Consider the following 72,089-nt stretch of genomic DNA (forward strand, 5'->3'; position numbering starts at 1 on the left):
AGCAAAAAGTTAAGATGGAAAAATACCAGTTTTTAAGATGGTTTTAAAATTTCTTAAAAGGTCTACTTTAAAATAGATCTCATGCTTGGTGTTTTCTGGGTAGTTTTACTGATAAGGTATGAGAATTATCATTATTGTTAACATTATTAATATTTTCATCACCTTCTGGAGCTGAAGATAAAACCTCATTAGTCATAAAATGTTGGGGCAGTAATTTACTTCTCAGGAAGGCGTTCTTTCTTCACTCATTTCTATTCTTCCTACTTCATTTCTATTTTTGTAGCTCATTTGCTAGTCTGCAAGGTCCTGGGGAGTAAAATCTTTGTTAGAATCAGTTCTAAAATAATGCCACATTAGAGAGACATGTTATCACGTAGACCAGGATTTAAATTTACTGGCTGTACATCTGGAAAAGCTAATAAACATTTCTGGGTCTCGGGATTTTTACCTGCAAAATGGAGACAATAAATAACAAATTGTAGCTATTACCAATTATTAGTAGTAATATTGCCTAGGGTCACGGCTAACTAGATGTTTCTTACTGACAAATAGAAGAGATACGTACTGGATTATGCACTCAGTTACACTCTTTGGAAAAACAGCAAAGTGATCTGGTGTGTACAGTCGTGCATTATTGTTTACGTACTTGATCCTCCCACAAGTAATATTTTAAAAAAGATACTTCGAGGGGGACCCCTGGGTGGCTCAGTTGGTTAAGTGGCTGCCTTTGGCTCAGGTCATGATCCCGGAGTCCTGGGATCGAGTCCCACATCAGGCTCCTTGCTCAGCGGAGAGCCTGCTTCTCTCTCTCCCTCTGCCTGCCACTCTGCCTACTTGTGTTCTCTCTCTCTCTCTTTCTCTCTGTGTCAAAAAAATAAAATCTTAAAAAAAAAGAAAAAAGAAAAGATACTTAGAGGGACACATTCTTCACCCAAAGAAGGCACTTTTTTTTTTTTTAAATCACTATGTGGAGGAATGATGAACATACCAGAAGTTGTAGCTATTTCATGTACACAACTTGATGTGTCTGGACATAGGTGCACATCTGGAAACCACTGTCACTATTAGTGCCATAAACTTATTCCTCACCTCCGAATGTTTCCTCCTACTCTATTCTTTTCTTTTTCCTTGAACGGGTAAGAGCACTTAACGTAAGATCTACCTTCTTAGCAAATTTGGAAGTATGCTGCACAGCGTTGTTAAGAATAAGCTCTATGGGGACGCCTGGGTGGCTCAGTCAGTTAAGTGTCTGCTTTCAGCTCAGGTCATGATCCCAGGGTCCTGGGATTGAGTCCCGCATTGGGCTCCCTGCTCAGTGGGGAGTCTGCTTCTCCCTCTGCCTGTTGCTCTTTCTCTTTCTCTCTCTGACAAATAAATAGATAAAATTTTTAAAGAAGAAGAAGCAGAAGCTGAGGCAACTCTATGTTGTATGAGAGAGCTATAGAACTTACTTTGCACCATTGAAACTTTGTACCCTTTGACCAACACCTCTCCATTTCCCCCTCCACCCAGTCCCTGGCAACCACCATGCTGTTCTCTGCTTCTACATGTTTGACGATTTGAGATTCTACCTATAAGCGAGATCATGCAGAACTTGTTTTCTGTGTCTGGCTTCTTTCCCTTAGCAAGAAGGAATGTCTAAGCATAATTTAATAGTGTAACAAAGTGAGCTAGGGAGTGATTGGGGAGCACCAAGAATCATCCTGGGATAACCTTCAATCTTCCTTACTTTGCCTACGGTCATAAATACAATAATGGAATTGTGCAATTTCAGGCACAGATGAAGTCTCGAGGATCTTCCTTTCCACCAACACTTATAGAGAGAGAAATCAAGACCCAGTGAACCAAAGGTACAGTGTCAGAGGTAGGATTAGGGCCAGAGTTGGCTTTCTGCATCCCAGTCTCACCTTCCCTGATACTAAATTCCATGATAAGGAGGCGGGAGAGAAAAAGGAGGAGGAGAAGGAAGATGGTGGCAATGGTGGTGGTGATGGTGCTAAAGAAGAAGAAATACTGGGGCACCTGGGTGGCTCAGTGGGTTAAGCCTCTGCCTTCAGCTCAGGTCATGATCTCAGGGTCCTGGTATAGAGCCCCACATCGGGCTCTCTGCTCAGCGGGGACCCTGCTTCCTGCACCCCCGCGCCTGCTGCTCTGCCTACTTGTGATCTCTCTCTGTCCAATAAATACATAAAATCTTTAAAACAAAAAAAGAAGAAATACTACACACATAAAGTCTTTTTACCTGGTTCTAGAGTGACACTGATCTACAGTAGCATGTTCTTTTTAAAGAGAGAGAGAGAGCACACGTGCATGAGTGGGGGGAGGGGCAGAGGGAGAGAGAATCTGAAGCAGGCTCCCTGCCCAGCACAGAGTCCAAAATGGGACTCCGTCTCACGACCCTGAGATCATGACCCAAGCTGAAATCAAGAGTCGGACACTTAACTGACTGAGCCACCCAGATGTCCCTACAATTGCATGTTCTTATGGGCTGAATTATGTTCCCCTCCCAATTGATATGCAGAAGTTTTAACTTTGGGTTTGGGGGCCAGGAGTCATGAGTACCAGACTTAGAATTAATGATAATTCATTGGATGTTTATATGTAACTTTTGGCTTTATTCCTTCACACAATGGAGGGAATGACAATTCCTTATTTTCTCACAAAATTCTTGATAAATGTTGGTTTAAGAAATCAGTCAACTGGCCAAAAATATTTGGTTATTTTAGGCCTTCTAGGTACAGGATTTCTCTATGTTTATTTGAACTTTTTCAAAGCAGGCACAAAAAATTATTAAGAATAAGTAATTTGCCCGCAGACATGATGAACTGATTTTCTCTCCCAAAGGCATTCTACATGCGAGAATCTTGAGGGGCCTGGAACATAGGGCCAGGGAAGTCCTACTTGCTAAAATAGAAATAATGCATCTGCTTTTTGAGAGTTAAAAATCTTCATTTTTCTTACAACACAGACGATCTTTCCTTGACACACAGAAAAACCACCCAACAGCCTTTATTTAGTTTGGGGGTAAATGCATTCTAATGACAATATCTCAATATTCATAGTTATCAAGAAAAACCAGAGTCTTACCGGTTTTAACAAAAGTTTTGTCAAAATTTAATATCCGAGGGTCTTTATTTGCAAATTCTCTGCTATCTCTTATGGCTATGTCATCCAATTATTTAATCTGTCTACGATCGCGACCAGCACACGACAGAGATGGATTGATAGATGTTAATAGATTGATAGGTGTGGAACTGTAGGTATAAACCTTGTGACAAATTGCTCTGTTTTCAGTTCATTTTTGTGTGCAGGGATATTATGAAAGTAAATCAATTTCCTCCTCCAAAACACTGTCAAAGCCTAAAGGTGAAAATATTTTGCTGGCTTCGTCTTACTTGTGAGCCTTCCTTCAGCTACATGTAGTTCTCAAACTTTTCGAGGAAACCCTTACATGACTGTAACAGTGTTTGCTACACCACAAGCTACTCCAAAATTAAGTTGCTTGAAACAATCATTATTTAGGGGCAGCTGGGTGGCTCAGTGGATTAAGCATCTGCCTTCTGCTTGGGTCATGATCACAGGGTCCTGGGATCGAGCCCCACATTGGGCTTCCTGCTCAGAGGGGAGCCTGCTTCTCCCTCTGCCTCTCCGCCTGACTTATGCTCGCTCACTCTCTCTCTCAAATAAATAAAAATCTTTATGGATTGGCAATTTGGGCCAGGATGGGGTGGGAAAGTTCTTCTACCAGACTTGGCTGGGCTTTCTCACATGTCTAGGGCAAGGGTTGCAGACTTCTACTGAAAAGGGCCAAATAGTAAATATTTTAGGTTTTGTGGGTCCTTGAGTCTCTGTAACAGCCACTCAACCCTGCCAATATAGGACTAAAGAAGCCATAGAGAGTGCAGGAATGAATGAGCATGGCCACTTTCCAATAAAACCTGATTTGTAAAAATAGGTAGCCGTCTAGCAAACTGTGGTTGCAAACCCCTGGTCTAGGGTCAGATGCTGGTTGGCTGTGGGCTGGCTGGTCTAGAATGGGGTTAGCTGAAGTAGCAAGCACTCTTCAAGCTTCTTTATGCATGCTGTTTGCTACCTTCCTATTAGCCAAAGCAAGTCACAAGGCCAACCTGAATTCAAGGTGTGCAAAAATAGACTATAGCTCTTGATGGGAGGGGAAGAATTTGTGATCTTTTAGCTCCCAGCCGACCGTAAGTCACATATCTAAATGATCTTCCACAATGTCTACTAAAGAACCAAGACACAGTGAGAGCTACAGGAGCCAGACATCAGCGTTGGGCCCCTGGGTGCTCCCTCTACTGGAATTCACAAAATCTCTTAGAATGCTTCTTTCTAGGATAAAATGGTTAGATGGCCTTGGAGAGATTGCCACTTTATGCATCTTATGTGCAGGAAGGGGCCAATAGGACAATCTGAGAATAAGAAAGTGCCCAATGAGCCCCAAACCATCGATTACTACCAATAACATTAGAGCCACTCCTTTGGAATTAACAATAGGGAGACACCTGTCCCCAGGAGCAACCCCATAATCAAAGTGCAGCCCGGCCAACAGAAAGCTCAACTTACGGCTCGGATTGACCACCTGCCACCTTGCCAAGCACATTATGACTCTAAGGGTACCATAAGGTCTGCCTTCAGCTCAGGTCATGATCCCAGAGTCCCAGCCTCAAGTCCCACGTCGGGTTCCCTGCTCAGCGGGGAGTCTGCTTCTCCGTCTGAACTTCCCCATCTCAGGCTCACTCTCTCTCTCTTAAATAAACAAATAAAATCTTAAAAAGAAAAGGTAGATCCTAGGAAGGTGTCACTCAGGCCAGTTAGTGGCAGCATGAAAACATCTCAGATCAAATGCAGGCAGTTTCATAGTTTGCTTGGACGACAGAGACTCTCATTAACTGAGTGTCTATCATGCGTAGGCCCACCTTACATTCCCTCATTTAGCCTTCCTAAAAAACCCTTTGGCAGATGTATTGTTATGTCCATGTTACAGATGGGAAAACTGAGGTTCTGAGCAGTTCAGTAAATTGCCTGAGGTCACTCTGCTAGTACATGACAGAATGAGAGCAGAAATGCAAAACATGGTCTGACAATTCCAACTGCTTCCTTCAAGACTGGAAAAATCACATGGGCGTTTCTTCCATTATGTTGTCTCATCCCTTCAGAGCAAGAAGCATTCACTTTCCAAATGCTTGATACCCAAGCTTTCTTTCGCATTTGGCCTGATGAGCTTTCCCAATTACCCAGGGACTGTCAGAAACAACAGCCATTTGGGGTTTGAACCATGACCCATGGCACACTGTCTACTCTGTGCTCAGAATCTTGTCATCTCTTATTAGAGCTGGGAGAGATCCTAGGAAATCAACTGTCTTGCCTGGCATTCACTTCAAGGCTGGGGAATCATGCCAACCTCTCTCAAATTGTTATTCTGATCCTTTTTCAAGGTCTCCTAAGTAGAGGGTTCCTATCTTTTCGCTGGAAGCCTCGTCTGATGTTTTTTGCTCTTAAAAGAAGAGACTTTCCTTCTAATGAAGATCTAAAATGCCTGCAGTTTTAACTTAAATCTATTACTGTCCTTCTGTATCCTAAAAAAATAAGGAAAAATGACCCAGTTCATCCCCAGAAAAATCCTATTATATATTTCAAGATAGTAATTATCCCTTTGGCTCCTCTTGTCCTCCTCCACCTTCCTTAATGAGTTTTTTTTTTTTTTTGCATTTTTTGGGAATGACAATCCTGATCATAATCATATCTGTCTTCATCTTTATTTATTTATTTATTTATTCCTCATCCTTGGACATTCCTTCTTTATAAGGAACAGACTGAAAACCATTATTCCATTTCTTAAGAGATGAGTCTTTGAACTTGATCATGTGAAGCAATACAAAGCAAGACATTTGGAGTCAAATAGTCTAGATTTGAGTTTAGATATTATTAGCTACAAATTATTAGCTTATTTACCTCGGAGCCACGACTTTCTCTCCACTCTTGTATTTTATTTGCACTTTCTTTTTGGGAAGGAGGATATAGTTTGAAACTTAGGAAGTTTTATGTTTTTCTTAGAGCCTAGTTATTGTGACAGGCAGAATAATGTTCCCCACAAAGGTGCTCATGTCCTAATTCCTAGAACCTATGAATATACTTTGTTGTGTAGCAAAGGAGAATTAAGGTTGAATACGGAATTAGGATTGTTAATCAGCTGACCTTAAGACAAGGAGATCATGCTGGATTATCGGCATGACCCCAATGTAATCACAAGGGTCGTTAAAAGTGGAAGAGGGAGACAGAAGAGTCAGAGTGAGAAGGATATTTGATAAAGGAAGCAAGAGCAGAGTGATGTGATACTTTAAACATGCAGGAAGGGAGCCAAGAGCCAACACATGATGTGTTCTCTAGCAGCTGGAAAGGCAAGAAAAATGAATTCTTCTCTAGTACCTTCTAAAGTAATGCAGACTTACTAAGACCTAAATTTTAGCTTATTGAGGCCCATTTCATACTTCGGACCTTCAGAACTGTAAGATAACAAATTTGTATCATTTAAACATGGCATGTGTGATAATTTGTTATAGCAGCAATAGGAAACTCATACGGTTACTTATATACTAATGCCTCTATAAACGCCCTTAGTTCCTTCTTCTTTTATACTATTGACCATGAGCAATGTTGAAGTCAGTTTGCAAACACTTTCTGTCTCTCTTCTCTCCTCTAGGGTATAATTTTTAAGTAACATTCTTTTGATCCCAATTTACATAAGGCGATGAGCAAATTTATTCTGCTTGGTACGTACTCTGTTCTTTTTCATTCAATTTTTTTGAATATTGTATTTACATTGTCAGGCATAACCATTACAAACTACTTTCTCCCTCTTTTTTAAAGATGTATTTATTTATTTATTTGAGACAGAGCATGTACGAGCAGGGGTGGGGCAGAGGGAGAGAGAGAGAGAGAGAGAATCTCAAGCAGACTCCTCATGAAGTGTGGAACCTGATGTGGGGCTCGATGTCATGACCCATGAGATCATGAGCTGAGCCAGAATCAAGAGTCTGATGTCTAACTGACAGAGCCACCCAGGCAACCCTGCTTTCTCCCTTGTTACCAGAATTTTAGTCTTAGATCATTTTTTTAATTGGTTTTCTGAAGCTTATTGTCTGGTAGATTTTTCAGAAAGGGCCCATGGGCATAATATTTCCTGAATCCTTGTAGATTCACAATAGTTTGCCTACAGACTCTATATTAAAAGGCCACCAAAAGACTCCCCCGTGACACCACCAAACTTCTCTGTCCTCATGCAATCTTTGGTAGGGTGGGGAGGGAGGTACCTCTCCCCATCCCCTGGATCCTTTCCAATCTCCACTTCTTTTGTTCCTCAATCCTTAGTCCTGCCCCAGCATCCTAGGCTGAAACCACTCAGATGTCTCCTTTGGTTTCCTCTTTTCAACCTCTTCCTTAAATATGGATGTTCCCAGGCTCTCCTTTTAAGTTTGCTCATTCTCGTGGCTTCCACTCATCACTTCTGGGATGAAGACTGCTATACACGTGTCTGCGTCTGACCTTCATCCTGCCCAGCCCAGCCCAGCACTTCTAAGTGCTCAGGACCCCATGCCCTGCAGAATGTGCAGGTCAACTCACAAACAGGTCACCCCGGCACGACCCTCCACATCTAAATGTCTCCCCTCATCTGCGGGTCGCATGTCCCTTCTCTCCCTACTCTTCTTCCTGCTGTGCCTCATCTAACCTGAACCATAGCTTTGATCATCAGATATGATCATCTCACTCCATTAGTGACAGTGAAGCCTTTGTTCAAAAGCTCCCTTCCGCCCTATTTCAAACTTCTCTAACACCCCTGCCATCATTCCCAATGCCCCAGACCTTGCTTTACTTTTTCTTTTTTCCGTAATACCACCTGTGGATGCACTGTCCAATTAACTTATTTATTAGGTGTCTTGTTTGTTGTCTGTCTCCTTGTCCGAATTAAAGCTCCTCAAGGGCAGGAATTTTTGTCTGGTTTGAGTAATTGACCATATAATTGTGGGTTCATTTCTGGGTTTTCTATCTGGTCCCATTGATCTATGGGGTTGTTTCTGTGCCCATACCATACTGTTTTGATGACTACAGCTTTGTAATATGACTTAAAATCTATAATTGTGATGGCTCCAGCTTTGCTTTTCTTTGTCCTAAATCTTAAAAAGTTCATCCTTATTAACGACACCAGTAATGTATGTTAACGGATCCTGAATCAGTGGAAGACATAACGTTACAAAGGACATCATTGGGACATTTGCTGAAATGTGAATATGGAGCATATAATTTTACTCTGTTATGCAAGACAGTGTCCTTATTCTTTGGAATCCCATGATGAAATATTTAGGAATATATGCATATGATAATGCCATTTACTCTCAAAAAGTTCAGGAAAATATCAACATGTATGAGTGAAAGAGAGAGAAATGAAATGTGGCAAAATAGTAACAACTGAAGAATCTAGATGAACAGCCTCTGAGCAATCTTTCTACATTTCTTGGAATGCTTTTGTGAGTTAGAATGGTTTTTTTAATTTTCAAAACTAAAAAAAGTTGTTGCTGCAATCTAATTGAAATCTATGTTCCAACAATTTCCATCTCTTTGGTTATAATTCTGCTCCTTATATGATCTTTCTGGATAAATTGATTCCCCCCCTCCAAGGGTAATAGGATAATGGATACCATTAGAATAATGGTATCATGACTCTCCCAAATTTTTTTTCACAAGATGCTATGGATGGGAACTTTACCTCCCTCCTGACTTTCATATCTCCCTGATCCCCAGTCTTCTTGTACTCAAGGTGGGTGCGCGCACACACACACACACACACCAGCACCATGTGTGTAAATACTAAGTGTGACATCCTATTTTGGAAACCCCTATCAGCTCCCACAGGTGTAGAACCATTCATGTGAATGGGAAAGGAGTTATCTTCTTCTCTGCATAGAAAACTTCAACCAGGGTGCCTGGGTGGCTCAGTTAGAGTCTTCCTTCAGCTGGGATCATGATCCTAGAGTCCCAGGATCAAGTCCTGAATTGGGCTCCCTGCTCAGTAGGGAGTCTGCTTCTCCCTCTGACCCTTTCCCTTCTCGTGCTTCCTCACACTCTCTCTCAATCTTTAAAAAAAAAAAAAGAAAAAAAGAAAGAGAACCTCAACCATGTCTAGGACTTCTCAGTGGGACTGTGACACAGCCTGTCACTGCTGCTCTGACAAAGAAAAACTGCACAGCAAAGCACTGTCCCTTTTGGTGGCACTATGAGACAAATAGAGCCTTCGGAACTCACAGTTTGTGGAAAAGAGAACTAAGACATAAAAGCCTGCTGTAAAAGGTTGCTCTGGGGTGATGTGTTTTTCCTCACCCTTCTTTTCAGAGCCAGGAAAAAAAAAAATAAATGATGGTAGATTTCACCAGCTCTTTTTTAAGTGAATGTATGAGGGTTTCCTGAAGAACTGTGTTGCACAAAATGAATAGCTCCGTCATCCAATCTAGGGACACAATCAGACCCTAGGAACTGAGATCGCCCCAAACCCTGGTGGGTGCACAAAGACAGAGGACGAATCTAATTCAGAGGATGTGCACTCACATTTAAAGTGCTGACTGTTGGGGCGCCTGGGTGGCTCAGTCATTAAGCATCTGCCTTTGGCTCAGGTCATGATCCCAGGATCCTGGGACTGAGCCCCGCATTGAGCACCGTATCGGGCTCCCTGCTCAGCAGGGAAGCCTGTTTCTCCCTCTCCAACTCCCCCTGCTTGTGTTCTCTTTCTCGATATCTCTATCTCTCTGTCAAATAAATAAATAAAGCCTTGTAAAAAATTAGTAATGTGCTGACTGTTGGTGCTTCCTGGATGGCGTGAGACCTGCCTAGAAGAGTCTGGTACGGTCAGCATTGCCAAGACCTTGCTATGGCACTGAAAATCCCAGAAATGTGTATCATGATACCTCCCAAACTATGTGGGGGGGCTGTTTTCAGGGCCTGGCATAAGAAGGTTGAAATACAGCTAGCACCTTGAGCGGCCTTCCACTGCCTTGATTTCTGGGCCTCCAGCTCTTGGCAGGGCTGTGTTACAGTAGAACATTAGCACCATCTAAAGGCTACATACCAAATGTCTTCCTGCTGTGAATGGTCCTCACGATGCTGTTTGCTACCAGGACCTCATTCTTTGCGGGACTCCTGCTGTGGAAAATTCTGTCTAACCTAGAATAAAGCACGAGGCCCCTGTCGCAGGCTCTGTGGGGGGTGACAATGACATTCCTGGAGAGTGCATGCGATCTGTCATGCTGACTTATCGGAAAAAGGGGACCACGTTTATCAGCATCTGTGTTCGCTGGCTTGCTTATGTGGGTATTCCCTGCTATTCTTTAGCTCAGGGAAATTCACCCTGCCCCTGGGGCCTCGGCTGAACTTGGTGTTGAACAGGAGCACTGGGTGGGTGGGGAGGGTAGGCTTAGGGGGAGTGGATGGAGTCGCCATCCAGCAGCCATTAGCCTTGGTGGGAGCCACGGGAGCTCCAGTCCCACGTTGCTGTTTGCTAGGCTTGTGACCTAAACTTCTCTGAGACTGTCATGCATAAAACAAGGCCCTTCAACTACATCGTCTCTAGGGGTCTCTCCTGTTCTACCATCAGTGTGGCCCTGGGTTCTGGGAAGGTGATAGAAGATTGGCCTGGTCCCATACCTCTGCTTCATGTCTTTGCAGGGAGCCAAATAAAACGATCCTGGCAAGTTTCTGTTACAGAGTTCTTAAGCCCAGCCGAGTTTCACCCAAATCCTTCGTATTCAAGGCCAAGGAAATTCTGACCTCAAGTTTCCTTGGCACGTTTACAGGGCCCCAGGGGTTAGCCGGAGTCCCTAGATTCCCTAGAAGCTCCCAAGGACCTTTTAGGAATAGGGGCAGGTCTTAAAAAGACTTGAGGGGCAGGAGGTTTTTAGAATAGGTTGATCTTTGATCCTGACTCTCTAATGAGTCATTCAGTGTGAATGTATCAGGCTAGAGGGTCAAAGGTAGGTGGGTGTGGGGACAGAGGGGGGATGGAACAGAAAGAAAAAGAATCTCCAGCTTCATAGGCAGAAATCTGTGCTCAGTTCGCCTCACCCCTTGCTGATCGTGAGACTCAGGGCAAATCATTCAACCTCTCTGAGCTTTGATTTTCCCTGCCTGCAAAATGCAGCTAATGACAAAGTTAGCAAGAGGATTCAATTAGATACAGCACTCATCCCGTCTGGCACAATACTCGAAGTAGAATCAATATTCCACGAGTGACGTCACTGGCTTATTATTTGGAAATCACTCTCTGGTTTGAGACAACACCGTGCACAAAGACAGGCTCAGGCTTCTTGCCTATCGGTACAGGCCCCAGCGGTAGATGCTGCGTCTTTGACCTCACAGATTCATGCCAGGTTCCTCTGACTCATAACTCAGCCTCTTGCTTTTGTATTTTAAAATGTCCCTCTCGGCTCAGGGCTTCCTGAGTATCTGCCATGGGCTCTGCCTTTCCCCTGCTCGATCCTGCTTCTGCTTCTGGCATAGGTGGCTTTGCTGTCAGGGTATTTGAAGTTTGCCTTTTGATGGCCCTGCAACTAAACAACTTAATTATGAATGAGCACTCCACCTAAAAGCCTGCATTGCTCTCTTGTTTCCTCAAATACCCTTGGCATGTATCCAGGGCCTCAAAGCACAAAAGCAAAAGGGTGGCTGACCCGTCCACCCACCACCGAATGACCCCCGATCTCTTCCCATCCATCTGCGGCTCATGGCCTTTGTTAGAAAGGAAGAGAGGCAAAGCAAGCTAGGAGGTAAAGAAAGGGAGACGTGTAATGCATTTTGCATGAAATACACCAGACTTAACAAAATTTTTCATTCTCAAAATGAATGATGCATTATCAGCAATTCACTATGTTCTGAGATATTACTCAAAGCAATACTTTAATGAGCTCGCTCCGATTTTTAATCACTTATATAAAACGTCACCATGCACAACTCTTGCAGAGAAGGCAAAATGGAGAAACTCGATGAGCAAGAATATATAAGGTGTTTTTAGTCGTGCAAATACAACAGAGACAGATTTTTTTAAAAAGCTCCTTTAGACGGATGGTTGCTACACTCGTGGTGAGCACAGTATAACATACAGACCTGTCAAATCACTGTGCTGTATGCCGGAAACTAACGTAACATTGTGTGTCGACTATACTTCAATTAAAAAAAAAAAATCTCCTTTACCTTGAGACTAGGTAAGTGTTAGAGCAGGGGTGTGTGTACATGTTAGGGTGTGTGTGTGTGTGTGTGTGTGTGTGTGTGTACGCAAAGACACATGCGCATATAGCTAGAATATTCATGATATGGGAACAGATTTTCATAATCTGATCTAAAAATCTGAGGACTTGAAAGCATAAGTGATTCCCACTGGATCACGCAGCTGGTTTAGTGGGAGAGCCAGGAACGCATTCCGGTCTCTTGACTCCTAGGGTACTGCTGGGCAAAGTCACATTGACAATAAAGTCTCAGAAATGTCCGAGCAACTATTCCGTGCTAGCCTCCGAGCTGGATCACTTATAATTTGCAGATTCATCCTCTCTGCTTTTGTTCTTAGACTTGCCCCCACCGTATCTGCCATTTTTCGGTCGGTTCATCCATGAAAGCTCAAAAATGATATATAGTTTGAATGGTTAGGCGCTGTGAGTGTAAAAGAAACACTTGACTTCAAAGACTTGGTATAACAAAAAGAATGTAAAATATCTCAATAATAAGTTTTCCTATTGACTACATGATGAAATAATAATATTCAGGATATACTGAATTAAGTAAAATATGTTGTCAACATTGGTTTTACCTGTATATGTATGTATGCGTGTAAGTGTGTGTGTGTATATATATCTTTAGGTAGCTACTATGAAATTTAAAATGATTTATGTGGCTCACATTATATTTCTGTTAGGCAGCACGGACTTAGGTGACATAGAATCGAAATGTTCTAATTTTATTTTATTTTAAATATCTTATTTATTTATTTGAGAGAGAGAGAGAACATGAGCGGAGGGGGGTAGGGGCAGAAGAAGAAGCAGACTTCCCACTGAGAAGGGAGCCCGATGTGAGGCTTGATCCCAGGACTGGATCCCAGGACCCTGGGATCATGACCTGAGCCAAAGGCAGCTGCTTAACTGACTGAGCCACCCAGGCGCCCCTGTAATTTTCCAATTTTAATTTGATATCCTATCCTTTGTTCAAATGCAAGACTTGCTACACAGGTGTCTGGCTTGGGTTGAAAGACTGTTGTTTGGGACCAACAGGAGTTCATGTAAGAGATAAATGATTTAGATGTACTAAGCAATGCTAATCAGTAGTTGTGCTATTCTGGAAAAATAGAAATGAATATAAGGAATAGATGATTTAGATGTTTGAATTTGTATGATTTACCCTAATCCTCCTTTCCGTGGGGTGGAACAGGTAGAGCCTGACTCTCTGGTGTTCCCAAATTTAAATTTAATAAATAATGTGTCTTCAGAAGGTTCTTTCTGCAAGCCAGCACTCAGAATGTACTTCAGACGGGGCTTGTCAACTCAAACCTGTACGAGGAATTGTTAAGGGGGGTAGGAAGTGGAGGGGAGAAGGGAGAGAGGACAGTGTTTCTTCCTTTTTTTTTTCTTCTTAAGATTGTATTTATTTGACAGAGAGCATGAGAGAGCACAAGTAGGGGGAACAGTAGAGGGAGAAGGTGAGGGAGAGGGAGAAGCAGGCTCTCCCTGAGCAGGGAGCCTGATGCACGGCTCGATCCCAGCATCGTGGGATCATGCACTCAACATCTGAGCCACTCAGGTGCCCCGAGGACAGAGTTTCTAAGAACAATTGAATAACTGGAGAATAAGAAGACTATAAACTTATTTCAGAATACATAAATTTCCCAGAAAAGGTATTGAGAAACTTGCACATTTCATTGCTTTGGTTGTTTCCAAGCACATAAGTGGGCAAATAAAATGATCTAATAGGTATCTTCTGATAGTAGGATGAATGCAATCTTAAGGCAGAAAAGCCACGCTAAAAATTAAGCAATAAAATAACAACCGGCTCTGATTTATTTCTATCAATGTAGTACCATAACCTTAAAAATAATAATAAAACATTTTTATTGTAAAACCATATAACAAGAAAGTTTAAGAATGCATAATTTTTGCTGGGGTAAAATAGAGGTAAGAATAATGTTTAGCTTACACCAAACCTTCACTGAGAAGTTCCAGCTTGCTCGCACTACGAATGCATAGTGAGAAAGGTTGTCGATCTTTTTGAGTGTTACTAGGTGTCAGGTATAGTTCTAGGTTTCTCCACACCCCCCATTAACTCATTTACTCCTTGTAATGGTATCATGAAGTTTAGACATACATACAGAGGTGGAATCCAAGGCACAAAAGGGCCACCTGACTTGTCTGAAATTCACATGGCTCATAATGAGCAGATCAGGAATGTGAACTCAGGCAGTCTGGCCCGAGTTCATGCTCTTGCCACATGCAACAGTATGTGTGCTGAGCACTGTGAATTAGTCAGTGAAAGTGGGCACACAGTCAAACAAAACTTTGGCCTGTTAGTTTCAACGACAACAGCAAAGAAGTCTTTTCGCATCATTCATGAGAAGCTGTCGTGTGAGAAGAATCAGGAACATACAGCATTGGCCAGTGGCATGAGCACGGGCTGAGAAGTCAGAAGACACAGAATCAAAAACCTCTGTGAAATGAGAGCTGAACCACATGCCTTCCTGCTCCTTTTCAGACCGGTATTGATGTTAGCAGGGTGCTGTCTCATGGCCTCTTCCCACCACAGATACCTAAAAAGTCATGAATCGCAAACAGAGCTGTGGCATCAAATAAGGGAAAGCGAACGAGATTGTCCCGATGCGAAAAAGGAAATAATTGGATGTTAGGATTATGGAAAAACACACTGCTGGTGTAGACAAAAATAGAAGAGAACGCATTGTGAAGAATTTAGTTATTTAAAACCATAAGCAGGGCGTAGAATGTCAGCTCTTACAAGGAGAGAACTTACCTCTTTCAATTTATTTCCATAGCACATATGCATGTCCAGATACTTGATATACATTTTGTGATGCCGATGGCAATATTACTTTTGGTGATGATTTGGAAGATAATGAAGAACTCTGGGATGCCAAAAAAAAAAAAAAAACAACCCACAGAAAACAGTCCAACTGATTGAAAACCATAGCACTTATTCCAACTATCTGTAAAATAAGAGTAATATTAACCTCAAGGTCGGTTGGGAAGATTAAATGAGATAAAGCAGAGAAAATGCTAATCACGTCTCTGCTTCATTATCAGCTGTTTTTCAAGGTTGACGATGATGGTGATGATGATGATGGTAGCGATGACAGGAGTCAAACTGCCCCTAGGGAGCCCTGTCCAACTCTCAACAATTTTAAAATAGAACATTTGAGTTACCATATACGTCTGACACTGGGACAGTGAAGGTATTCAAAAGATTACAGCCAAATGTGATCGGATTTTAAAGTCGCAAGCACAGCTCTGGCCTCACGTAATTTAATTTGGAACGTGTTTATTTTCTCCAGATGTTTATATTAGAATAGTATATTCTCTGAAGCTGTACTGGGTCAAGGTCCTGGGCCCTCTGTACATCCTGGAATCATAATTTCCTAACAAGAACTGACATGTTCTGACACAAAGTGGCTTGGAGCTCCTTTCCTTCTGTCCACACGCTTTAGAAAAAAGAAAAAAGAAAAAGAGGGTGTTTGCAAATGGCAAAGACAGCACAGACTTTAAGGTCAAAAGTCAACTTCTGCTTTCTTATCTGGGAGATTTCTGTAATAATTAACTTACTCCATAAGGATATTCTGAGAACCAAATGGCAGACTCTCTGTGCAAATTGCCGTATAATACTAATGGTATAGCTCCAGCCACATTTCTCCTTTTAAAATGGCTGCGGGTGCCCTGGTGGCTCAGTTGGTTGAGCATCTACCTTCGGTTTAAGTCATGATCCCAGGATCCTGGGATCGAGCCCCATGTTGGGTTCCCTGCTTAATGGGAAGTCTGTTTCTCCCTCTGGCCCTCCCCCTGCTTGTGCTCTCTGTCTCTCTCTCTCAAATAAATAAATAAAATATTTAAAATAAATAAACAAAATAAAACAGCGGCCTTAAGCCAAGCACACAAGATCGTCCGCTTGGTGGATTATCACTTGTTATAGTTACTTCTCTCTGGCCTGGGTGCATATTAAAAGCAAGGCTATGGCTTTTTTTTTTTTTTAACCTCAGTTCCTGCAGCATTCAGCATTCTAGCTGATGCGTAGCAGGTGCTGGCATATGTGTTTAAATGATGCTTTCAGAGGAAGCACGAACATTGATTTCAATCCTACAGACAATGGGCCAGGAGTGTCATGAGACTAGATAGCTTTAATGCACTTGTCTCCTTTTATAGGCCACTGAAAGATGTAAAAATTACTGCTGTGGGCTTGGTACCCAAGAGTTTGAAGTGCAGGTACTGATTAGGGATCAGTAGCCGTGGAAGCAAGGGGTGGGGAAGCAAGCCTGGGCACAAAGACATGCAGAGCTGGCATCCCTCCATCAACCCAGTGGCCCGTCCTGGAGCCAGGATGGCCTGCTAGTGCTATCTTCCATCAGGCCAGGATAACCAGGCTCTTAGACACCCCCATCAGTTCCTGGATCTAAGCCACCCCTGGAAGAACATGCCCTTGGACAAGGTGACTCTGTAGCTGAGGCGGTTCCTGAAGGGATGGACAGCTGGGCCAACACATCCCTCCTTGGTGCATGTCCATATTCACTGCAGTCACCAAATTTAAAGGTACTGTCTACCACGTGAGAAGACAGTATTAATATTTGAAGACACAGAATGACTTTACTCAACGAGAAATTGGAAATTCCATTCATAATTAAATTAAAGAAAAGGCCAATGCTCTTACAGATTTATGGTAGAATATATGAAAACGTTTCGTTAACATACTGAAGACTTAAAAGAAGACATTGATTCCTTGGCATGTGATGTCATTCTCTTAAGAAATACCGTCCTTTGGCAAGTAGCTGCTGGGTTTTCTGTTTGTGCACCAAAACGAGCATTTCTAAGCAAACTCTCCTCCCATTGTGTAATGATATGGCCATGTGCAGAGCCTCTTTTCCCAGATCCAAGCCTCTCCAATGTTCTAGTTCCTGGAAGGAGTGCCCATGTCTATCCACCACGATGTGGCCACGCCCTGGGGCCACGAAGGGGGTCAGCATCAGCAGGATATGGTTTGCCTTTCTGATGGAAGCCTTCCCAACAGCCTGACCTCCATGCGTTTGGTGTTCCATATTGGGCAGCTGTCTTGCTCAAGTGTGTGTTTCAGCAGGACCTGAAGAAGTGGCCAAAAGCGCATCTGGACCTTAATTCCTCTGATGTCACAAGGAAGAAATGAATGTCCTCAAAGAGTTCCCCAGTCATAATATGTACACAGCCCGCTCTACCTAATACAAAATAATATGTTAGATGGATTAGCAAGCACTTGAGGTTAGAAGAAAATCAACCATTATTTCATCAGGACTAAGGAGGGCTGATTGGTCCTTCATTCTATGCTTCTGGGAAAGTTTAGAAGCTTACGTGAATAAGACTTAAGACACTGGTCTGTGAATCTCAAGTCCATAATCCCCTCTATGTTCTGGTGCAGTGTTAACTATTATTAGTGCTTATAAATGATGAGGGTAAAATCAGCTTACAAGAGATTGCCCTCCACCACTATAGATTATCATACAGATTTTAAAGATGTCAGCTACTAAGAGAACATATTTTGATCTTCCTTTACTCATGCATAGCAAATGGGGAAGATGGGTGAACATTCCTTAGGTATTCTGGGAGTAGTGTTTTTAACTGATCAATGTTTTCATTTGGTTCTCTCTCAATCCTTAGGGGTGGACATTAAAATAAGGCTAAATATGTTTAATTTCTAAAAGACATAATACAAATTCCATAGTAACTCAATATCCAATAATGTCTAAATTCCCTCGGTTCCCAGGGCTATTTTGAGGTCTTTAGGGAAAATGTAGTTCTTTTTCCTCTTTCTCAGCCTTGATATGCCCCATTAAACTTTATTCTGTCTCTCTTACTCTTTTCCAGTCCATTCACCATACTCAGCATCCAAGAGCCTGAAAAGACTGAGAATCTGTTCACAGGTGGGGGAAGGGAAATGCCCATGGCTGTGCAGCAGGAAGCCCGGGTTCTGGTTCTAAATCCAAGACTAGGTGTGCGCATTTGGGGAAATTCCTGGACTTCTGCAGGTCTCCAATGGCTCATCTGTTTAGGGAGAGAAGAGAATAGATGCCTCCTATTGCCACTGTTCTATGATTTTCTAGTCTTCCAAGCATATTCTGTTCATGTCTATGGGGAAAGCCTTGACAATAGGCTATGCAATGGGATTCAATGGGAGTATTTTCTATGGCTTCCAGGGAATTTGGAAAATATGAGTCACATTAAGTACCCCCTCCAGTCCCAAATGGGTAGTAAGGAAATAAAGACCGGAGTTTGGGGTATATGACTCTCAAAGCAAATTGAGTTTTCAAAGCCAGGAAGAGCTATTTTAAGGCTAGAAGTATTATTTTCACTCTTTGATTAGTGGCATGAAAGAATAGCTATAAATGTGACCAGCAGTTACTACTTTCATTATCAGTTAAGGATAACCATTTAACTTTAGGTATTAAACTTAATTCTTTTTTATGACAAAATTTCTCTTGATGTAATGATCCAAATTGCCATTTCACATTTGCCTTCAAAATGGGGAGACCTCTAATTAGTGAACCAGCTGGATCCATCACCATGAAGGTTAAGATCAAGGTCAAGATTTAATAGCATTCGTTTTATTCTGTCCCAAAGTCACAAATACAAATTTAACCCTGCTGGCTTTCTAAAGAAACGTGTGAAAGCTATATCCTAGAGAGTGTACAAAACCATCATCTCTACAGGAAAAGTAATTCGCAGGTTGACTATATGAGCAGTGGGGTGCACTGTCATCTCCGGTGAACCAAGACAGCATGGTGTCAAGGTTGCCATAGAAACTGAGTCGCCAACCTAGGGTAGCATTGTGGTGCCTAATGCGGGCATAGCATTATGCCAGCCCCATGATTATCCTCATAATGCCCAGGGATATTATTGGACCTGGAACACTAGACTGTCAATGAATGGCACAGAAACCATCGTTGGTGAATTCTTTTTCCTCCTGGTCTTTCATTATTGGATACTTACTCTTTTCTGAGAAAAGTGAAGAGGTTAAAAAAGAGATGACCTCTATTTCATCCCATAGTGCCTAAGGAAGCCAGAATACAACAGATTTTACACTCATTCAATAAGCTACTTTCTGAAACTAAAAAACAAATTTCCTGAGCCCCCATCACCCTTGTCTATTGATTTCAAAAAATGTCCTCGCCATGCATTCTAGAAAAACCCCATCTCCCTCTTTTTCTGGACCCCTCCCCCATCATGCTCCATAGGGGATGCATTATAGTTGAATATTTAGTAGGAAAATGCAATGCTCACACAGCCACAATTTTGAAGATACTGTCTTTTTATTTCACAACAGGGGAATAACTCAAATTTTGAGTCTCAAGGACCAAAATAGAGTCGAGCCAAATGTTCAAAAGATGAGCCAGGCCACCATTTTGGCAGCAAGCTTCACATGGACAAGTGGATGGTAGACAATGATGCCTGCAACATGGCTAAAGCTATAGCACACCCACAAATAGATTCATACTTGGTTGTCTAATTTGCATGCATGAGTATAGTGCATTCTCCATGCCACTAGCACATATATGCCTCTTTCAAAGTCAGTGCAGGATCCGTATCTGTGCAGGTCTTTAAAAATCCCTTACAAAATTTTACCATAATTTAACTGCAAGAGCCTTCAGGTGGCAAATTCTGCATGCCACTTTTACTTCTTGAAAGTCATTGCTGAATAATAATGACCACTATCAGGAGTTCCAACATCACATAAGAGAATCCATTTGTTAGTTATTTTAATGTCAGTTAGCTGGCTGTGAGTGAGCCTGGCTACACGTCTCCAACCTGCTTGGTGCCTGGAATTTGCCATCGGTCACCTTTAGCAGCGATGGCAACCTTAGACCAAAGGACAGAATCAGAACTAAACCGAACCAACCCAGATGGTATCGCAGAAAGAGCTGGACTCTGCTGCTTTCCAGAATGAATGCTTCCCTAAGATACACCGAACTGTGACAGCCTGACCCATTCGGGCATGGGCATGGGGGCAGGGGGGCAGGGGGCGCCACTTTCCCTGCTAAGGCTGGAATTGTTGGAAACCCAAACAACTTTCAGCGCCAAGGGGGCAAATGCCTGAATCTGAAAAGGAACCAAAAGAAATTGTACCAGAGAAAGGAGACAGGGATGGAAGACCAGTTCCCAGAGCATCTCTCTCTGTCAACAAGCACTGAGTGTCTTTATTACTAGAATATGCAGAAACCCGTGGGAATCGCTGTATCTTTTTTTTTTTTTTCTTTCTTTCTTTCCCTTAACTCTTTTCTTGCCAGTCCTTCCCTGGCCTGTTGAACTGACTCGGTGAGGGAGGAGGTGGTCTCATCCAGAAGCCACTCAGTGGAAGGCCTCACGAGCTGCACTCCTCACAGTGACAGGAGAGGATGTACCGGTAGGTGGCCGTGAGCCGCATGCCCCCCGAACAGCGCAGGCGCAGTGCCTTCAACTTGGAGGTCTGAGGCCGGCAGCAGTGACAGGAGGAGCGGAAAGGCTGCTTGAGGACAGTGCTGAAGGACACCAAGGGCTCAGAGCGTGACGCCTGGCTGCAGTGCCCCTCGCACCTGGCCAGAAGCACCATCTGGGGAGAGAAGAGACAGGGTTACCCTGTGGGGAGACCAAAACCTCAACCAGGTCCCACGGCACCCTAACACTCTTTGCCGACTTCCAGTGGTTTAGACCAGTGGTTCTCAACCCTGGTTGCACCTTAGAATCACCTGGCAAACTTAGTTTTAAAGCATTGACACCCAGGGGGTGCCTGGGTGGCTCAGTGGATTGAGCCACAGACTCTTGGTTTTGGCTCAGGTCATGTTCACAGGGTTGCAGGATAGATCCTTGCCTCAGGGTCTATGCTCAGTGGGGAGGCTGCTTGAGATTCTTTCTTCTTCTTTTTTTTTTTTTTCTTTTTTTTTTAAAGATTTTTATTTATTTATTTGAGAGAGAGACAGTGAGAGAGAGCATGAGTGAGGAGAAGGTCAGAGAGAGAAACAGACTCCCCGCGGAGCCGGGAGCCCGATGCGGGACTCGATCCCGGAATCCAGGATCATGACCCGAGCCGAAGGCAGTCGTCCAACCAACTGAGCCACCCAGGCGTCCCGAGATTCTTTCTTCTTCTCCCTCTGCCCCACCCCCTGCTCATTGTCTCTCTCTCTCTCTCTCTCTCTCTCTCTCCCTTTCTCTCAAAGAAATAAATTTAAAAAATAATAAAGCTTGGGCTGAAGTAAGAGAGGCTGTGTGTTCTTTATAGTGGCTTTTAATGTGGCTATAGTAAATGGACTTCTTTTAGAATCGGATGCAAATTACCAAGGTTATCCCCAGAACAATGGACATAGGCAAACACTTAGTGTTTGCCTCCAGCTTAAGGGGGTGGAGCAGAGGCTCATTTCTGTCTCCCATACATACATCTGGGTTTCCTGGGAGTGGCAGTTATGGGTAGGGGAGGGGGGCAGCTTGATTATGAATTAAAAGAAGGCCACCAAAAAACATGAAATCTTGGGGCACCTGGGTGGCTCAGTCATTAAGTGTCTGCCTTCGGCTCAAGTCATGATGCCAGAGTCCTGAAATGAAACCCCATATTGGGCTCCCTGCTCAGTGGGGAGCCTGCTTCTCCTTCTCCCACTTCTCCTGCTTGTGTTTCCTCTCTCGTTCTCTCTCTCTCTCTCATCCAAATAAATAAATAAATAAATAAATCTTAAAAAAAGAAAATATTTTTTAAAAACTGAAATCTTGCCATTTGCAATGATGTGGATGGAACTAGAGGGTATTACTCTAAGTGAAAGAAGACAATCAAAGAAAGACAATTATCATACAATCTCACTGGTACCAGGAATTTGAGAAACAAGACAAAAGATCATAGGGGAAGGGAGGGGAAAATGAAACAAGATGAAACCAGAGAGGGAGACAAACCATAAGAGACTCTTAATCTTAGGAAACTGAGGGTTGCTGGAGGGGAGGGGAGGGAGGGATGGGGTTGCTGGGTGATGGACACTAGGGAGGGTATGTGCTATGGTGAGCGCTATGAATTGTGTAAGACTGATGAATCCCAGACCTATACCCGTGAAACAAATAACACATGATATGTTAATTAAAATAATAATAATTAAAAGAATTAAAAGAAGGAAGTGGTCTACTCATCTTTCTTAAAGGAAGACAAGATGACTTCTGGTCATTATAGGTTATTGACATCATTATCAAAGAAGATGTTGGGATGAATCCAAAGATAGGATATGAGATACCAGGAGGAACCAGCAAGGTTTGGTGAAGTTGGAGTAAGACCTACCGATTTATTTTCTTTGAAAGATCGCAGAGGTAGAGAGAAAATGGCAACTATGAACTGTTTCGAATTTGTCAAGGCTTCAGTGCTATCCTGCCCGCTCTTTATGTGGACAGGCAAAACACACATGATCTGAAATAGCTTTTGAGAGATTATGCCATAGATCAGTAGTACGTGGGCCAGTCCTCTGCGCCTACTCCTTCCGTCTAATGAGAAGGAGCCCAAGGTCTTCCCCAGCCCCTTCTCGCTATACCTGCCGGTTTATGAGAAGAGCTCCCTGACAGCTCACTTCAAAGTACTGTTAAATGTGCCATCTCTAATGTGGGCCATCAGATTAAGCAATATTCAAAGGTCACCTCTCCAAATGAAATCTTTAGAGATCCAGCTTCAGTCCAGATGAATATAGTGAACCTGTGTCAACACACTTAATTCCAAGAGGCACAGACATGGTGGTGTATCTCACCAAAATGACACACACGCAGATGACCCGGATGTAGACCTGGAATGACCTGGCAGTTAGCACAGCCCGTAAAGTGACTGAGTCAGTGATGCTGGGCCATTTGTAGAAGGAATGACCTGATCGTGATTTCACTAAGCATTTTCAGGGTCTCAATCTCCACCTTCAGCTCATTCACTGAAGACCCTGGGGCCACCTCCAATGGGTCCCTCTATCTCTGGAGCTGGACTTTTGGGGCAAAGAGAATGCACATACATGTACATACAATAAACACATTCAGGGCACCTGGGTGGCTCAGTTGGTTAAGCCTCTGCCTTCAGCTCAGGTCACGATCTCAGGGTCCTGGGATCAAGTCCAGCATTGGGCTCTCTGCTCGGCAGGGAGCCTGCTTCCTCCTCTCTGCCTGCCTCTCTGCCTACTTGTCATCTCTCTCTGTCAAATAAATAAATAAATTCTAAAAAAAACCCAACCAAACAAACAAGCACAAACAAACCACATTCAGTGGCTGCCTGATGCCTTTGGACTCAAGTCCAAAATCCTGAATTGGTATTAAGATCCTCCATGACTTGGATTTCACATCTTTCCAGTCTTACTTATAACTGTTCTCATTTTTGTCACCCACTCCATTGCAACTGTTCTAGTTCTCATTACTCCCTATTCTAATCAAGCTCAATCACTTAAAACTTATGGAACTGCCCTGAATTTCCCTGCCTCTTACCTTTGCTCATGTCTTTCCCCCTCTCAGGAATGCCCTTTCCTCCTAGCTCTGCTTAATGAAATCCCAACTATCCTCCATTGTCAAGTTCTTCTCCTCTAAGAAGAGACTATGAGATAATTGTAGGACCTGTGGCATTCTCAACACACATGCAAATCTCCTCTCTGGGAGATTTCCAGGCTACAGATCCCATCTCAAACCTGAAAGTGACATAAAAATCTAGCTCTGATTTGTAAATGTGTGTTGGAGGGCTACAGCAGGGAGTTTGGGAGGGAAGATCTAGAAATGAGTGCCGTTAAGGAATGGAAGGGATAAATATCTGCTTTCCAGATTCACTCTTGATATTCCATCCTTTAGCCCCTGTTTTACTCCCTCACGTATTTTACAGATTTAATGAACATCTTCTCACCTCTTCCAGACCAAAGCTTCTCAGACTCTAACACGCATGTAAATCAGTTGGGGAACTTGTTAAAATGCAGATCGTGTGTGAGTAGTTCCAGGTGATGCCAGAGCTGCCTTTGTCACAAGACTCTGGTTGATGTCAGTACCGCTAAGGCCCGCACATTGATTAGTAAGGCTCCAGACCTGTTCAAGTCTGAGAGGTTCTGCTCTAGGTTCATCACTAGATAGGGATCATTTAGTAAATAATAACGGCAGCTGATATTTATTGAGTGCTCGCAACATTTAATCTCATTTAATCCTCATAACAATCTGATACTAAAGGTCCTCTTTTAATCTGTACTATTATTACAGAAGAGGAAGCAGAGGTTTTAGAGAGTTAAACTAACCTGCTCAAACTCACGTATCTGGTACAAGGCAAGGCTGGAATCAAACCCAGTTCTGCCTAAAGCCAAGCCCCAGGCCTGAATCCCTAGTATATCCTGCTTCCTGATATGAAAATGTTTTCCTGAAGCAGGAGCCAACTCACACCCTTCTCCAACCTACTTTGACTTACCTCTGGGAACCCTAACCATACCATAACCATAGAAATCTGACCTTTTCCTTATGAACTCCTTGGGATACATACATCATCACCACCCCCAAGCTTCTGCAGAGCTAAGTCTTGAAAGAGCACTCCTGAATGATAAGTCCTCCACTGTCAAGATCTCCCCCAGGTGCCTCCCCCAGTGATCCAGACACTACCAGAAACTCCCAGAAACTCCTTGTATGGTACCACACAGTGTCTAACTCCTTAACCGAGTCATCAAACATCAGTTCGCCTTCAAACATCAGTTCACCTGCCAAAACCCAGTCTGTGGTCAACGTACGTTCCTCCTGCCTGAGTGACCTGGTGGGGCCTTACTAACATGGGAAGGCTTCTCTGCATTTGGCCTTGTACTTAACTGCTCATAATGGACTTCTCACAGCTCAGGTGGGTGACAGATACCTGTTATCTGCTTTGGGTCCAGTTTAGTTTTTGCTCTCTTAGGTTTCCCCAAGCAAGTGGCCCGATGCCAGGAAGTTAGGCAACTTCTCCAGAAATCCCTTGGTATCCCCCCAACCTTAGAGTCACTGGCCTCCAGTGGGATACGAAAGTCAGTTCCTTCTAGTACAAACAGAACTGCGGGGTTCAGAGATTGCTCAGGGATGGGCTCCTTCATGTTCTAATCTTTTTCCATGTGCGGAAGCTAAGAAAAATGAAAGGACCTTGGGTGATCATAAAAGAATGGTAATGATGTTCATATAGAACACGTATTGGGGCATTTACTAGGCTCCAGGCTCTGTGCCAAGCCCTTCATATGCAACCTGATTCTTAACAGCTATGTCAAAAGGTGAACTTTCCCCATTTCACAGATGAAGACATGAAAAGGCAGAGGGTGAGTCACCAGCCTGAGGTCCCTTCATTATCCAAAGGCAGGCCAAGATTCTGACCTGAGACAGCTTGATTTCTGAGCCCTCAGTCCTAACCATGACTGTCAGCCTCGATCCTCCTAAGTTGCCCAAGCTGGTCATGAGCAAGTTCAGGCTATTGTGAAGGTTAGAGCCAGCTGTGATTCCTGGATGTTGACCAAAGATTAAACCCGGTGACCCCAGGCTGCTGCTCCCCCTGGTGACCTACCATACTTCTTAGGCAGTTATGTCTTCTGCTACAATATACAGCTATCTTCTGAGTGAGAGAAAACCCAAACACAGATGGTTTTCATCACTCCTTGCTGAAAGATTCTTACCACTGCCAAAGCCACTTTCTTCCTCCGTCATGGGGGACTCCTACAAATTCCTGGCACAGGCAATGAATGACTAGCTGTCTCCGTGGGTATCAGAATAAAGACCCAGAACAAAGACTTTGCACACAGAACATCCTATCCTAGAATGGGAGTTTGGCCATTTTACTTCATTTAAATGAGCAACGGTCTTTTGACTTTTTCTCGGCAGTCAACACTATGTACCCTTTATCCTTCCGGTGGCACCCATTCCTTCCTTCCCCAGCACCCTCAATAAATGACCATTTAGCTCATCTTCAGGGCACCCGGGTCAACCCCCAAAAGGTCTGTGCCAGTCTCAGGGCATCAGCAAAATTGCACCAGAGGAATGAAGCAGCAAGGGGACAGATGGACTCTGGTCCGTCGGTCTGGTCACAACTCAAACCGACACGAAGCTTTTGTACATAGAACATTTCCACTCCCTCTATCTCCCATTTACTTACAGGCATTATGAGGGCAAAGACTTGGTCTTTTCCCCCCTATTTTTGCCAGCCACAGGGCCTGCACCTTAAATAAATTAATTAATTAAATAAATTAAATTAAATAAATTCGTTCCTTAAAGGAAAAAAGTGATCTCTCCCCAGTAGTTAATTGTGTTAGAATTTCAATGCTCCTGACACTTCTACCATACTATGAGCTTTGTCAGCAGCCCTAGGAGAGGCTCGTGGATCTTAACAGCTTCCCCTTCAAATCCTCTGGGAAGTTCTCCAGGCTTTATCCCGTGAACTGTCCTCCTCCTTGGCCCTTTGGAGTTCAGATGACCCTAAACCCTGGTTCCATGTCCCTGAGGGACCACCATCTCCCTCCCCCATTCCTCGCCCAACTCAGATTTCACAGGCCTGCCTTATTAGCTCCCTTTCCCAGCCCCCATCCCTGAAAACTCCTCCTTGGCTTACATCCAGAACTTGTCTCCTCCCCCGCTTCCTGCTCCCTCCACTCACCTGGGAAGGGAGGTCAAGGCAGCAAGCTCTGTTTCTCTTCTACTGTTCTCTGCCCACTCTTAACACCCAGCAGGATGGCTTACATTTACTTTGCCCTTCGGCACGCGTCCCCCACAGCTGCCAGATCTCTGTGTTTAACAACAACCGTGATGAGGTTCATTTTCCTAATCCTTTCATGATCTACGAGATCCCAACCGTTATTGAGGTCTCTGTGGTGACTGAAATAGAAAGTGAGTCTGAGCACCTGTCCTGTTTATAGCTTCATCATCAAGATGATAATGTCACTCATTAATGTCTATTATATGACAGATGCCATGCTGAACGCCTTACAGATATCATCACCAATACCCATAACCCCACCTTTAGATACACAGCATTCACCCCATTTTACAGAGGAATAAATGGAGGCACCAAAGACTCATTTCACTTCTCCTGAAGTCACCCTTTCGACACATCGTTTAGCTGCAATGTGAAACCAGGTCTCTCTCACTTCGAAGTCTGAGATGCCTCAGTTGCCTTAAAGGTTCTCCAGACAGCTTGTTTTCACGAACCACTGGCCTTTTGCCTGTTTGCTGTACAGCTTTTACTCACTCAGAACTTCAGGGAAGATTGTCAATGAACCTGCCACTCCCGGGATCTCTTGTACCCAGTCCTAGGAGGTGTCACTGCTGAAAACCACCGGGTGCAGCCTAATCTCCGGTCACATGACCTCCTTGGTGGACCGCTGTGGCCAATCATTTCCGCCTGACTCCATCTCATCCCTCTCCCGAATTGCTAAGCAATGGGTGACAGGCCCCTGGAACTCAAGGCTAGGGGGAGCAGACAGTATCATGGGAGGCTCCCACAGAACAGTCACAAAAATTCCTATTTTCTAGAAACATTGTTGAGTAAAAGTCATTACTTCCAGTGGATCCGAAGTTGAGGCTGGGCTTCCTAATAGTGGCTTCTGCATTCTACCGGCATTTCTCCAAAATGAAGATCCAAGTAGTTGAAAGATAAATGACTTGAGGCAAACGTTGCCACTCCTGGACTAAATGAGCAATCATACTGAATACATTTTTAGCATTCAGTTTTCCCCACCGGTAAAATGGGGCTGCTAATGCCTTCCAAGACAGGTTTGTCGGCAATAATTAGATCCTATATTATGAGATGCCTGACACATATTAGGTGTTCAAGCAGATGTCTTCCCTCCCCTGAGCCTGGGTCACACTCTCCCGGACACCTGTCTTCCCAAGGCCAGACACTGGGTGAATGTAAGTCGGGAAGCGTTAACCACAGACAGACAAATGTTAGGCATGTGTCTAGTAAACAACAGCCTTTGAACATCATGTGGAGGGAAACTTTTTGCAGAGAGGAAAGATCGACCCTGGTCTCCTCATTGTAAAATCCCTTGTTGGCTGTCTCCTAGACACGGGCTAAATGTTTTATCTCGAGTCCGTAAAGAACAATTTCGTTAATGAGACTCATTAGAAAGAAGACCAGCCTGAGTCTGTGAGAGTCAAGAATTATGGATTATTTAAAAATGAAAAACAGTTTTTGTTCTTGGATACATAGAGAAAATCGAATCCAGAAAAGGTCTGGGTAGTTGAAATTCTGCCAGGCTTCTTAAGGCCAAGAAAGAAAGGTTTATAATTATAAGCACCATTTACATAAAACTATTGCTATATTTGAGATCATTTGGGCTGTTAAAAAACAGATTGTTCCCATGAAATTATAAACGTTTCTGCTACTATCACAATTTTGTGCCATTTACCATGGCATTCTGGAAGGAACGTACATGAGCAAAGGTAGATTAAAGTCTGTTTCTAGGAGTCGCACTCAAGCCCTGTTGAGTTTGTTGGGCTCGAGTTAACGAGGTCTCTTCTCTGACCTGCCCTTAACTGGTGCGATCACTGCTAAGATGTTCTTCCAACATTTCACCAAATCTCTCTGGATTGTGTTTAGTTTTTAGAGATGTTCCTATTTCCTTATTCCTTCCTATCATCACCCTGGCATTTTCCTTGAAATAATTTTAATAACCCCCACTTTTGTTAAAGAATCATGATTACGGAGAACAGCTCAACAGAGGGAGAAATCATGCACAGAGTAAAAACCACCAAATACTAGTGCTATCTGTATGCGGAGGGGAGGAGAAACTAATAATTGCTCAAGCCCACAATATCTGAGCAATCACAGTGGTAAAAACATGTCCCGTCTTTCCCCCCACCTTCCCTTTGCTTTAGTGTTTTGTTTTGTTTTTTGTATTTTTTGTTTTGCCTAAGAAGGGATTGCAGTCTTACAAAAATTTAAGTTTATCTCTTTACTCCTTTTTTTAGTTCCACAAGTACAAATAAGAGCCAGAAAGTTTTTAAATGGAAAGTCCCTATTTTTTCCCACAGTCCTAGATCTTATTAATATAATGGTTAAAATGATTTAACTCAAATTCGGATTCCCCCAAACTAAAACAAGCCATTATCATTGAGTTGTAATCAGAGAAGTGATGGAAATTTTCAAGGCAGACAGAAGTCATCATGTTTGTAAATGGAGGGTAGAGACATTAACTTATATGGTCTTAATTCTAGTGGCTGATATTACAAAAACTTCTTAATTATACCGGTAATTTAAAAAATACTTGCTGTCTGAGAATGCTTAAGTGGTTTTGGTCTCAGAACTAGAGTGAAAAATCTCTGAGGTTGGGCTAAACACACTCTTATTTACCAAATGTGGGCAAATTTCTTTCATGTGACTGGGGGCAGTGACAGTCGTGAGATTCTCATTCTGAGTCTATCCTTCCGCTACTATGGGCCTTCCTTCTGGGTGGTCCCGGTGGCCGGCCACTCTCGGCCTTTGAAGCATGGTATTCCTACGCACGCCTTGTCCCAACACTGAGACATCCCTCACATAGGTTGCCTGCCCAAAAAACATACAACCTACTCCAAACAAGAGCGATTTGGATAATCCTTGTAAAAATGGGAAATGATCCACTTGCCATGTATCTTTTGAAATCATTTTAACGTAAGCATGGCAGGTGGAGAAAGGCTTGGACCACAAGGTCAGCGAGCAGCTATTCCAACAGGATTCTCTTTGAAGAGCCCCCCACCCCACCTCAGCAAGTACATTTTACTGCTCAGTCGTATTTCTGGCATCTGCTTCCTCTTTACTGCTGGTGGAGGTAGCAGGAGTCACGAGAACCTGTAGACACCACTTTTCTATCTCAATAAAGAACACTACTGCTGCTAAATTTCACAGCCAAGGAAGAAACACACCTGCCTCATCTTGTGTAGAGCGACAATTGCATGATGAGAACCTTCCAGTCTTTCCTATTGACTTTGAGTAGCCTGAAAAGAGAGAAGCTGTCTGGGATTATGTACATGGTCAATCAGGCAGCTTTACTGACAAAGGTTCAAAGCCTGCTGGGAGACCCTGAGAGCAAGATTCTCCCTCAAGCCCCACGGGGCCAGCCGGAGAGCTCAGGTCTGGACTACGATCATAGTTCTCCATCCCTTGACAAAGGAACGTGGTCTTCTCTCCTGTCTCTGCGAAGTAGCGCTAACGTGCGCAGACATCAGGATCTTACCTTCGAGCTACACTTGTACAATGGGTGACTGATAGAATCAACATAGTGATGCCTCATGCAGCGTAGAGGGTCCGAGTCCATCATGAAGGAGCTGTCCGTTTTGCTGTCCGTATCTCCCATTAGCGCCAGCAGGGAGAGCATAGAAAAGGATGCAGCTAGTACATGATTTCTCATTGTTGTAAGGAAAAACTTCGGAGAAGGGACAGCAGAGGGAGGCAGAGGACTAGGAATGGGAAATGCCTTCGCCTCCTAGGATCCAGTCCCTTTCGAGCAAAGGGCAGGATCCGGCTGAAGCTTTCTGGTTGTCATTGTCCTTTGTAGGCCTCCCGAGTCTTGTCTTACTCTTTCCACTTGCAATCCATCATCGCGAGATCTGCTGCACAGCTGGAATGAAAACAGAAATTATTTTCCCTGGGGAACATTTACCCAGAAAAACGAGTGGAACCCAGGGGGTATGGAGTAGAATTTTTCCACGTCATTTTGAATGACAGCGGTTGGTTTCTCGAGCGCCGTTAGCATAGTCCATCGCCCATTCTAACCCGCTCCCTCCCCCAGAGCTTATTTGTAACCATTCAGAGGTGGACACCGTGGTTTAGTGGAAGCACATGTTGACTTTAATTGCCAGAGTCCATGTTTCGAGGAGCAAGAAGAGTTGGAACTCATGGTAAAGATTAGACATGTGGTTCTGGCCCCAGCACAACTGCATTGGGTGGTCTCATCTTTATCCCTGGCTTGGCAGTGGGGGAGGGTCTATTCAGTTTCTCAATGATCTCTGGTGTCAACATCAGCTCACAGGGCCAGAAAACAGACAGGTCAGCGCTAATGAACACAAGCCACATCCCACGGGAAAGAGGTATATTTTCCATTTCCAAGTCCATTACCCACCCACCCACCTACTTTTCCACTAGGGCTCATCCTGCTCTAGGCTCATCCTGTTTTTGGTGTAAGCCCCGTGCCCCCCAGCATCAGTGGCAAACAGCATCTGAAATACACATTATGCTAACTGGCCTCCAGTGTGATTAAAGCAACACGTACGTATTCGCCAAAGAGTCACACATTTCGGCAGAGCCTTATAGCCTGAGCACACGGCCTAATTTGAAAAAGGAAGTGGTGGTTAGAGCAAAGACTTACCAGTAAAATGGGATCAGGGCCGATAGGGGCCTGGAAATCTGCTTTGTTCTTTTAACCATATGCATCTTGGACAAAGCGGAGAGCGCTGCGCATCACCTCACCAACCCTCCTAAGCCTGGCCAACGTGGGTGCTTTTTATCACACCAGAAGACAGAGTGTCACAAATATTTTCAAACATTTATGACAACTGCGGAGACCTGTCATTGCATCCCAAACAAAAGGAAGATAATAATTAAAGCCTCAGAAAAAAGTTTTGAAAGTATTTCAGGTAAGAGTTTGTTCTGTTCATTGTACAACATTTTTTTTTTAAATTTCCTACTCATGGATGGTCCAAATAAACAGGGCAAAGTATTAATAAGATCAAGATTAGAAGTTCAAGTCCAGGGGTGCCTGGGTGGCTCAGTCAATTAAGCATCTAACTTCAACTAAGGTCCTGATCTCAGGGTCCTGGGATAGAGCCCCGAGTCTGGGTCCCTTCTCGGCAGGGAGCTTGGTTCTCCCTCTCCCTCTGCAGACCCCCTGCTTGTGCTCCTGCACACTCTCTCTCTTAAATAAATAACTTCTTTTTAAAAATTAAAAATAAGGGTGACTGAGTGGCTCAGTCGGTTAAGCATCTGCCTTCCACTCAGGTCATGTCCCGGGCTGAAGCCCCAAGTTGGGCTCCCTGCTCGGCGGGGAGTCGGCTTCTCCCTCTCCCTCTGCATACCCTGCCCCTCTCAAATAAATAAAATCTTAAAAAGAAGAAGGAGGAGGCGGAGGAGAAGAAGTTCAAGTCCATATAAATCAATTAGTTTGGTTCCAATAGAATGGCCCCAGACCCACTTAACCTCAGTTAGCTTTCTTGTGAGTGTGGGGCAGGGGATCCTAGACTGAAAATGGAGTGTGGCAAAGGGCCGTTTCAGACAAGAGCATCCCTGGCAATGGGAAAATCTCAGCGCATATGTGTCAGAGAAATCCTATAAATTGCAGGACCAGCAGGGACCAGTAATGAGGAGACCCACTTGGTCTCAAGCCCTGCCCTTGAGTAACTGGGAGACCTGGCTCACGGCATTTAAACAGGTGTGGCCCCAGTTTCCTCACCTGTAGAATAAGAAAAATGGAAAAGATGGAGTCTGTAGTGCCCTCTTGCCCTAAAATGACACCGCCTGGTACTTACGGATCCAGTCACCACCATCTCCATAGGCAGAAGATAATCCTGAAGTTAAGAGCGTATTTTCATACAACTCTGCACCACTTTCCCTCATGAACATGCTAATTGCAGCATCTCATTGAAATTGATCAAACCTGAGCTAAAGCTCCGAATTGGCAAGAGATGCCAAAGAGTATTTTTTGTTTTCTCTTCAGCTGCATATCACACTGAAACTCACCAAGATTTCAACTCAAAGAGCCAGAGCTTTCTTGGATTCAATGTTCAGAGGCTGCCGTATTACTGACCATTTCCTGAGTTTCAATATGACTATGTTATCCCAAGTGGTTATCTGACTCTTTGAAGCCTTAATTAGTCTCAGAAAAGGAATTTATTAGATTTCTTCTTTCACCACTCCAGTCTATCGATATTTCCCCCAGGAGTCAATGGCAAAGGGATGAAGGGAAAAGTAGACATTCCAGTCCTGGCCCTCCCTCTCCCCTTCAGAGCCATGACCAGGAGGTATGGTTAAATGAAAGAAGCAAATGAAAAGAAAACATACAGCTTGATGGCAAAAATAAGCAACAACAATCAATAACAAGACCCTATATATGTGAATGTTTAGACCCAGATAGTCCATCTCTGAGAATTATCCTACATGTGCGATCTCACTAGCATGTGATTAATTAGTTCGGCATTGGTCATCACAGCATAAAATTGGAAACCGCACAAAATACCCATCTCTATTACACAACACTCATACCCTGGAATACTATGCAACTGTATAAAGAAGGGTGCAGAAACTCTACTGATGTGTGCTATACCAGGAAGGGTAAGAACATATATTTGTGTTCATTGATATTTACACAGAGAAGCTCTGGAAGGTTATTCGAGAAGCTACACAATTAGTTATGGACAGGTATGGGAGAAAGACTTTCACTGTATACATACATTTGAATTTGTAAATTTCTGAATTTGTGAATGTATTACCTGTCTAAAACTTCATTTAAAAAATGTGTACTTTCTGGGACGCCTACGTGGCTCAATCGGTTAAGCGGCGGCTTTCGGTTCAGGTCATGATCCTGGGGTCCTTGGATCAAGTCTCGTGTCAGGCTCCTTGCTCAGCAGGGAGCCTGCTTCTTCCTCTGCCTGCTGCTCCCCGCCCCCGACCCCCACTTGTGCATTATGTGCTTTCTCTCTGACAAATAAATAAATAGAATCTTAAAAAAAAATTGTACTTTCTCTTTCCAAACTTGGCTTAAAAATACTAATTAAATTAATGGATGTTGAATGTTTGTGCCAGTTTGAGTATTTTAGTAATATTATATTTTTATTTCTTACAAATTTTGGAAGACATGCTAGTTAGTCTTTTCTCAGTCTTCCTAGTGGATCATTTAATTCTTAAGCGGTACTGCCACCTAGTAGCGACATCTTGAATTGCAAGCACAGTTGAATTTTTTTTTTCTTGAAAGTTGAATAAAAGTTTTGCAGACAAGTGTTGTGAAGCGTATAATGATAAAGAGACAGTTAATGTCACACAAAATATAACTTTATTATCTGATCTTCTCTTTAAAGATGATAAGCTGAACCCAGATGTAGTAATAAAGATAAAGTAGAAAAACATGTCAGAGAAAATGCTGCTTGACTGCTAATAAGAAATACACTTTTCAGGTCAACACACTCACAAAGCATGGTACTTTTGTTCAGTTTTTATATTAAACTCTGAAATAATTCAAGCAACGATGTAAACAGACCACAGAACTCACTGAACTCTCAAAACATAAAGGTAAAATTCTTGCCACTTAACTTTGGGATTTTCACCCAAAGTGTTCACATCATATGAAGAAAGAAATAAGCATAATGCTCGAAAACCGAGTGGCATGAAGTCAGATTCGTCTGAACTTGGTGTTGGTGGGGTGTGCCCGGATGAGAAGTGCACGGCGCTGAGAGCAACACTCACAAAAAGGAGAATCAAAATGAAGGAAATTCCCATCACTTGAGATCCGATTTATGACAGCCTAGGGGTATCGTCTTGTCTTGTCAGAGCTTCGGGCATGTTCCTCAAAATTAAATTAATTCCCATTTGCTTTCATTTTTTTTAAAGCCACGGATCATAAAAACCAAGCACTGCCCATCAAGACTTAGAAACTCGGCCCAGCCAGTGATGGTCTGACTAAGAAAGCAACTCACTTGCTGAACTTGGGAGCTCCGGGGCTGCTCCATGCTCTGGGTACAGCCTCTGAGACATGGACTTGGCGGATGTACAGAGCCCACATTCTCATAGCTCCGATGTGGAGCCTCTGCCGGCAGGAGAGGCACGTAGGCCGGCGTGCCCGACTTTGGAGCTACCCTCCAAACGATACCAGTGGAAAAGAACAACTGGTGCCCAGATTTCCCCACCTGTCATCCTCAGGGAAATAATATAGCAGAGCTCACAGCGGGCTCAGCCTCCTGGGTGAGAGATGGTGTTGTGTCCACAGAGCAGCTCACTCTTGGGCTGACCTTCTGCCTGGCAGAGGGTAAAGTGCTGGTTTCACGCAAGTTATTCCAGCAACAGGCTAAGACCAGGGGTATGTGCCAAGAATGGCCTTATTCTTGCCCCGCTTGCCAGGCAAGGGAGGGTGGAGCTTTGGTATCCGGATTCCCACTCTGGGCTGTTTTCAGTATTAATACATGCACGTAATGCCTCCCATGGCTTCTTTCTACAGATATTTATTGAACACATATTCCGTAAGCATTTACTAAGTGTCTCCTTTTGCTCTAGCAGATAACAGTTAAGGGTCAGCAGGGAAAAAAATAAGTCCTGTTCTAATGCCTTCTTCTAGCTCACCGCATCTACAAGCAAAGAGTCTTGGCCTGTTGTTTCCTGGGTGACTTTTTTGGACCCAAGGGTAAACTCCCTCACCACCTAATTCATATCCAACATGCACTGCATCATTTCTAAGAAGATCAAGTTCAGCAGATAAAATATCATGACTTTGGAATGGTGTCAGCGTCACAGACAAGAGTGATTTGATATTTACTCTCATTTCAGACAATCATATCAGGCCTGAGTCAGGTAGAGAGGGCAGAACCAAGAGCCTCTCTCCAAGGAATCGCCAAAAATAAAAATCAAAGGTTTAAGTGTGGAAGAAAGCTCGCCACTAGATAACGCTTCACACGAGGCTTAGGAAAGAAAGAATTCTAGGTCTAATCAGAGAGTGTGAAGTGCTAAGTAGCCCCTTCTCAGGAACTCAAAGAATTCCTATTGGATCTAGTCAGCTAGATGCCTTGGAGAATAAGTCAGATGCCTCTTCCCAAGGCACTTAATTTATAAACTGTAAACAGCATGTTGGATTTTATCAAGCATCCCATGTGCTCAACGAATTGTTTTTGATATTATTCCTCTCTGGCTGCACATCAGTGGCAGCCCAGGACCTAAGCCTGGGCTGACCTGGAGGCAGCAATACCAAGGCTGGGAGCCACAAGGTCACTAGAGAGACTACGGCTCCTGCCCCTGTCAGCTCACGGTGTCCATTCTCCAATCAGAGGTGGCCATGCCTGCCCCCGCAGTGCCACCTAAGCAGGGAGAGAAGGTGACATCTTTGCAATTCAACAGTAGTCCTCCAATCTACAGGGCTCTGTGCTCCCCCAGCCTGCATTACTAGCCAAGCATGGTCAGACTCAGCAGTGGTGGAGATGGAGGAAGAAAAGCGATGGGGGTTGGGGGTGGGGGTGGGGGGAAGGAAGCAAGAGGGCAGGAGAAATACAGCCCAGGAGAGAAGCACTAAATCACAACCCCAGAGTAAATAAGGGTGCAAAAAAGAAGAACTGGGAACAGAAGAAATTTCTGAGAATGGGCCAATGTCAATTGCTCCTCCTGTGTGTGTGTCCTTGGATTAAATAGTTTTACTGTCTTGGGAGGGACTGGTGTGGGAGGACTTGACCTTGAGACTTGACTGAAACTTCAAATCTTGATTTTCGGGACATCCAGAAGAACCTCTCATTGTTATTCAAACTCTCCCTTACCTACAGCTTTGACCTCTTCTTCCCCAAACCCATGTCCAACCCATGCTAAGTGTCATGTGTCCCAGTGTTTTGCACTCATTGGTCAGAAAATAGTAGATAATTATTATACTGCATTCTGAAACCTGAAGAACATTTTACTATTGCCTGCTCTACTGGAAGGACGGCTGATCTGAGGAGTCTCGAGCTCTGAGCCCTACCCTTCCCATCATTGGCTATGCCATCTTGAGCAAGTCCCTTGCCTTCTCTGGGACTCTGTTTTCCCATCTACAAAATGAACAGATTGGTCCAGATGCTTGTGTGGTTCTCCCCATTTCTGACATTCTCTAGCTCTCTCCTACCTTCTCAGAGGACGGCACCTGCTTTGGGGCTTCATTTTCCGTGAAGCAATACTACAGAAAGGGTTCCTTTCTTCCTCAGGAAGTTAATGACTGCAGAAAAGTCCAAACAAATCATCATGTGGTGCCTGAAGCAAAACCGAAGGTCAAGCCGTAACAATCTGCCCTTTTGATGAAGCCATATTGGTGGCCTGAAATAAAAAGAGCCCTTAATAACCAATTGACTCAGTGCCTGAAGGTACCAAATATAGTTATAAATTAAGAATATGCTGTTGATAATAAGGAGTGGCTGGCGAAGATATTTATGCAGTCCCTGTGACTCTTAGAACTGTCTTAAAGTTCTTTCCAGTCTTCACCACTTGGGGAGAGGACAAAGGCTAATAGTGAGCAGTCATGGTAGAAGTAGACATCTTTCTTTTGATGATAGTGATATAAGCGGAATTTAGCCCTCCTGAATCTTCCCCATGAGTGACCTTAATTCTAAACCGAGTTTGAGCCACAGATCCTCAACCCCTAGCAGGGCCATCGGCGACACTCTGGTTCAGGATAGAAGAGGAAGATTGGTTAGAAGAGTTGTCTCCTCTGCAGGTGCGGAATAGATAAGGTCCCAGTTGTCAAGAGCAAGGCACTCTGCTTACAAACTTACAAACTTACAGATGTTTCTGTAAAACATCTACAGAACCTTTGTGCTAAGGGAGGTACATTCCAGAAGCCCTAGGTGGGGACTTGGGTCTATAAGAGTTGCTTATTGGTTATAGTTATGGCTCTTGGATCTAGTGCTGGGCTTCTATGGGGTTCTATAGTTGCTAAGGAAAGACTCACTCTGAGTTCCTCATGCTTGACTTTTAGAGTACAAAACCTTGCATAAATTGGAAGTGATGAAGTCTGATTACCCATGTGCCGAAAAGCATGAGACGGTTCAAGTCTTTTCCTCTGGGGCTTTGGATTATTTCTGTAAGCCTACCATTCCACTATGAGCTGTGACTGATATGGTGATGAGCTGTCAGAAAATGCTTAGCGGTGGTCTTTCTGCGGTGCCGCAAATCAAGGACAGCCCTAAGCAGGGAGTCCCTCTCCATCCTTCCATCAACAGGGAATGAAAACAGGATGATGGGAAGCCATAACGGAAGTAACAGAGAAGAAGGAAGAAAGATGTGTTTATGTTCAAAATCTGCCACTGCCCTTCTACTGCATTCAAATGGCCCCATTTCAGAAAGGGAAGGTTCCCTTCATTTTACCCAGTCTTTCCCAGGAAGGGGGTCTCACATCACAGATGAGACACATTTCTACCACTTACCTTTGGAAAGGAAGCAGGGGAGTTTTGAGATACCCACTCAGCCCAGGGACTCAGTCTGCCCTCCCATCCCCGCCAAAGCATGAATGTATTCTCTCCCTGTGAAAAAGAAAAGGTAGCCAGGTGTTCTGGGGGCCCTGCTGCTGAAGCCACTTGATATTTTCTCTGCCCCTGGACTGCAGGCTCGGGTATGGCCTTAGGAGAAGAGAGGTGACTAGTGTCAGTTCAAGGAACAGGCTTCCTCTCACCCTGGGGCCAAATGAGTATGTTGGCTTTTCTTCAAAGTGTCCAGCAAAGTGTTTCCAAAGCTGCATTTGAATATCCTCAGCCGCAACAGCATTTTGGAATGGTGGGTAGTGATCTCACCTAACAGCTGTAGGGCCCTTAGTTAGAAATGGGGCATAAACAATGGAACCAACTCAGCCTCTATTCAATTCATCTTTTCTGCCCAACTGTGGAAGTTGAATACTGAATTCAATCCCATTGCAATCCAGAAGACTTGGGGATTCAGACTTCTGTCAAAGGGGCACGGTTAAAATAAAATCGTGTAGAAATACGTTTCTCTGTATTGCTCATAATTCTGAACGTATTGGGCTGTTGGTCTCCTGTCCGCGTTTCTGCTTCGCTTAAACTCCGCACACTACGGCTACATTGTTGGATTGTTGGTTCTCCTCTCACCATTCCATTCTGCTGCCCTTGGACTTCAAACCTCAAAAGAAAAAGTTAAATCCTGAAAAGGACTAATTTCCCATCCTCTGGAGGAAAAATCACAGAAATGTATCAAATCCTGAACCATCACCTCCTGTTTAAAAAGGAAATTGGACTTTGATTCTTCACATCCATTTTAGGCATGTAGATGCCTACACTTTACTTGGAGCAGAGGAGAGGGGGATGCTTTTTTCCTGGAGGAGTTGACCTCCTTTTCTAATGCCAAGTAAAGAAGGCAACTTCAGGGTTCAAATCCTCCTCCCTGGGAGAGAGCAGGTGAAATGAAGGGAAGCTTCCCTTCTTGAAAGTGGGCTATTTGAAAATTTGTGGCAGCAGATTTGGAACATCAAAAATAGTCCTTCCTTCTTCTCTTTTGTCATTTCTCCCGTGACCTATTTGTATTCCCTATTGGTGGCAGGATGGAAGGGGACTCCCTGTTTAGAGCTATTGTTGGTTTGTGACACTGCAGAAAGGTTATCCCTGAGCATTTTCTGACAGCTCATCAACTTTCTTGTATGTATTAACCTGTTGCCCTTTCATTTTTTAGAGGATATTACAACTGGTTGGACCACAGCTTAAAAGGAGAAGCTGGGATTGAGCCAGGCCTTGGAAGAGAGAAAATGGTCTGAAAAATTCTTAGCTTTTGGTAGAAACAAAGGAAAAAAAAAAAAAAAAGAAACATACATCAATGGCAAATCTAATAGAACCAAGTTTAAAGCTACTAGTCAACGTTCAAGTGCAGATCTTGACATGAGGGTGAAAAGGACCTCCAACTGGATGAATTCCTGAGTATAAGCACTGGGGCTATATTGTGGACTGAAGTTACCCATTCTTTGAATTTTCTGAGTCAGCACTGTCTCCAACAAAAAAGCATTTGTTCCAGGCCATGAACCCCATCCAGGGTGTTAACGTTCTGACCATTGAGAATGGGTCTAGGGGGGTGTGACTTCTCAGCCTTGTAGGCTCAGCCGTCAGACTCTGAGACCCTCTGATAGAGGGGACAGTAAGCACGACTGGTCCCAAGCAAACTCTTGCCAGACACGCGGGAAGAAAGCTTTGCAGATGTGAGGACAGCTGGCGGCACACAGAATACCATCGGCCCAGTCTCCCTCAAAAACTCGAATGTGCAGCAAGCAAACCTGCACCGCGGAGCCGGCTCCCCCTTTACCTACCAGCCTCTCCCCGCACCCCGCCCCCCGCACACACATGGGGGTCGCGGAAGGATTCCGCATCTTTTGCGGCCGCGGTGCTCAGACACACAAGTTCATGGTTGCTGATCCGACGGGTGAGGAGTGGGTGCTACCGGCTGGAACGGTGCCACTGGCAGGGCAGACAGGAAAATAGGAATGCTCTTAATGTCCTCCCAAAGAAAACCTTTGACGGACAAAAGAGTGGTTGTATTTTTACCCTCTCCCTTCATGCTGCCAGGCGTCTTTAAATAGATCCTCTAGCCTAGGGACTTGTATGGAATAATTCATATTAAAACCCAAGAAGTGGCAGAGGAGGGGAGTTGGTTCTTTTCTTCTCTTTCTTTCCTTTCTCCACTCCCCCCCCCCCCGCCCGCCCCCGCCCTTGTCAAGTGAACAGGAAAAGACTCATTTTAATTCAGCTGTGTTAAATTTCTCCTTCTGGGTCTTTTAATGAACTTTAGCTAATTCGGAAAAGACGACGAAAACCCCCAGGAGAAGAAAAGGGATAGGAAGCGGCATTGTAGATGGCTCTTTGATACCTTTTGGTCCCAAGGACATGAGCGGCATCTTTTAATGATACCGCACAGAGCGGGTGACCCCAGGCTCTTAAATGGGAAGGTCTAACGGAGAAGTCCCAGTGCCTTCCATTAGCAACTCCTAAACCAATGGGCTGTTCTGCTGTTGAGAGAAAGAAAAAAAGGGAAGAAAAAGTCTTCCCCAGTTTTCCGGCCCCACACATTTGTACTTGGGCTCCGGCTAGGATCCGTTTTCTCCCGTCTCCCTCTCTCCCCAAATGGGTTTCCAAAAGACCTTCAGGCCCCAGTTAGCCAAATTCAAAACCCCGTCTGTCCTTCTTTTTCCTTGGGAAGGGAAGGATGTGGGAAGGATGGAGAAAGGGGGCGGAACAGGGCCTGAGGATCCGGGGAGCTTTGCAGCAAGCCACTTGTCTCTCCCCTGAAACAGAGAATAACCACATTTCTCTTAATGTAGGCCGAAGGGTTTCCAGGCGTTCCCAGAGCTCTGCTACCCCCAGCCCTGCGCTGGAGACGCGCGGGTCACTGTGATGGTATGCTCTCGTCCCTGCCAACCCGGGTCACCCCAGCCCTGCCCTGAAGGGCAGCCGAGCCATGTGGCTGCTCCTCTCTGTGAGTGGGTTCAGGCTCAGGCTCCAGAAAGCCCCCCGATCCTCTCAGCCCCGGCAGAGCCGCTGCCAAGAATGACATCCTGAGATTACTATGAAGATGGGGAGACCTCACGGGCCACTCTCCCCAGATGGAGCGGGACCCAGGCTGTCTGGAAAACAGGCAGAGCAAAGAGCGAGCTCACAATGGAAGGAGCTCAGGCACGGGGTGGGGGGGGGGAGTGGTGGAAAGCCAAAGAAAATAAAAGCCACATGCCACCCAGGAAGATTCCAGGGCAGGCGGGAAGGAGGTGGCGGAGGAAGGACTTGCCGGGAGTGAGTACCCAGACATGGCACTGCCAGTCTCACTGGATTCTTTTCTGAATTAGATTATGCGAAAGAAAGCGGGGAAATATATAGCCGGCCAGCTGTTCAAAGGCTTACAACCTTGCTTTTATTGTCCGGGTAAGTTGGTGAGGTGGGGCATCAGAGGAATTCCAAACATACCATCCCAGACAAATTTTAATATGTTCCCCAGTGTCATACACGAAGAGGAAATGACAGCTGATCACAGCCAAGGCAGGCCACAGCGATCAGGGCCCTGGAGCTCACCCATCCTCCCTTGGCCCAGCTACCAGCCTCCGCCCTAGTACTTCTATCTGTCCACCTGCCTCCCCATCCCTTCTGCCCTTACTGGCCCTGCTGGGTTTGGGGGGTGGTGGGGGCTGGACAACGTAGCAGGAGCTGACGTTCATGGGAAGAGGTGAGGTCGGCCTTCAAGGCCGCTGGCCAAGAAGCAGAGGCTGGCTAGGGTGAGTCAGGCACCCCAGGGAGTCAGAGGCATTTTAATCCAACCACGGGGGATTATCTGCTGATAAGGGCTGAATCAAGGACTCTGGTGATGCTGTCTTCAGGGTTCCCTCCCCCCCACCACCAACACCCCCAGTAACCTACCCAAGCCAGAAAACACAAGCCTTCGTTATTTGAAAGCAACCCTGTGTGTGGCTTTGATGGGGACCTGGGTTTTAGGGAACGACTTCCGGCATCTTCTTCCCAGGGGCCCCTTGAATTCAAGCCAGACCCAGAGGTCACTGGTTTGGATCCTGGGGGCGGTTCAAGTAAGTGGTGGGAGCCAGTGATAGCATCTTGCTCTGTGCATGTTTCTAATTCAGTGATTCATCCAGTGGCCCTGATGTCAGCTGCTGAGTGTAGGTGACTCACAGCCATCCCTGATAGAGATAGCACGTGGTCCTTTCCCAAGTGTGCTCAAGGGAACAGAGAAAGGATAAACTGCCCTTTTTCCAGGCTTCCTCTACCCAGGAGGGAAAGATCCGGGCTATGCTAGCTGTGAGTGATGTGTACCCAAGATTCGGTGATAAAGGCCTCAGGGGAACCCCTTCGTCACAAATGGAAAGAAAACCCACTGATAAGCGACAGTCATTGCAAATAAATCGGGGTCTCAGCAGATATTTGAAATGGGCCTTTGTAACAAGGCAGTCATGGACCCGTTTAGCCATTGGCAAAGTCCGTGTCAGTCCCCAAATCTGACTGGAGATAGCATACAGACTGCGAACTGGGCCTTGGGACAATGCCTCAGTCACCTTCGCATCCAGCAGGACTAGCATCATTTCTTAAAAGGTTGATGGCATGAATAATTCACTAGTAAGAATAATAGCGCTTGAATTGTAAGTCCTTCAAGTACAGTAGAAATTGCTGGCCACCATCAGTGGCTAGGCTGCCGAGAAATTCACATTTTTCAAGGGCCCAGGAAAATAAATGAGTTGGAAATTGTTAAATGTATTGAAAAATGATTTATTTTCCCCTTGACAGCATCATTGGAACTCGAATTAAGATTGAAAACTCCACAGGCATATTTCCATCTGGGGGTGTCAGCTGCTTGGTACACAGAGGGTCAAGAAGTCCTCCACCAAGTTCCCCCTTTACCTGAACCAAATATATCTTAAAGCAAATGATGCAAAACTTGGCGTTCTGGGTTCAGACACTCTCGTAAAATGATCTAAGTAACAGTACCAGAATATTGCTTTGACTCAGCCCACTGCTTTGTTAACAGCAGGAGTTTAAAAAAAAAAAAAAAAGTCACTGCAAAATTGCATAGCAATAGAACCCATAGTATCTTTTCGGGCTTTCTCAAATCGTGAATATCCCAGGGCTGTAAATTAACTCTTTCAAAAGCTGGGTTTTCACTCAACAATGCCCTTTAGGCTAGTTATTAAAGGAGATCAGGAAGGTTCCCCCATAAGCCACGTTCCCGCTCCACAGTGAAATCTGGTCAAGAAGACCCTCAAGTTTAATTTCGGAAACCAGACCGCTGAGAAGAAAATGGGCCGATATTTGCATTTGGTCTAAAGGCCCCCTTGAGAAGCATTCTGCAGCTCCCCAGCCCCCCATTCGTTGACACCCACAGCCCACACTGCATTTTAGGCGTCTCTACGTTTTCAAACGCACTGGGGATTTAATATCCTGTGTTGGAGCAATTTGCCGATGCCAGGTCCTTGTCATTAAAATACACTATTATTAGAAATGAGACATTTCGCAGCATCCGTATCTGTTATCAATGACAATTACAAAGGACAGAAAGTGGACTCCCGTCTTGACAAAGTGCTTCCTTTCCTGCACCTGAATCTCAGTGGAGAAGGGAGTCAACTCTTCCACGCAGGTTTATCTGGGCTTCTGAATTACAATGAGCCTCAGTTACAGGGCGTTCCGAGTCATTAACATTCTGTACACAAACTTCCCGTCCCCTAAGAAAGAGTTTTGCCCAGGCCTCCTACAGCCCAATTGTTAAAGAGAGAACTTGCATTCAGGAGCGTGAAAGAACCCCCACCCCCCCACCCTGCCCGAATATTCCTCAGGTGTTCGTAGGAGTCATTCCTACAGGTCCCCATCTCTGCGCCGGTGGGAGCATCCTTTCTCGGTCACCGTTTGGACAGTGTGGCAATAAGGCCAAGGCAAACAGCATGCATTTCCTCGGACTTTTTGCCCAATCAAAATCCTATAGTAAACCCATCCTCCTCTCTCCCCAGTGCTCCTGCCTGCGTCTATGGAAGTGAAGTCCTTGCACATTGGAAGGAGAGTGCAAAGGAACAGGATTCCTGCAAAGCGTGATACAGAAAGCTAGAAATAAATGTTGCCTATTGTTTGAAGTCATTCTAAGCACTCCGGCGGAGCCCTGGCAGGAGATCAGCAGCATACAGAAGTAGTAATAAAAGTAAACAGTGCGCTTTTAAACTCTCAGGATTGCCCGCGTTCATAGTGCCCCCATTGTAACAGGGATGGGGGCAGTGGGGAAGAAACTGGGGCTTCGGGAATCCATGTCGTCCAATGCTGCTTCCCAGTCTTCCTTTCACCGGGTCAAATAGAAGAACCATTACAAAGTTACATTGAACTACGCAGAGAGTTTGAAAATGAAATCCCTTTCGGACAAACCCAAAGGGATTTTCCAGCCTCTCCGTGAGGCTCCCCTGCTCTGTCACAGACTTCAAAGACCCGTTCGTTTAAAAAAAAAAAAAAAAGAAAAAAAAAAGAAACCCACAAAGCTAGCACACTACCGATTAATGCAAATTCAATTAATGCAAATTTAAGTGGTATTTAAAGGTTGTCTCTTTGTCTGAGAGGAGGATGAAATGCTCGGTTTGGAAAGAAGTAATTTCCTAGGCAAGCCGTCAGCGCTTGTTTTCCTGCTTACCTTTGGGGGGAAACGCAGGGCTCCTTTCTTCTCAGACTTTTCTGAGAGCTAGAAAGAGGTCCTGTTACTTCCAAATGCTTTTGTTCTTCTGTCCCTCTGTCACATGGCTTGCCTTTTATATTTGCAACACACAAAAGTTAGGACTGTTGTTTAAGCGACACAGGGAGAGAGAGAGAGGGAGAGGGAGAGGGAGAGAGAGAGAGAGAGAATGTCAAATGGAAAAGTGCCATTGCAGTCATATATCAATCAGGCGTGCGGCCGCAGCAGCGCTCTAGCAAATGGGAATGCCAGGGAAATGTGAGGCGCTCCTTATCGGGGACTCAGCCACTGCCCACCGCTCGGCTCCCTTCCACGGAGCATCTTACGATGGGAACAGCATAGAGGAACAAGGGCAAGGGCAAGGAAGTTCCCTTTCTTTCTTTCTTGGGAAATAATAAGAGGCTAAATGAATATTCTGGGTTTAATTCTTTGGCAAGCATGCCATCGAGATGGGCAGTCCGCGGTGAAGACGCATAGTTTGGGAAACATAGAGACAGTGGCATTCTGTTTCACGATTCCGCAGCTGCCTGAGATGAAGCTGAAATTTTAAGGAAGGGGGAGAAAGATGGGGGTCAGAACGGCTTCGCAGGCTATACCGCTGAGGCAAGTGCAAAACGCTGCCCTGTTTTATCACGACCTGTGTGGGTGGCGAGAGCTTTTTTTCTGTGTTGTTCATCTATTAGGTGATTTTTAGTGGCAGGTACGCGATTAAATCTACAAGGGCACTTTACTAGGTGCTGTCATCTGCATCATTTAGAATAAAATTCTCCCTAGGATTTAGAAACAATGGAAAAGTGACAATGAGAAAGTGTAGTCCTTGACTCCTTGGAATAGAGGAGGGTGAACCTAACAGGTAAGGCCAAACCACCTCCAAACGGCTTGTTTTGCAGAAAAGTGGCAAAGGTCACTGGGGAAGGGGGGGGCGGTGGTGGGGGTTAAGTACTCCTGCTAGCCAGTAATGCCCTTATGAGCTGTGAAAATACAAAGGGAAATAATTCCTTCAAGAGCTGAAAATTGAGGCAGAAAACCATCAAACAATTTTGGTGGACGACACAAAGAACCACTGAACCATTTATAGCTTAGTTTATGTCAGACGGACCCAACCCCAGAATAATTTTTTTATTCATACTGGTGAAGAATTAAACTGAGAATATTTTTTTGAAAGGCATTTCAGGGTAGAGTAAATATAATTCTAAAACTGAAGAAGAAATTTCTCTCGGGAGCTCCATATAATTGTTAATGCTGGAACTGTCATGTTCAACTGTAGCAAATCATTTATTAGTCATTAATAAATTGATTATCACATCATTACTTTGCCACAGAACTTTTTATTCCAAACAGCCACTGGTGTTTAGAAGAGGGGTTTTCAGGTTTTCAGTCTGACCTCCACCTTTTCAGCGAAACCCTGCCTACCTGGGAGCTGCCAGTTACAAACAGAGTCCACCTACAAGGATAAAGGATAAAGGACAAGTTCAAAGCCTCGCAAGAAAACCTGGCATGAGGCCGATGGTGATATTGGCTGAATGTCTTAAAAGCAGAAGATCAAACAGCAAATGGAAATTGGGCCTTAAAATGGAAATAATCTGAAAGGGGAAATGACTTGGAGCTGACTAAGAGCCATGGAAACAGTCATGAACACATTTTCTGGCTCAATCCTGTGGGTCAGATTGGGAGGCAGGATAAACTCTTCGGCCACCAACATTTTCAAATATCAGAGCCTGATGCCCATCCACCTTTTCATCTCCCTTAATAAATCATTTGTGCCTTTCCCGGCATATGTTCCCCCATTTCCCTCTATGATCTTCTGCCTTTAGGTTCTCAGAGCCGTGTTGTCTGTTCCGAAGTAATGCGAAGAGGTACGGTTTTTCTTGGTTGCAATTTTTCAGCCTTCTACCATCTGCCCTTCCGCGAGAACCCCGCAGAAAGTGTAAGGATTGCAAACACATTGACTGCTTGGCCACAGAAGACAGGCTTCCTCCCAGATGGAGCCCCACTGCTTCCTCCAGCCGTTTTTCTTTCAGGGGTGGCAAAGAATACCATCTGCTGTCCCTTTCCAGAGAAAGCCTTTGCCTCCGCCCATCGGGCTCCAGAAGACCCGTTTATGAGCCTACCAGTAGGTATCTGGCAACAGCAACCCTTTTCATCACATCATCATGCTTTGCAGAAAGGTCACTGTGTAGAGAAGGGGGTGTCTATCAGCTGGAAGGGATCCCTTCTGAGCCTTTCATTTCGGGTATTGCTTTCGGGTTGTCGCTCTCTCTTTCTTCATAGCTCTAGGGACAATTTAGGGGAGTCTCCCAGCAGCCAAACACCCGTGAAGGGATGAGGAATCCCAAGACAGGTCCTGCTTCCTCCCTGTAGAAACTGAGGGGAGCAGGTATGTCCTTTCTCCACTTTGGGCAGCTGGAGAGCCAGGCGCAACCCAGCTTGGCTCACCAAATGTGCCATCCAGGAACAGTGGCCAAGGCGTGCAGTCATTCAAGGCTCATTCTCTCTGGTTGCACTGGAATGCAGAACCCAGAGGATGCTACAGCCATCATCAGCGGCCACAGAGCCCAGCCATGTGATCAATGATGGTTATCCTGGGGACACAGGGTCTGAGAAGGCATCCCCAGCAATTTGCTTTTTGGGGCTACATCTGTATTCTCCATTTTATGAGCCTGGATCTTTAGCTTTCCTGGTGATTCTGTGAACTGCCTCCCATCACCATACCCACCAAGATCCTGCCAATAAATTCCTTTCTGCTTTCATGATCTAGAGACACTTTTTGAGCCTGGCAACCAGGAGTCCTGACTTGAACATTACATTTTCCAAATTTAGGCACACCAACATACTTGGCATACAAATGGCCTTTACTTCTTCCTATTTCCTTTCTCTAAATAAGCAAATGTTTTCAGATTCATTGTCGGTCTGCTATAGTCTCTGTTGTAAAATTTCAAAGGTAGGAAATTCCTATGTGGGCATCTAACAAGTCCCATAGTTCTTATGTCAATATCAATACTTATCAAGGTTCCCGCTGAAAACCCATAACATTTGATATCATATCTGCATGGATAAAGGTAGGGGTGTGTGTGTGTGTGTGTGTGTTTAAAATCCCACATCCCAGCATAATCTGCTAGACATGGTTTATAACTATCTATGAGAATAGTAATTTTACCATCCTCATGAATATGATAGATAGCATTCATTCAAAAATACCTATCAATAATAATAACTATTTAATGGGTGTGTACTCTCCCCTGGGCTCTGAGCCAAATATTCTGTATGTATTCTCTCTTAAACACCGTATTTATCTGTCAGGTAAATACTATTATTCTCTCTTATAAATGATGAAATTGAAGCTCTGGGAGGTTAGGTGACTTCCCTGTGGTTGGCACAGCAAAAGCAAATAGCAGATACAAGCTCTGGCTTTCCTGTCCTCAAAGGGCGATGGCTTAACCACCAAGCCATCCTGCCCCCATTTAACAGAAATTCACCAAACAGAGTTTTTATGGTTATGACCTGCTATTTGTGAGAGGTACAAATCAAAGCAAGAAATGGATCTGGGGGGCGCCTGGGTGGCTCAGTGGGTTAAAGCCTCTGCCTTCGGCTCAGGTCATGATTCCAGGGTCCTGGGATCGAGCCCCGCATTAGGCTCCCTGCTTAGCAAGGAGCCTGCTTCCTCCCCCCTCTCTCTCTGCCTGCCTCTCTGCCTACTTGTGATCTCTGTCTGTCAAATAAATAAATAAATAAAATCTTAAAAAGCAAAAAGAAATGGATTTGGTTCTTTGGGCATTTAGGATACTACTGGGAAAAAAGAAATGTTTGCTTATGAAAACACTGCCAGGTAGAATGGGACCCTGGCTGCCAAAAAAACACAATAGGTACAATAAGATTGGTGCTGGTACGTCCAGGAGAAGTCCACTGGGTCTGGGCTTTGAAGGCACCAAGTGGGAACCAGAGGACGAACGAACGTGGGTTTGTAGAGGAGCACATAGAAGCTTGGCTGGGCCTAATCTGATGCTGTGATGGGCTGGGGAGACAGGGTTAACAGAGGAGAAGGCAGGCTCAGAGCTGGGCCAGACGAGTTCCTGAAGGAGAGACTAGAATGGAAAGGCAGCCCAGGACAAAAGAAGAGTTATGTGTACCAAAGGAAAGGACAGAGACAGAGGCTCCAAGGTACATAGAAAATGGGCACTTTCATCCATCCATATGTCCACCCAACAAGTATTCTTTGAGTGTCTTCTACCTTCCAGATGTTCTCAACCTGGGGATCCCAGGACTAGATACAACAGAAACGTTTCTATGGTAATGGTGGAGGAGTATGTCAGTTAAGACACTTTCAAGGCAAATAACCAAAAAAACCTTGAGTCTCAGTAGCTTATTTTTATTTATTTATTTTAAGATTTCACTTATTTAGAGAGAGAGAGAGAGAAAGACAGAGCACGAGCAGGAGGGGCAGAGGGAGAGACAGAATCTCAAGCAGATGTCGGGCTGAGTGTGAAGCTTGACTCGGGGCCTGATCTCATGACCCGAGGACCACGTCCTGAGGCGAAACCAAGAGTCAGCTGTTCAACTGACTGTACCACCCCAGATGCCCCCCAGAACATTAGCTTTTATTTTTATTTATTTATTTTAAGATTGAGTCTCAGTAGCTTAAAACATAAGGACAGTTATGGTCCTTCATCAAGAAGCAGGTAGGTCTAGGGTGGGTACAATGGCCGCAGTATCGTCAAAACCTCAAGCTCCCTCCACTTCCATCAGGCTCAGCACTGTGTGTCTGGGCTCCCACAGGTTAATTTGTGAACACGAGACAGCCAGTGGAGCTCTAGAAATCACCTCTAAATTCAGGACAGGAATCAAGAGGAAAGGAAAAACGAACTTGCTCTTTGCCTGCTTCTTTAGTCAGAAAGAAAATCTTTCCAGAAGCCCCAGGGGCTACCCTTGCATCCCACTGACCAGAATGTAGCCACATTGTCCCCCCCACCAACAGTGATCTCTACAAAGGGAAGCACAGTGGTTGTGACTGGCTTGGTGTCATCATGGTCCGTGCCCCGAGCTGGGAGCATGGCCCATGGGACATAGTCAGATTCTTCGCGATAACAGAGAATGAACAATGGTTGCGTAGACAACTGGTAACATCGGCCACAGTGAGACACACCAGGTGACTTCAGAGGGTGACATATGCTAAGAGGAAAACAGAACAGTAATGAGATAAAGGTCAACTGAATTAGCTCAGGAAGAGTGCTGAGTGAATAGGGTAACCAGACTTGGTCTCTCAGTGGGGGGAGGGGGTGATATTTGAAATTAAATGCTGAGAGTAAACTTGCTAAGCAGAAATGCCAAGGTGGCTGGAAAGAGAGAGATGGGCAAGTGGTAAGAGATATCTCAGAGATGAGAGGGGGAGCTGTATATATCACATCAAGTTTTACTGGACAGTGTAGAGAGTTTCAGTTTTGTTATTGGTTGAATTGTGTCCCCTTCAAAAACGGTATGTCAGAAATCCTAAACTCTAGAACCTCAGCATGTAGCCTTATTAAGAAATAGGTTCTTTAGGGCACCTGAGTGGCTCAGTTGGTTAAGTGTCTGCCTTCAGCTCAGGTCATTGTCCTGGAGTCCTGGGATCAAGCCTCACATCAGGACTCCCTTCTCAGTGGGGAGCCTTCTTCTCCCTCTCCCTCTGCCCTCCTCCCGCTCATACTCTCTATCTCTCAAATAAATAAATAAAGTCTTTTAAAAAAAAGCTCTTCTTGGTTTCTCAAAAAATTACAATTAGAACTACTGTATAATCCAACAATTCCACTCCTGGGTACATATCTAAAGGAAATGAAAAGAGGATATTGAAAAAGTACATGTACACCCTGTTCATTGTAGCATTATTCACCATAGCCAAGTTTTGGAAACAACCTAAGTGTCTGTCAACAGATAAATGGATAAAGAAGATCTCTCTCTCTCTCTCACACACACACACACACTCAGGAATATTATTTGGCTCTGAAAAAGAAGGCGATCCTGCCATTTGCAATAATTTGGATGGACCGTGAAGACATTATACTAAGTGGAATAAGTCAGACTGAGAAAGACAAATACCATATAATTTCCCTTACATGTGGAATTTTAAAAGGCTGGAGGCTTAGAAACAGAAAGTAGAGGTGGTTACCAAGAGCTGGGGGTGGGGGAAATGAGGAGATGTTGGTCAAAAGGTACAAAATTTCAGTTAGAAGATGAATAATTATGTGACCTGTTGGAGATGTTAGCTAAGGCTATGGAGGTGATCTTTCTGCAATACATGTACAGCAAATCAACACATTGTACACCTTGCATTTATACAATGTTATATGTCAACCTTTCAACAAAGCTGGAGAAGAAAAAGAGAAGGAATAAAAATAAATTAACTAAAATAAATTAAAGTTTCCCTTACAATATCAAAGGTACAATTCTTTAAATAATTAACTGATCAACTAGACTTCCTTAAAACGAAAACTTCTGCTCTGCAAAAGACAGTGTTAAGAGAATAAAAAGAAAAGCCACAGACTGGGAGAAAACATTTGCAGAAGACTCATCAGATAAAGGACTGGTATCCAAAATATATGAAGAAGCCTTCAACTCAAATATAAGAAAACGAACAACCTGATTAAAAAATGGGGAGAAGCCCTGAACAGACAGCTCACCCAAGAAGACATATAGATGGTGAATGAGTGTCTGAAGAGATGCTCCACATCGTATGTCATTGGGGAAATGCAAATTAAAATGACAGTGAGCTACACTACATGCCTATTAGAATGGCCAAAATCCAGAACACTGACAACACCAAATACCAGGGAGGACGTGGAGCAACAGGAACTCTCATTCATTGTGGATAGAAATGCAAAAATTGTATAGCCACTTTGGAAGACAATTTGGCAGTTTCTTGCAAAGCTGAACACACTCTAACCATATGATCCAGCAGTTGCATTCCTTGGTATTTACCCAAAAGAGTTGAAAACTACGTCCACACAAAACCTGCACATGGATATTTATAGCAGCTTAACTCATAATTGCCAAAACTGGGAAACAACCAAGATGTTTTCAGTAGGTGAACAGATAAACAAACCATCATATATCCTGACATTGGAATCCTAGTCAGTGCTCAAAGGAAACGAGCTCACAGGCTATAATGCGTATTACTTTACGATTTTATATGCAATTTATATGCACATTTTATGTCTATAAATTATTTATATGCAAATACATATAAAACTCAATTTTATATGTAAATTTATATGCTTGCTATCAAGCGATCAAGCATATCAGTGCATATGACTTTACGATTTCACACGTCAATAACGCCTCAATAAAGCTTGCACTTCTAAAAATGTATATTACTAAGTGAAAGAAGCCAATCTGAAAGGTTACATACTGTATGGTTCCAACTATATGGCATTCTGGAAAAGGCAAAGCTACAGAGACGGTAGAATGATCAGCGTTTGCCAGGGGTTGGTGTGGGTAAGGACTGAATAGGATGAACACAGAAATTTTAAGACAGTGAAAATAGTCTGTTTGGTACTATAATGATGGATAGATGTCGTTATACATCTGTCCAAACCCACAGAATGCCCAGCACCAAGAGTCAGCCTTTTTGAAAACTGTATAGGTTCATCAATTATAACAAATGTACCACGCTGGTGTGAAAATGGTGACATGGAGGGAGGCTGTGCCTGTATGGGGGGGAAGGGGAAATATGGGAACTCTCTGTACTTTCCATTCAATCCTTCTGTGAATTTAAATCTACTCTAAAACATAAAGTCTATTTAAAAAAACAACAACAACACAGTACAACCCCTCCTCATCCATCCTCCCATCCCCCCCCCCAAAATAGTATCCAATGAAGCAGACAGCTTCAGGGCGAAAAAAGCCTCCCCAGGCAATTCTAAAGCACAGTTAGAATTAGGGACCAGTCCTCAGTCACTATAAAAATACCCAATCAATTCAATAAACATAAATTCACAACATAAATTCAAGCTGAAGAACCACTGGGTACGTTTACTAATTTTAGTGAATAATCTCTTTTGGCATCTCTTTCACCATTTCATGAGCATCTTCAAAGCGCTGAGACGATATCTTTTTCTTACAACATACTGTACAGCTCATCAAAGGCATAAATCAGGACAATGTTCGGTTTATAAAAAGATGGCAAAAGAAAAAGATTCTGAGCCCTAAATTTAAGCACCTTTTGAACTTTATAAAACACTTTAAGGGCAACATTGTGAATGCAATAAGAAGACTAAGATTTTTATCTAGTCCTTTTTAAATACATTCTTCTATCTGTGAGTTACTCCATAAAGATAATGAAAAATTATTTTCTACCCAAAATTAGCAATGCAAAGATTTAAAGCAGTCCGAAGAACATTCAAAAAAAAAAAAAAAAAAGAGAGAGAGAGATATTTAGAGAGGAAACAAATCCTCTAAAAAGATGTGTCATCTTGCTTCATTATGGTTCTAAAATTAGCTCTTCCTTATTTAGGTGAGAAAGAGAGCTAAAATCATCGCTTAGTACTATGCATTGCAGTTTGGTCTGAAGGGCTCCATGCTAGAGGTAAGGACCTCGATTGCCATTTTATTTCAAAGATCTTATTCCTCACTCCACAGGAGCCCTCAATAAGTATCTGACACAAATGAGCAACACTTTCTTAAAATTTTTCTTCCCACAGTCCTCATTGTGCTCTAGGATCCACTCCTACCCTGGCGTCCTTTTCCTTCATGGCCACAACGCTCTTCACTAACATCCACCTGAATGACCTTAGTTCCTGGTTCCCATGTTACCTCGAGGTCGCTTTCTGTTCTTAGCCTAGTTTCCGAACTTCAGAGTAAGAATTGCCACCCAGTCCCAAGAAATCACCACTTAAATATCCCCTTGCCCCCCTTCCCCTCATTGGGGTACCAAGCACAACGGATTATCCGCAAAGGCCCCACCATTATTGGCATCCTTAACTCAACTGCACCACAGATGCCCCAGCCTGGAAAATCTCATTAGCTCAGCAGTTTGGGGAAAGTCGTTAACTTCTTACAACCTCAGTTACTTCATCTGTTTTATGGGTCAAGAAAACCAATTTAAGAGGCTTGGCGTGAAGGTTACTTGAGACATTGAACTGACACGATTTCAAAGATTATCGCTGCATGTCGTTGCCCTGCCAGAGAACACCTAAGGAAGTAGTGAACTCAGACCCAGCTATAAACAGGACCAAGGTCTTTGACTCCATATTACAACGCCTATAAAACCACTGGCAGGCTAGGAAGTAATAAACTTTCTCTACAGAATGAAACTGAACTGCTTTGGTCATACTTGAACTTCTTTTGTTCTTGCTATAAAGTAAGAGACTCTGCTGTCAAATCTTATTTTCTCAAATTCTCAGATTTCACAGTATTAAGGAACAGTCGCTTCCTTTAGTAGCAAATGCAACATTCATTTAGAAATATATTTTTAATTAACTTTGCTTGTCTCACTGATGAAGTAGAAAGTACATTCACCAGTAGCTCAACAAATTCATGTTAGGTCAGTTTCAATCTCACTTAAGGTCACATTCTCACAGAAAGAATTATTGTAAGAGTTTGTAATGACGCTTCTAATTAATGTATACTTTTAGAAGGATGAATAATCATCGACTGGATATTCAAAGAAAGATTATATTTCTTGATCTCCCCCCGACACACAAAATGATACCACTCATCATACTTGACACTTCTTTATTTTTCCCAAAAGAATTTTTTCACATATTGAACAGTTTCCCCAAATTTATGAGTTTTTCAATTAAAAGTTAATTTTAAGAAACACACTTGGCGATTTGAGTGAAGAAAAAATAACCGGCATAGAGGTATTCCATAGCTGTTCCATGTGATGACTAAAGGCAGCTTCATTTTATCCATTTATTTATTCAATATGTCATTTTCATATACCTCTGAAGTGCAGAAGACCCTGCCTTTCTTACTGAATCAGTGAATACTTCTAGTTTTTAGAAATGTCTTCTGATTTTCCTAGATCTCTGAGAAAGGATTTTCAGAACTCTTTTTCAGTTCCACTCAATCATTTAGTCAACAGATCATTTATGAGCAGGGTCACACCCTGTTTTAAGCCTTGGAGACAGAGTAGCCAACAAGACAGACAAGGTCCCAGCTCCCATGGAGCAGAAATCCCATTAGGGAGATGGACAACAGGCTCAGAAACAAATATACTATATACTTTCAGGTGATGGTAAGTGCAACGATGAAAATCAAACCAGAACAATAATAAGGTGATCCAGGGTGAGGGGGACTACTATTTTAGACTGGGCATGAAGGAAATGCACTCAGGAAGAAGAGGTATTTGAACAGAGATATGGGTGAAGTTAAGAGAGAGTCATGTTGGGAGAGGATCATTCTAGGCAGAGGGAACAGAGCAAGAGTAGAGGAGAGTGAGGCATGTAGAGCCTTGTAGCTGTGATAAGGCATTTGAGCCTATTTTAAGTGTGATGGGAAGCCACTGGGGAGCTTTGAACTACAAGGTGACATGGTCCACTTCAGGTTTCTAGAAGATGACCCTGGGTCTTTGGTGGAAATAAACACTCTGGTTAGGAGGCCAATGCAAGGAGACATGGTTAAATGCTGACTACATGTTGAAAGTCGAGTTCTTGCAGAACTTGCTGAAGGATGGAATTTATGGTTCCGGTGAGAAAGAGGAATCGGCAAAGACGCTTAGGTTTTTGCTATGAGCAGCTGAGCGACTGGCTGGGGTTCTCATTTAATTGGAACAGGGGAGATTGAAGACTGAGTACAGCAGGTGAGGGGGGCACAACCAGGAACTGGGGTTCGGACATAATAGAAGGCCCATTGTGCAATAAGGAAAAATGTCTCCCTGCACATAGACTAGACCTGTGAGAACATCAGTCATCGGAAGAAAACTCACGGAGACAGGGTCAGGGCAGATACGTGAGTTCATCGTTGTCCTTTCCATCCCAGATGCTGCGTGGGGGAGAGGGTCATGACTGTTGGGATGTGGGGCTTTTAAGCTGAATGGTTAAGGAAGAACCAGGCTCTCCTCCAACATGACGAGGGACCAGGGTGTGAGAGCAATATGATACAGTAGAACAGTGCTCCATTCCTATCCTTCAGTCCATCCTCTCAGGTGACCAGGGACCAATATATAAGAGCAAGAAGATAGAGCAGAATCTCGCTCCATCCCTATCCTGCCAGCTCCTCTTCTAGTGTTAGGGAACCAAGCGAAGGATCCAAACTATGTGTTGTAGCTGTAGGACAAAGAAAGCTAGCAGCAGGGTTTGTCACCCTAATGCTCGTGATTAAAGAAGGACCAGCTCCGAGTTGGGAATGTTTGGAGGGCTGAGGTCCAAGTCTCATGGTCCACCAGGATTGATGGTCTTAAGCACTAACCTTGGCCAGTTTCTATGGAGATTTGCAAGAGGCCAATTTTTTCTCTATGGGGGATAATTCAAGGACAAATTAATACCTACCTCCTAGTTTAAAAAAACACAACTTGGATTAAGTTGGTAGTGGTGGCATGGTGAAATGTGCTTGGATTCTGGGAACAGTCTGAGTGTGGATTTCCTAAACAAAAACAAAACCCAAATCAAAAAAGCCTTGCTAATGGTTGATCTTATGAGTTGAGGGGGAAAAGAGGTATCCAGAAGTATGCAGAGTTTTCTGTCTTGAACAACCAATGTAATCATGTTGTCACTGACTGAAATAAGGAAGGTTAAAGAAGTGTGTAGGGAGGGTGGAGGTGGAATCAAGGAGGTTCTGATCTGGAAATGACCAATAGATGCCTAAGTAGAGAGGTGGACAGCACCTGGAGTTTAGGGGAGAGATCTGGGTGGGAGATACAAATCTTGGAGTCATCAGCAAGTAAATGCCTTTTAAAGCCATGGGACCAGATCATCTAAGGAGCAAATATAGAAGAGAAAAGAACCACAGATGGAGCCCTGCCTGGGCTCTGTCAATATTTAGAAGGCTGGAGCGGGCCTACTGCCCACTTCTAACGCCCACTAGACTCTTGATTGCCTTTACCCAGAAAAGAAGGAATGTTTGGGCACAAGGTAATCTCAAAACATGAGATTTACAAAAAATGTGATTTACTGCATAAAGCAGGCCTGAGATACACCAGAAGCATCATGTTTCAAGGCAATGGGGGAATATTTACAAGCACGGATACAAAACATGACGAACATACAGATATGAGACCACAGCTTTCTCTGCTCCTCCAAGGAGAATTACCTGGCAGCTCAACAGAAAATTGACAAAATTCGTACTTGGCCTACTCTTTCAGAGATTTCAATTAGAATCATGTGATTATGTCAGTCTTTTTGAGGAAGATTTGTTTTCCTTTTGAATACAACACTGTATCCTATTTATTTACTTATTTTTAGATTTTACTCATTTGTCAGATATATATATATAGAGAGAAAAGACAAGAGAAGACGAGCTCCCCCTAAAAGCAGGGGGAGCAGCAGGCAGAGGGAGACGAAGGCCTCCTGCAAAGCAAGGACACCAGCGCAGGGCTCAATCCCAGGACCCTGGAATCATGACCTGACCTGAAGGCAGACGCTTAACAGACTGAGCCACCCAGGCATCCCTATATTATTTTATAGGACTATGTTCTACTCTTCTCCAGTAAAACTAGATAACTATTAAATTATTAGACATTCCTTTCATGCGATATGTCCATTTTCTGTTTCAACACTAGGTCTTTCAGGTAAATGTTTAGTTACAGGGCAATGACCTTTATTTCTTTTTCTTTCTTTCTTTCTTTTAAATTTTATTTATTTATTTGAAAGAGAGAGAGAGAGAGTGAGAGAGCACGAGATGGTGGAGGGTCAGAGGGAAAAGCAGACTCCCCACTGAGCAAGGAGCCTGATGGGGGGCTCGATCCCAGGACCCTGGGATCATGACCTGAGCTGAAGGCAGACACTTAAAGACTGATCCACCAGGAGCCCCCAATGATGTTTCATCTATAGTTATTCTACTACAGATCATGCTTATATTCTTTAATACTCCAAGGAGAAATCATCAAGGAAATTTGAAAATGCCATCATCCTTCCCTCCACTTTTGGATTTACAGCCAGGACCTGGTTGTGGCCTACGCTAAATGGAGCAGACATTAAGTCATGATTCATAATACTTAATCAGGAACCGAGAGTCTTGGTTGGTAGGAGTGGAGCAACAAATCAAAACATCCAAGAGTATGAAATAGGGAACTATTCTGTTCTCTCTTTGTTTTAGATCATTTCCTCCCCTCTCAAACAAAAAGATCTGTTTTGTTTTATTTTTATAAAAAAATTACAATGCAATGTTGTAGATTCTAAAGTCAAGTACAATCTATATGTGAGACTAGCCAAGACATTTTTGGGAAAATAAGCCATAAATAAGGAAGTTGTGTGGCAAAAACATCTATTTCTCACTCCAAATCCATGTAGTCTTTTTACATTTCTCAGCTTCTTAGTTGTTGATGGGATGAAGCGACTGGTTCTGGCCAAGGAGCAGAAAAGTTGCCACTTCCAGATCAAGCCATTTAAGATTCTGGGCACAAACTCTTCATTGTTTCCTTCCTACCCTTTGGTGACCTGAAGGCCACACATTACGATTGCAGCATCACACATGGAAGTAGCTACTGTCACTGAATCCCTGCATGGAAGACAACCGACCCACAGTGGTGAATGTGAAATAAGTTTTTCTTTATTAAACCACAGAGATTTGTGGTTTTGTGTTTCCACATAGTATATATGGATATACTGATACAAAAAAGAAACTCTCTTCCATAGATACTATCAAAAAGATCAAGGAAATATAAAAGTGTTCATAGACCCATGTCTACTCAAAAGTTTCATATATGACAGTGATGTCTGAAATCAGGGAGGAACTGTGGATTACTGATGCATGTCTAAGTTAACAAATTAACCCCAAATGCAGTGTTCCAAAACAATAACAATCATTTATTGACTCTCATAGATTCAGTGGGTCAGGAATTCAGACAGAATATCATGGAAACAGCTTATCTTTGCACCCTGAACAACGTCTAGAACCTCAACTGGGGCAGCTCCGAGGCTGAGGGCTGGAATTTTCTGAAACTCATCCACTCACATGTCTGAGGCTGATGCTGCCTGTTGGCTGGGGCCCTAGGTAGGACTATGAGCTCTGATACCCACATTTGGCCTCTCTGCATTGCCTGGACATCCTCACAACATGGTGGCTGGGTTTTAAGGGTGAATGTAGCAAGAAAAAGAGCTGTATTGTCTGTTGTGACCTAGCCTCGGAAGTCATACAGCATCACTTCTGCCATATTCTATTGGTCACAGCAGTTACAAAGGTTCACCCAGGTTTAAGAAAGGGAATGCAGATGTCACCTTTCAAATGGAGAAGTGTCAATGTCATATTGTAAGAAGGACATGAAGGATTCTTACAATATGACATTGAGATATATTCTTTGAAAAATACAATCTGCCCCAGTGATAATGGGTAATGTGTTTGTTAAGGATCCAATACCATTTTTGTCCTCCTACTATATACCCTCCTGCTATAGAGATGAGAATAACAAACATTTTCTTACATACAGATATGGTTTGAATAGGTTATTAAAACTCTAGCTAATTATTGCATGAAAGAAGAAATGCAGCAGCTAACCCTTTCTAAAATTAAAGATGCTTTGATAGAACTTCCTCAAATCATAAGCTAGTATATAGGTTAAATTTCCATATACATTATTTTATTTTTTTTAGTTATCTCAAACTTCTGGAAATAATTTGGGTCATTTACTGAGATATTTTTAGTGTTCAATGCCTTGAAAATTCCAGGCCAGAGATATTTTTGTTGTATTATGTGAAGTAGAGCTTCAGGCTTTCATTTTCTATGTGTCTATGTACTACAATAAATGAAAAACTATTTTCAAGGAGAATCTTGGCCTTGCCCATGATTTTCCCGTGTCTCACCTTAAAGCAGAGGTAATATGGTTCCCTATTCAATCACATACCCTTATTAAGTGGTTCCTAGCTTTCTGCAAAAGGGTATCAACCCTACTCCCCGGTGATTGTCTGCAGAAGTATTCCAACATAGAAAGGCTGACTGTCAGAACTCATAAGAGTGTAATCTCAAACCCTCTGTTGCTCTATTTTTCATTTAATGTTTGTCTGAAATTTTAAAAAAGTGTCTAGGGAAGATTATCTGAGCATTATAGAGTCCTTCCTGTAGCCAGCAACTGCCTCTGCCCAGAGGTCCTAGGATCCCTACTACCAGCTTGTGCCCCTCCCCCAACTTCTGCAACTCTTTTGGGGAAGACCGACCTACAGGCACTGGGGCCACTTTGACCACAGGCATGACAGTAGGAAGTATCAGAGAGTTTACGTCATCCCCACCCACAACCCTTGATCCCCCTTTAGCCAATGACTGATGGGTGCAGGTAAAGCCCAGTTCCTTTGCCCTAAGTCAGGACAGATTCTGAGTTGTAATTTCTCCTCCAGAGCTCCCCTGTGGGATTAGGTGGAGGCTGGGACATTACTTGAACTCACACTCTGCTCAGTTTCTTCCCCTCTTTCATCTTGTCCCCCCACCCCCTTGGCAGCTTCTCCTGGGAACACTTTTTAAACAAATCACATTTTGAGTGCACAAATTTGAGTCCTCAAGTTATGGTCTGCTTCTAGAGAACAAGATCTACGTGCTATCCATCTCCTTAGACATTCTGCTATCTTTCTGTGAATTAGGGTTGCTCACTAGAGAGTGGGATACATGGCGTAGATCTAATGAATCAGAATCTACATGCCGATGAGATCCTTAGGAGATCTGTCTCTACAGGAACGTTCCAGAAGCACTTTTATGAGAAAGAGTTTTATGAGCTGTTTCAAGAAGAAGTAAGACATTGGAGTAGACCAGAAATAGAAAGAGAATAGACGACCCCTGGGGATAAAAATATATTATATGTTTATAAAAAATAAAATAAAATTTAAAAAAAAAAGAAAGAAAGAGAATAGACAAGAGTAGACCAGAAATAGACAGTGGAAGAAATAACAAACCTTGTCAAAAATGAATTATTGAGTTATTTTCATTTTTGTAATATTCCAATGCTATTTAAATAATTCCAAAGTAGAGAAAGTGATGGAAAGCATCCAACTCATTTTATGAAGCTAGCAAAACCACAGTATTAAAACCCGATAAAGATTAAACACTGCAAGAGAAAGCTTATTAAATCGTCTGGTGAATATGTAAAAATAAGTATCTTAAACTTTGGGTTCGTTACCTGAGTCCAGCATGAAAAGAAAAGAATACATCATTGGGACACCTGGGTGTCTCAGTCTTTAAACGTCTGCCTTAGGCTCAGGTCATGATCCCAGGGTCCTGCTCCTTGCTCAGCGGGAGCCTGCTTCTCCCTCTCTCTCTGCCCTTCCTCTGCTTGTGTTCCTTCTCTCACTGTCTCTCTGTCAAATAAATAAATAAAATCTTTAAAAAAAAAGACTAGTAAAAAACAATGAGAAAGAATTTATACTAGCAATGCAAGTGTTAATTAATATTTAAAAATCTACTCACACAATTTATCACATCAACAGAGAAAAGTCAAAATTTCAATAGATATCCCAAATTAATTAATCAATGATAAAATTAAATATCCATTAATTATAAATATGTGTAGTAAACTGGGACCAGAAGGAAACTTTGCCAACCGGTAAATAAATATTTTGCAAGCAACAATTTACATCATTCTGATAGGCTTTTCAGCTGAAGAGAGGAATAACAGAAGGATACTTAACATCATCACTATTCTTTTCTTTTCCACTCATTGTAAGTTCCAAACAACATAATAAAATAAGAAAAGAAATAAAAGGTAAAAATATTGGAAAGAGAACAGAACTAATGACATTTTCAAGTATTTTCTTGAAACTTCAAGAAAATCATCCATGAAAATGTTATAACTATTAGGAAGTGATGGATAGCAACGTAAATATACAAGTATCAATCACTTTTCACATATTAAAAAATAAATATTTCGTCACAGAATGAACAAAAATATGATGTATTTACAAATGATCTTGGCAAGAAATGTGCAATACTATGTAAAGAAAACAAACAAAAATCCACTTAAAAGAAGAGTTTACAATGCAGAAAGACATCGTATTTCTGGGTAGGAAAATCTGTTATCATGAAAGTGTTAATTCTTCCCAGTTTGCTTTTTAAATGTGATACATTTCTAATCTAATCCAACACCAATTTAACATTCTTGCAACTTGACAAAATGCTTTTCAAGTTTATCCAGAAGAATAAACATTCAGGAATAACCAAGAAAATTTTAAAAAGAAAAATGAGAAGAGACTTGAAACAAAATGTTGAAATATATTATAAAGCCACAATAATTTGAACAATCTGGTATGAACGCAGGACCAGCCAAACAATTCAAGGTAACAAAAATAGAAGGTCCAGAATAGACACAGGAATGTTTAAGAATTTAGCATATTATGATGGCTGTCTCATTTAAAAACTATGTTTATTATATAACTTGACAAAATATTTGTGGAACAATTCATTTAAACGGCATTATATTCCAGAATAGATTTCAGCTGGGCTGAAAATGTAAATTTTTCTTAAAGATTTCATTTATTTATTTGCCAGAGAGAGAGAGAAAGCACAAGCAGAGGGAGAAGCTGTCTCCCTGCAGAGCAGGGAGGCCCACATGGGACTCGATCCCAAGAGTCTGAGATCATGACCCGAGCCAAACGCAGATGCTCAACCAACTGAGCCACCCAGGTGCCTCTCAAAATGTAGATTTTTAAGAAAAAAAATGAACATCCCAGAAGACAATATCAGTACACATTTATGTAATTTTAGGGTACCATAGGCTTTTCTAATAACACTGAAAGCAACGTCAGACAAAATAATACTGGTCTAGTTGACTATATGAAAACATTAATACATAAAAGGAACGGCACTATATATTAAAAATTCAAGCCTATTGTGCTCCTCTGTTGGAAGGAGACAGACAGAATTGGGAAAACATCATTGCTACATACGAGGTAAAATAAGAAATATACACAAGAAAGAGCTTTCACAAATCAAAAAAAAGTAAAGTTAAAATTGGCAATGTAATTTACCAAATTGCAGAGCCCACTGCTTTATTTTTAGGAAAAGTTTAGCTTCTCTAAGAACAAAGTGCAGATCAAAATAACAATGAGTGTATCAAACTGACAAGAATTAAATAAAATTATAACACACAAAGTTTTGATAAGTGTGCCAGTAGCTGGTACTCTCAAATACAGCTGGCCGGAGTGTAAATTTGTAAATTGTAGAACATTCTACATAGAAAAGATATATATCTTCCACATTTTGACCATCGGGCTTCTAGGAATTTGTCCTTAAGGAAATAATTATAAATTTTGCAATGATTTATCTACAAGTATGTCCACAGTACCATTTCTTATAGTATCCAATTTTGGAAACCAACCCACTGTTCTATAATAAAGGATTGGCTCAGTAAATAAATGCTTTTATCTAATGAAATACATAGAAGCTATTCAACATATTTTTAAAGAATGTTTAATGACTTGGGACAATGTGCATGATATATAGTTTAATTAAAAACAGATTGAAAAATAATATGCAGTTTGAACCTCTTGTTAAAAATTATATTCATGCATAATATAAGACAGGAAAAACACATACCAGAATGTTAATAGTGCTTTTCCCCCAGATGCTGGGATTTTAGATGATTTTTAACATCTTTTTTTCTGCTTACCTATTCCACATTTTCTTCAATGAACATGCCCTCTTCTATAGTCAGAATTTATAAATACGTTAAAATTAACTTTAAAAAAGTAAAAAAAGAGAAACACTCCATCTGTGTTTTCCATTATGGAAAATACGTTATCAGTATGTGTTTGTCAGGCTAGGAGTGCCTACTTCAGGGCATACCCAGGAGAAATACTTGTCCAGTCTTGACATGAACAAACAATGACAGTTGCTCTTGTCCTGAGCACTTGACCTGTTTTTATCTGATCAGTCCTAGGAACCATGTAAACCAGAAAGCTTGGAGACAACATATGCTCACCTCTGTAAACAAGGTTGTGAATCTATGTCACATGGAATTGTTCCACTTAAGAACCTTGTCATGTCTATTTTGTGTATTCTGAGAAGTTAGCTTAAGTCCTTCCAGGAAAGACACAGAATTTGTATAAAGTAGTAAGTATACCCACCCTCTAAGGGCTCTGAAGCAATAAGAGAATTTCCCAGCATGAAAGAACCAAAGAGCACAGCAAAGGAGAATCAGCACTAGATCCACAAAAGAATTCACTCTTGGGACGCCTGGATGGCTCAGTGGGTTAAGCATCTGCCTTCAGCTCAGGTCATGATCCTGGCGTCCTGGGATTGAGCCCCTCATCAGGGTCTCTGCTCATCAGACTCTTGGGCAGGCAGACACTTAACTTTGTCCTACTGGTGTCCACTGAGTGGGAGCAAGATGTTACTCTTATCACTGAACCCCCAAAACGCTTATTCAATGAACAGCAAAGTTCGCCAGACAGTTACTTCAAAATTGATGATGTTTAAGGTTCCAACACATATCAAACTGATCATTCAGTAAGTACATTCAGATAGATCAGGCCCTTTAAAGCTAACAACTTTTTTGACTCATCATTCTAAGCCGATTTCTGTATTCGCTTTATGTACCGTACAATGACAAGACTAAAATGGCTTCAAGACAGTCATTCCAGTTAAGACAAAGCTCATTTTTTAAAAAAAATAAATGAAAACCATCTTTTTTTTTAAGATTTTTTTTTAAAGGCTTTATTTATTTGACAGACAGAGATCACAAGTAGGCAGAGAGGCAGGCGGAGAGAGAGGAGGAAGAAGGCTCCCTGCTAAGCAGAGAGCCCGATGTGGGCCTCGATCCTAGGACCCTGGGATCATGACCTGAGCCGAAAGCAGAGGCTTTAACCCACTGAGCCACCCAGGCGCCCCCATCTCTTTTTTTTAAAGTAAGTTGAACAGAAAGGAATTCTTCAAAATGGAAAAAAAAAAAAAAAAGAGAGAGATCCAAGAATATTGGGTATGCTCTGCAATTTAAAATTTAATATTGCAGCTTGATTCTCCACTAACTTTTTTGTGCATTTCTAACATAGACATATGGCTTTGAGAGCCCATCTAGAATACTAACAAATAAATAATGGTTGAGCACAGCTGACAGCATGCCCAGTTGTACGCATAGATTAAAGTAAGGCTGATTTTGAACATACTACCTTGCCAGTTTGTAATAGGAAGCTAATATTATTACTCCTTTCTTTTCATTTGCATGTTTCCGAACAGCCAAACAGCACCCTCACCTCCCCGCCATGTGTTGTTACTGGTACAGAGCTAAAAAGGACCAGTACCCATGGAAGGTGGAAGTGTTCTCTGGCAGTGTACTGGGTCAGTGAAGATTTTCCAACATGAATCCAATGTGTCTTACTTTTCTTTGTCCACTCCTACAGTCTCCTTTGTACTGTATGTTGTGCTCCATGGAGAAACTAATAACTTTGATATATCGGGGAATGTTACTGGATGCTTTCCCAACAGCAACATGTGGGAACTTTCCAACTAACACAATAGCCTTTTCTCAATAGTTATTTGTTTTTACTTCCTTATAGCTTTTCATACAGTTGGCCATTTCCTCCTTGAAATCCTCCCTGTCCTCAGCTGCAATGATCCTTCTACATCTAGGAACTTGCCCCCCGCCATGGCCACACCTCGTGTATCCCCATCTCTGTGGTTTACTGTGGAATCTACTAGATGTTTCATTCCACTGATTTATGTGTTACAAACAAATCAATGGCCCTGTCCTCTTTGAAAACTCCCGAGACCATCCCATATTGATTTGACCTGCCCCTGGCTGCACACTATTTATATCATGTTGGTCAATAACCAAATACAGCTCTAGGACATCACTTGTGATGTAGCCTTATGTTTGAGCTAATTTTTCAGACTCTTATTAGAAAGAAACACATCCTCCTCAGAGACAGAGAGAGGGAAGTCAGCTATTTGAGATGTGACCTGATGGGCCTCCCCATTCCTGTTGAGGGCATCATCAACTCAGGGAAGAAAGAATTGTTAGAGCAGACTCAACGGGAGAAGGGTACTACTCAGTTTTGGGTTTTGAATTTAAGAACAGGCTTTTGAAGCCTGTGGCAAAGCCAGTAGTTTGAGAACAAAGGATGGAGTTCCAAGAGTATTGTCTTTTTCAGTTTTAAAAGCCAAGGAGACTCAGGAATCACTGATGGCTAAACAAAAGGCACGGAGTGTAGGTTTGGCTTGGTGAAGAAAAAACAGTGACCCAAGCTGGGCAAAGGCAAAAAGAGTCAGAGCAGGGGAGGGGCTCTTGCAGGGAGCAAGTGATGAGAATGGAAACCTCTGCTCCCTTTCTGGTTGGGGTAAACTATTATAAGCAAGCTCCCCATGACTTTGTCTGTGTAATGAGGACAGATAAGTAACTGTGGCTCTTGAGGGTTGGGAATGGCCAGGCAGAACACTTGGGAAGGCGCCATGCACTCCAGCATGGCTGCTCCAAAGAGCAGTCCCAGGTTTTCCCAAGCATAAGTGTGACCAGGAGAACAACAATGGGACTTGGGTATTCTGAGTTTGGATGAGGAGGATACAAGTGACTGGCAGAGATCATGGACCAGAGACCAGATGGAAATATCCCGGCAGGTGCCAGCAAGTACAGAGTCAATGGGCAGTGGCCTGGGGGAGCAGAGCCACTCTAGCTCCTCTATTGAAGCTAAAAACCCCAAACCTTGCCTCATACCCAGCCTCTGAGAACTTGGCCACCATCCCAGAGACAAGGCAGAAAGGGGAAGCTTTGAAATGACCAAGAACGTCCTGGAATGACTAAATGTATGTGGAAAAAAAAATTATGTTTATCTTACCAAGAGTGGAAGCTAGAGGTAACCAGTCATACAGAAGAGTTTTGAAAACTATAGTAGAAAATCAATACAAGTTGCGTGTTTTGAGTACTTAGGCCCAAGCCTAAGGATGTTTATCCACTACTCTTTATTATCTCCAACTAAAGACAGGTATCTGTTTTTTGTTTGTTTATTTGTTTGCTTGTTTTTGCATTTTTGGTTTCCCTCCAAAGCATCTAGAAGACCTGGGAGGGTCTGACAAATAATCATTGAATGACTGAATAATCAAGTCCTTACTTTGAAACTCTAACTTAGCAGCTATCTTAAGATTGAAACAACAATGGCCTAAAGTTTAACATTTTGCCCAAAGATTGAGAGGACTGTATTTAAAAATTAGACACTCCCCCCTTCTTCCTACAACTCATCCATTCTTCTGCTCAAGAAATAAACTTATCGTTTAGGGGAGGTAAGGAGACGTAACGTGTGCTCAGTAATGCCTCCTACTTCTGCAGGTGCCATAATGCCCGTCTTGGAGGGACAAGAGGACCCAAGTCCAAAGAGTTATCTGAAAATATCTTTGCAGTTCGTCATCACAGTCATGAAACAATAGGTGATGATGAAGATGAGTAGAGGGGGGAAAAGCTCATGTAGACACCATTTGGGAGTAGAGGACAATAGCATTAAAAGTGGAACTATAGAACAATTCTGTAGAGATATGCCGTGTATATCTGCTCATGCAAAATACCTGAGTTACAAAAACAAGGTTTTAAAGACCCATTACAGTTGTCCAATTAAAAAACCAACACACGATTATAACAAATGTACCACTTTAGTGCAAGATGTTGATAGTGGGAGAGGGGCAGGGGGTATTGGAAACTCTGTGACTTTTTTTTTTAAGATTTTATTTATCTGAGAGAGAGACAAAAAGAAGAAGAGGGAGAGCAAGAGAGAGCGTGCACGAGTTGGGGGGGAGGGCAGAGGGAGAGGGAGAAACAGGCTCCCCCTGAGCGGGGAGCCTGATGCGGGCAGGTCTCGATCCCAGGACTCTGGGATCATAACCGGAGTCAAAGGCAGACGCTTAACTGATTGAGCCACCCAGGCGCCCCTAGAAATCTCTGTAACTTCTGTTCATTTTTGTTGTTAACCTAAAACTGCTAAAAAAAGAAGTATCTTAAAAAAAAGAAAAAAGGCCACCATACTAAATCTGTAGAGACAGAGGATTGGGGTTTGCCTGAGGCTTGGGGGAGGCTGGACTAAGGACCAGAATTAGGACTTAATGGATAGGGAGGTTTCTTTTGGGGATGATGAAAAGGTTTTGAACTAGACAGAGTGGTGTTTGCTCAACAACGTACATGTACAAAATGCCACATAAAGTGGTTTATTTTATGTTATGTGAATTTCACCTCAATTTCTTAAAAAGCCACTGTTAGAATAGATGAGCTTTCTCAAAATTACCTCACCTGGAATTATAGTCTTCCTACATGGTTCTCAAAAAAGGACTTCCACCATCCAATTTGTTTTGAAGCAGCACACACCTGTCCTCTGCTTGGACACCACTACCCTGCATTAGTGTCTTACAGACATTGAGTGGTCCCGCAGTAAATTTCTCTATGTCTGTTTGCACAAGGGCTCTCATCCCCAGCTCTCTGCATCATATTTGATAACAACCCACAACACACATTTTGGAAAATACTCCACTCGATCTCTCTAAGACAAGAGAACTGCCATCCATTCTTGTTCTCACGGTTCTAGGAAAAAGGTTTTCATACAGCAAACTTTCTTGATGTTTGTTGAAAACAACGTATCCTTCATGCGGAAATAATAGGAGAGCTTTCGCTAAGGTTCAAGACGATAGGTGAATTTGATAGACCCCATTCTAAGTGAATGATGAGATGTTAGAGTAATAAAGACATGACATTGCTCTTAACCACTACGTGGTTTGTAGGAAGGAGTGCCCCACTAGGAAATCTTATTATCCTGGCATGCAGAGATCAGCTACCCATAGAGTTTGAGATTTTATTCATTTACACAAATTGCATTTTATATATACTTCAGAAAATATGACACAATATGAAGGTACACCGTAAATAGCTGACTTTTTAATAACAGATATAAAAATGTCCAATACAAAGGCAATTCAATAAAATGAAATGGCTCAAGGCTCTTTTTTCATTACAAGTAAATGCATCCTCATGAATCTTCACTCTGAAGCCATTTCTTAGATTCCCAAAGTGTTGATTTCATAATAATTACCACCGATAAGAATATCTGTGGAATAGAATTGTCTGTCTTCTGATTGAAGTCAATTATTCTCAGTCAGGGGTGGGATATAATTTTAGGGTGGGGCAGGGTGGGGAGGGAGTCCACCACCTTTTCCCAGAGAGATGGATTAGAATCACCCAAAGGAATGCTTACTCAAAAAGGAATTGTCAGGCACCTGGGTGGCTCAGTTGGTTAAGCGAGTGTCTTCGGCTCAGGGCATGATCTGGGAGTCTCGGGGTCAAGTCCCACATCTGCTCGGGGGGAGGTCTGCTTCTCCCTCTGATCCTCTCTCCTTCTCATGTGCTCTCTCTCTCAAATAAATAAATAAAATCTTTAAAAAATTACTTAAAAAAAGAAAATGGATTGTCAGTATTATAATTACAGATCTGACTTTAGTCCAAATAATTAACTCACCTTGAAGATGTCATCACAATTAAGAGCGTGTGGGAGTTTTCAATTCCTCAAATGGAGACATGCATTAAGAAAGGTGGGGAACCATAAAGGCGCACGTTGTCTAGAGACAGATGAAACACAGACAGGCTATTACTTCACCACCCACCCCACGCATTCGCTTCCCCAAGTCCCATGCCCCGAATGTCGCATAGGTCTGGACTTCCCCCATCCAAGGGTGAGTGGGTGGGCAGTGCATTCCAGGAAATGACATCCCAGGAGCCCACACTCTGACTCAGGCTGTCCCTAGAAGCCCATCTGGCTGTGTAGTCCCAGAATTCCTGGCTTTGACATCTGGAATCACCTGTCTTATGCTTCCGACTTTCCTCAAAGTCGTAGCGCCAGGACCCAATAGGTTACTGCTGCCTAGACACGCTGCATTGTAAGAACATCTCTGGGGCATCTGCCAGCTTCAAAATGCCATCACGCTCAACTGTGTATGCATGCACACGCGCAGGCCTTGTATTAGCCCCTGGCTGCTGCCGATTGGACCGGGGCCACCTAAGTGGCCACCTAGACCCCTTTCTTTCTCCAGGGAATTTAAAATTGAGGCTCAGAGGTACTGGTCAGGGTACAGGGACCTTAGATGGCAAGCTGGGAAAAGACTGGGCTGGGAATATCGTGTTTGACCATGGATCCCTGAGAAGGCAGAGAACATGATCCTGAAGACAGAGGGAGAAGAGGAGAGTCAAGCAGATACACAGACTAAAGAAGGTTTGAGAGAGTCCGTGGTTCCAGGGGAAAAGAGAAGCCTTGCCATGCTTCTGATGTTTTTTCAGGTCCTGGTTCAAGACCACACTGTGTTCTTCCTTCATTTTCTGCTTTCTGACATACCTCTGTGTTGTAAGAAATCCTCCTTGTGCATTTTTGTTCCCAACCTCAGAGAGCTCATGTAATTTTCCATTACCTGCAGTCAAAAGATCTGTCGCTAAAAATTAAAAATTTTAGATTTTTAGCTCACATTTCACCATTTATCTGGGTAAATGTTCAATACCCATCTAAGTTTTTAATACACATCTAAGCGTACTTCACTGATACGTGAAGCTTCTAATATTACTCAATTCATATTTTACAGCTTGTCATGTTCTTACCACAACAATAGAAACATTGCATGATGCTAATATGTAACATAACATGCAACATTACGCATAATATAACATATTTCCAGGTTCCAACGTTTAGGACATAGACATCTTCAGGGAGCCATTATTCTATTTAACACAGCCTGAGTACCTTGGCTCTTCCATGTGGCTAGCATCAGCTTCCTGACAGCACAGTGATCTCAGAATGGTCAGGCTTCTTACATGGTGCTCAATTGACTCTTAGAGAGAGCTTTCCAGGCAGAAAAACTTCAATGTGCAAACACTTATCAGTGTCTCCTTGGCCAAAGCATGCAGCTATGACTGCAACCAAGGGTTAGTGTGGACAGGGAGTACACAGGGCAAGAATACAGGCAGGCATGGCTATCCAGGGCCGCGACTACCATAGTCATCACAATCACAATTAGAATGTTCTTTCCAGTAAGCTCCACACATCCTCTTCGAATGTCCAAAGTTGCAAAAGAGAGAGCCTCGTAAAGAGTACAAAATCTTTGCTAATTCAAGAAATGACTGTTCCTTCGCAACACAAAAGCAAATGGACATTGTCTGCCATCACCAACTCGTGCACATGACACAGACTCCCTGAGCACCTCCTGGGTCCCCAAGTCTTGGATGCTATCCTCTTGACTGGCCATTGATGGCTTCAATAAGACAGGTCCTCAGATGCCACAGAGGGTGTCAACTATGTCCCCACAGGCACTTACACAAAGCGAGAAAGAGCATCTGGTCCTGGATGTTACTTTTAAAGAACGCTCGTGGGTCACATGGGTTCCTTTGTTTATGTATAGAGCAAGATGAGATGCTTTACCACGGTCAGCCTAGATGGGACACCTCTGACTGGTTCTAGTCATCCATTGATGTTTCTTGCTTAACCCAGTGATCACCATGATGATAACTGGTGATTTTTCTGACATTCCTTTTAATTCTATTTGTGACCTTTCTATTGGAAGAAAGAGTATTGTCTTCTCCTATATTTATGTATGTATATTACCATGATGTGAAATAATGAAAGATATATGAATTGGTCTCTGCCCCTGGTTCCTGGCACAGGACTTCTAAAATCCTTATAATTTCCTAAGTGGTAAGAGCACTAGAGGCATCTTTCGTTTTAATATTTGGCCTTGACTCATCCTTCACATAGGGCTCCTGAAACCCTGGTAAATTCCTAAGCAGTAAGAATACTAGGAGTATCTTTCATTCCAGGGTTTGGTCTTTGACCCTGGTTCCTGACACACCACTCTGAAATCCATTGTAACTTCCTAGGCGATAGGGAGTGTCTTTTGTTCTAATAAGGTGGCTCTTGGTGGCTCCTAGATAGTTTCAGGATGGAGGCTGGTCACCA

At 43.1% G+C, this 72,089-nt stretch overlaps 1 protein-coding gene across 1 annotated transcript; it reads right to left on the reverse strand.

Annotated features, from left to right (window-relative positions):
• Window positions 1-20,537: 20,537 nt before the first annotated feature.
• Window positions 20,538-45,467, reverse strand: NDP (norrin cystine knot growth factor NDP). The gene is made up of 3 exons (XM_032842509.1): window positions 45,049-45,467; window positions 30,431-30,814; window positions 20,538-20,868 (listed from the first exon to the last, which is right to left on the reverse strand). Exons 2-3 carry the CDS (start codon window positions 30,602-30,604, stop codon window positions 20,641-20,643), a joined length of 402 nt encoding a protein of 133 aa, XP_032698400.1. The 5' UTR covers window positions 30,605-30,814; window positions 45,049-45,467; the 3' UTR covers window positions 20,538-20,640.
• Window positions 45,468-72,089: the final 26,622 nt, after the last annotated feature.

This window comes from Lontra canadensis, unplaced genomic scaffold, assembly GCF_010015895.1.
Source record: "Lontra canadensis isolate GAN:19392208 unplaced genomic scaffold, GSC_riverotter_1.0 scaffold131, whole genome shotgun sequence".
Classification (NCBI taxonomy): domain Eukaryota; kingdom Metazoa; phylum Chordata; class Mammalia; order Carnivora; family Mustelidae; genus Lontra; species Lontra canadensis.

Coding starts and splice junctions, on each gene's coding strand:
- NDP (XM_032842509.1), bottom strand. CDS start 30,604: ATGAGAAATCATGTACTAGCTGCATCCTTTTCTATGCTCTCCCTGCTG. Junction 20,869..30,430: donor TGTACAAGTGTAGCTCGAAG/GTAAGATCCTGA, acceptor TTCTCTCCCCAG/ATGGTGCTTCTGGCCAGGTG.